The sequence below is a fragment of the Carassius gibelio genome, chromosome A25, assembly GCF_023724105.1.
Source record: "Carassius gibelio isolate Cgi1373 ecotype wild population from Czech Republic chromosome A25, carGib1.2-hapl.c, whole genome shotgun sequence".
In the NCBI taxonomy this organism is placed as follows: domain Eukaryota; kingdom Metazoa; phylum Chordata; class Actinopteri; order Cypriniformes; family Cyprinidae; genus Carassius; species Carassius gibelio.
Window position 1 is genome coordinate 18,443,850 of NC_068395.1, and position 72,089 is coordinate 18,515,938.

Here is a 72,089-nt window from a genome sequence, read left to right on the forward strand (position 1 = left end):
TTGAAAGACAGGTGCAAACGATGTAAGTGGAAACAGCTGAAAATAATGAACAGTGACGATAAGGGGAAGTGAGACCTCTAGTGGACACCCAGGGATACACAGACCAGACACACTGTGACAACAAGGTTAGGAAATCTCTAAAACTTCTAAAATTAAAGTACAAAATCCCTTTACGAAGACTGACAGAATGAAGAGAAATGGTAAATTAGAGTCTGAATGAAAGAAGAGATAAATACTGCTGCTTGGAAACACACACACACACACACACACACACACACACACACACACACTGATGAGTGGATCTACAAAATCTGATCGAGGCAAAGTGTAAATGGAGTGAATTACATGAAAAATCCCAAAATTAAAAACTAGAAATTATATTTTACACATCAAGAAACAATCCTATTTATATAGATTTTTTTTTTTTTTTGCATCATAATGATGGATATATAAATTCCAGGATTTCAATAAAACATATTTAGCTACCATAATATCATAATGCAAAAAAATAAGATAAAGATACCTGTCTTTGTTTTAGGATGAAATATGAGCCAGTGTGGGATTCACTCCATAGAAATATCCTCTGATGAATTCTAGTCTCATTTCTACATGTGAATATTTAAACACGGCTGGATTGGCCTTCATTAGCATACTTAACTCATCTTTGACAGTCTTGCAGATGAAGCACTGAGCATGTGCTTCATGAAATGGTGGATCTCACATGACTGAGTTCACCGGAGACGGCGGCTCGGAGCTGTCGTGTGTCACGTCTCTATCCGACCTCCCGCTATACTGTCCGATAAATGAGCCATCCTCGTTAAACTATGTGTCTCCAGAGTCTCCATAGTTGACCAAACTGTCATCGCTGCCATTGCGATTAACAGTTCCACTGGATGGAGTTCAGCTCCCTTTGAGTGGTTTATGCTCCTCAAAACTAGGAGAAAAACCACATGCAGGTGGATCATGACGCAAATCAAACTCAAAGGATGGACAGCACACACATGCAGGATCAGTGTCACAGACATGTGACAGGATGAGAGACAAAACCTGCGTGAACTTCAAAACAAGAGGTAAAGCATCATGGGAAACTAAGAAAGGAATAAAGATGGATGAAGTGCAAATATCTCATTATCTAAAGTGTGAATATGAAAAACAGACTCATCAAACCGTGATCTTCATGACATAGCAAAGCCTGATTCCTGAAGAACCATATGACTGAATCCTGAGCAAATCATTCAAAAAACCAGATTCATTTGACAAACTTTTCCTGAAGAAACTCCTTCTGCTGGTGTTTCACGAATGAATCCCCCGAGCTGTGATTAAAACACAAACTTCAAATCATACATGAATCATGAATGTATGTAGCCACACTTCCCATGAACCTCCAGAAGTAAGTTAGTACACAGAGAGGCTCAAACTGTGTAATACCTTCATATATATATATATATATATATGTTCTTCTCTGACTTTTAGTTTTATTATTATTTGGATTTTGTTGTTTTATATATATATACATATATATATATATATATATATATACACACACACACACACACACACACACACACACACACACACACGCACACACACACACATATATAAACTTTTTTTTTATAGAATCTTGGATCCAGTTACTCTAGCATAGCAGTTTTAGGGGCCGTTCATCATCCTTCCATCAAGCACAGCGCAGAACACAGGGGTGTTGATGCATATTGATATTGATGAGTGGCGCTGCGTATAAATGTGAAATTCTTTTAACTTGACACAGTATCATAAAAACACAAAAGACATAGAAAAACAATGGAAAAATAACTCACAGGAATGGATAGACACATTCTGTGTGAATGGCTCTTCACTCTGTCCATTCTTGGGCTGGCGATTCTGTTTGTGTTAGCAGTTCACATGACGTGTGATCATGGAATGGTTGTGTTTTTCTCCTCTCGCATGCAGGTTCACGCTTACCTTCCCACATTCGACCACCATTTACAGACAACAGCAGGAATGAATGCCACCGACTCAACTCAGTCTGTGCCAGCATCACAGTAGATGCGACTGAGAGCTACTAAACATCAAATACTAAGAGCAGTAATGTGGATCTGATGAGTTTGTGTTCATTCAGAGCAGCTGAATCAGTTCTGATTCATTAACATTTATTTGACTGCTGTGTGAGTGTTCAAGGACTGATCAATCCTGTAATCCACACTCATATTCTGCATCTGGCAAACGGTGACTTATGAGTTACTTGTTAAATGATTGAAATATTCATTTAAAATCTAAGGGGGGAAACCACCAATTCACTCTCAACAAATTAGAATATGGTGACATGCCAAACAGCTAATCAACTCAAAAAACACGCGCAAAGTTTTCCTGAGCTTTTAAAATGGGCTCTCAGTTTGGTTCACTAGGCTACACAATCATGAGGAAGACGGCTGATAGTTGTCCAGAAGACAATCACTGACACCCTTCACAAGGAGGGTAAGACACAAACATTCATTGACAAAGAAGCTGGCTGTTCATAGGGTGCTGTATCCAAGCATGTTAACAGAAAGTTGAGTGGAAAGAAAAAGTGAGGAAGAAAAAGATGCACAACCAACTGAGAGAACTGCAGCCTTATGAGGATTGTCAAGCAAAGTTGATTCAAGAATTTGAGTGAACTTCACAAGGAATGGACTGAGGCTGAGTCAAGGCATCAAGAGCACTACACACAAAAGTGTCAAGAGATTTACTGAACCATGGACAACGTCAGAGGCATCTTACCTGGGCTAAGGAGGAGAAGAAGAACTGGACTGTTTTAAAGTGATCCAAAGTCTTCTTTTCAGATGAGAGCAAGTTTTGTATTTCATTTGGAAACCGAGGTCCTAAAGTCTGGAGGAAGGGTGGAGAAGATCATAGCCCAAGTTGCTTGAAGTCCAGTGTTAAGTTTCCACTGTCTGTGATGATTTGGGGTGCAATGTCATCTGCTGGTGTTGGTCCAATGTGTTTTTTGAAAACCAAAGTCACTGCACCTGTTTACAGAGAAATGTTGTAGTACTTCATGCTTCCTTCTGCTGACCAGCTTTTTGAAGATGCTGATTTCATTTTCCAGCAGGATTTGGCACTTGCCCACACTGCCAAAAGCACCAAAAGTTGGTTAAATGACCCTGGTGTTGGTGTGCTTGATTGGCCAGCAAACTCACTCAGATCTGAACCCCAGAGAGAATCTGTGAACTATTGTCAAGAGGAAGATGAGAAACAAGAGACCAAACTATGCAGATCAAGTTCAAGTTCAATTTATTTGTATAGCGCATTTACAACAGCCACCTGGCTGACCAAAGTGCTTTACATAAGAGCAAGAATATTACACATACATAAAAAAAATAGACCAGACAAAAATTTAAAACCACCCATTTCAAAATGTAGCATAAAACAATGCAGATGAGCTGAAGACGACTGTTAAAGAAACCTGGGCTTCTAGACCACCTCAGCAGTGCCACAAACTGATCACCTCCATGCCACGCTGAACTGAGACAGTAATTAAAGCAAAAGGAGCCTCTACCAAGTATTGAGTACATGTGCAGTAAATGAACATACTTTCCAGAAGGCCAACAATTCACTAAAAATGTTTCTGAATTATGAAATGTCTTATGAATTATTCTAATTTGTTGAGGTGTTTTGAGTTGATTAGTTGATTGGCATGTCACCATATTGTTATTAGTTGAGATAAATGTGAGCAGAAATCCTCACAATTAAAAGAACCAAAGACTTAAACTGCTTCAGTCTGTGTGCAATTAATTGAATACACAAGTTTCCTATGAATTCCCTTGAATTGAATTACTGAAATAAATGAACTTGTCCATGCCAGTAATGACTTCCTGTGTGTGTCAGGTGAAGAGCAGCTGTCAGATTCACATCATTTCCCAGCTTTATGATGAACACTGTGTGCTGAGGACAGATCTGCAATAGTGTCAAAAATCATTGTATAAAAAGAAAATCATTTAATGAAGCAAGGAATATAAAAGAATATTGCTATGCAGGTGCATACATTCATCTCTCTTCCACACATGTGCAGAATAACGCAGGAACTGAATTTAAATGGCAAACCAGCAGCTTCAGTTCAGATCCGGCGTTTTTATATGAAACTAACAACTGCAGGATTATTCTGGATCAAGGAAGAAAAGGATGCAGAACTATATTCTAACACAGTAAATACACTACTGGATCATCAAGTTCATCCTGGAGACCAGAACCTGATCCAGTCCCACAGGATCTGCACCAGACCACCAGCAGCAGACCAGACCGGATCAGATTCATCGGAGGAGGAGGATAACTCATCTGTACTCAGTCTCAGATCGGTGGGGTCAGTCTCCTGAGGGGTCAGAGGTCAAGGGTCAGATCAGAGCTCTCACCTGTACTCTCCAAACGTGATATCATCCTCCTTCATGGGCTGGATCTCTGGGTCTCCGTGAGCATCTTCCTTCTCTTTTACTGAGACAGACATCAGAGTCACACACTGGTGTTTAGCATGGAGCGCATCATTCACCCATGAGGAACAGAGTTAACATGCAGTATGAACATGTTACAGTATCTCTGTATTGATTCTAGTGTAGATGTCTATTATTTAAATGACTTAACATAAGAAGTTTTGCATAAAATTATTTCTATATGGCTCTATTATGTCATATGCAAATCATAAAAAAACAACAACAAATATGACTAAAGCACAACAAAACTCCTAACACTTCAAATAAAATAAAATACTAAAATAAAGACAAATTAAATATATTAATAAAAACTATTAATAATTGAGTCACACAGTCACCTGGATATTTTCCGCCCTTGTTCCTCTTGATGAAGCAGATGATGAGCAGAGCGATGGCCAGAGCATAGGCCTGCTTCGTAGAAGGGGCTCTAGCCTGAGTGATAGTGTCTACCACCGCTGGGGGCAGATCACTTAGGTCTGCCGTGTCTTGTCTAGAAGCCACACGTGGAGGTTCCAGAGATCTGGACGCGGGTGCCAAATGGTGCCAAGCCCCTGAGAGAGGAGGTCTCTCCTCAGGGGGATGCGCCAGGGAGGGGCTGTCACGAGGAGCATGAGTTCCGAAAACCAGGTCCGGGTGGGCCAGTAAGGCGCAACCAACAGGATCTGTTCCTCGTCCTCCCTGACCTTGCACAGTGTCTGTGCGAGCAGGCTCACTGGGGTAAACGCATACTTGCGTAAAGCTCGAGGCCAGCTGTGTGCCAGTGCATCTGTGCCCAGGGGGGCCTGGGACAGGGAATAGTACCACTGGCAGTGGGAGGACTCGTGGGAAGCAAACAGGTCTACCTGGGCTTCCCCGAATCGACTCCAGATCAGCTGGACCATCTGGGGATGGAGTCGCCATTCCCCGGGGAAAGTGAGCTGTCGTGACAGCGCGTCGGCTGCACGATTGAGCTCCCCCGGGATGTGGACAGCGCGCAGTGAGCCACGTCTGACTCCAGAGGAGGAGATGGCGGGCGAGTTGAGACATGCGACGTGATCATAGACCGCCCTGTCGGTTGATGTACGAAACAGCCGCAGTGTTGTCCGTGCGGACCAACACGTGCTTGTCCAGCAACAGCGGACGAAACCGTCGCAAAGCTAGATGCACTGCCAGCAACTCCAGGCAGTTGATGTGCCAAAGCAGGCGAGGTCCTGTCCAGGACCCTGAAGCTGCCTGCCCGTTGCATGTTGCGCCCCAGCCCAAGTTGGAGGCATCTGTTGTGACAACAACGTGCCGGGACACTTGTTCTAAGGGCATGCCGGCCCGTAGAAAGGCAAGGTCCGACCAGGGGCTGAATAGGCGGCGACACATCGGTGTGATGGTGACACGATGTGTACCGCGGTGCCATGCCCATCTCGGGACTCGGGAGTGTAACCAGTGCTGAAGTGGCCTCATATGAAGCAACCCGAGCGGCGTGACTGCGGCTGCGGATGCCATATGCCCCAGGAGCCTCTGAAAGTGTTTCAGTGGTACCACGGTCCTGCCTCTGAAGGAACTCAGGCAGTTCAGCACTGACTGGGCACGCTCGCTGGTGAGCCGTGCCGTCATACTCACCGTGTCTAACTCCATACCGAGATAAGAGATTCTATGTACAGGGGAGAGCTTGCTCTTCTCTCGGTTGACCTGAAGCCCCGACTGACTGAGGTGCCGGAGCACCAAGTCCCTGTGATCGCACAACTGCTCTCGGGACCGGGCCATAATGAGCCAGTCGTCAAGATAGTTGAGGATCCAGACGCCCACTTCCCAGAGTGAGGGCGCCCTCTGTGAGCTTCGTGAAGACATGGGAGAACAGGGAGAGCCCAAAGGGGAGGACCTTGTACTGCCATGCCTGACCCTCGAATGCAAACCGCAGAGCGGTCTGTGGCGAGGGAGGATCGAGACATGAAAGTACGCATCTTCCAGGTCGATCGCTGCAAACCAGTCCTGGGGCTGAACACATTTGAGAATGCGTTTCTGCATCAGCATCTTGAACGGGAGCTTAAGCAGGGCACGGGAGCTTAAGCACTGTTATTCAAGACTCACAGATCCAGGATAGGCCGAAGGCCACCGCTTTTCTTGGGTACGATGAAGTAAGGGCAGTAAAACCCTGTCCTCATCTCGGCTGGAGGGACTGGCTCGATTGCATCCTTCGCCAGCAGGACAGCAATCTCCTCGCGCAAGACAGAGGCGTCCCGGACTGCCACCGAGGTCTCGAGCACGCCATTGAACTTGGGGGGGTCGCCGGGCGAACTGAATCGCGTAGCCGAGTCAGACCGTTCAGATGAGCCAGCGTGACGGGTTGGGCAGCACAAGCCATGCTCCCAGACTCCGTACAAGTGGCACCAAAGGGACAGTCGACATACACGCAGTGGTGCAGCGATGGGGAGTCGTGCCGGAAGGCCCAGAAGGCATTGCGTCCTGGGTCATCACAGCCACACTCCTGTGTTCCCGGAGGAACTGGCCAGAGACGCGTGGAGAGGTGTTGCATCTCCGAATCGCGACCTCTCGACCGCTGGCGAAAGGGGGCGTCGTGGGTGAGAATGAGGAGGCAGTGCGTCGCTCATCGTCAACCCACGAGCCTTGCAACTCGGAGGAAATGGAAATTGCTCTTTCATTGAAAAAGTGGGTGCCACTGGCCATTTGACCAGCGGCGGAACAGAAAGAAACATAACTGAAGATTTTCCACCCGGCCCTCCCCCGGGGGAAGGAGTGGCGCTGTGTTCGAAGAACTCTCAGCACGGGGCGGAGCTGGTGTGGAGGATGCAGGGGGGCGCCCACGGCGACAAGCAGGCTGAGGCACTGCCTGCGACGGAATGGTGGCAACCAGAGGATCACGTCGTGGCGAGATGTGCTGTATGGCCTCAGTCTGCTGTTGTTCTGTCAGGAACTACTGGGCACAGCCCCTGACAGGGTCGCCACACAGGATAGCCTGGGACATGGGAGCATCGAGAAAATGCACTTTGTCAATGTCTCTCATACAGACCACGCTGAACCTGAACTGGCACTACTGGACCACCAGAGTGGACATCGCCTACTCGAGGGACTGCGTTGTGACTTCCGTCACCCAGAAAGGGGAGGTCAGTTGCCATGCGCAGCTCCTGCATGAACCTCGGGTTGGTCCTACCCTCGTGCATTTGTTAAAGCCTTGGCTTGTTGGGTTTGCAGGATAGCCATGGCATGTAAAGCAGAGACAGCTTGGCCCGGCGGCAAACTGAATGACCCGTTGGGACTGCCATAAGACAGCCCAGCAAAATCACCCAGCAGCCGCACAGGACAAACACTGCGGAAGGGGTAAGGGGTAAGAGGTCCGTGGGGCATGGCCCGGCGAAGAAGCTCTCACTGTCACCTTCAAATCTCCCAGAGCACTAGCCGGCGGTCCTCTGCTCGAGACAGAGAAACCAGAACGGGTAGTGACAGAGGGGTCTGCTCCCTTCCCTTTAAGAAAGGGGAGACGCGATCACAGTTGCCGTTGTCAGAGAACAGGAAACGACCGCATCCAGAAGGACGCAGATGAAACGGCGTCTTGAAAAAGACGCAAATCGTCCGCGATTTGCTCTTTTAGGAAATCTGCTCTCTTAGTTGAAGCGCCCAGGGGAATCGCTGAAAGGGACACCGCTGTTTGCGTCGTACCGCCAACCAGAACAGCTTCCCGACACAGCAGATGAATGGCTTTGTGGAGTACAACAGCTTTCATACAACCACTCGGCTCCGGGGCAAAAATCTAATGAGTGGATGCAACTGTCGCCCTATTTATACCCGCCAGCACGGGAGTGACTAAGGTATGTTAATCCACTAGCCAATTTTCATTGGCGTTTTCTCTTAAATTCAGAGATGATTGGCCTCCCAAGTGAGACCCCATTTGTCGGTCGACATAACTCGTAGTGACCGACAGATAGGGAACTACAATTTTTAGCCTATTGTTCTTATTTTAAGTATAAAGTCACTATCAAAGAGACTTTACATCTTCATAATATGATTCTTGATATAAGAATGTTTAGAGATTTGTACTGGAAAACAAGACAAAAATACAAAGAACTTTTTTGCAATGTACCCTGCTGAACAGACAGGTCACCACCAGCTCTAACCAGCACTAACCAGCACTAACTAGCACTAACTAGCACTAACTAGCACTAACTAGCTTGGAGGTTGATCTGTTCAGCGTGGTAGCGTGGTAGATGGAGGTGTATTAGTTACTACTTGAGCTCTACTCATGGGAATGTATACGCTCAACATTTCTTCATCATCATCATCATTTTCACAACACACACATGCAGGATTCTTACTTATGTCTAGAATATATTAAACATAAAGGTGTTTCTTGGACCCCAGTATTCCCGACTGATCAACACTCCATCCTCGCTCACAGCTGAGCTGACATTCCCAAACACAGGAGCAACCGGGGGTGCTGAAAGAGAATGACTTCTGACCTCCAGAGCACTGACGTGAGCAGTAGTGCATGAGGTGACGTTAGTGTGTAGAGGTGGGGCTAGTCATGATGTCACTACTGTAGGAGGAAGAAGGGCGTTTATTTTCATTTATAAAAATAAACTAAATCATGAAGGAAAACACACACTGTACAGTGTTTCTCAAAGGCATTTGTGAGATATGCATTTTTGTGAGGCCAAATAATATTACTATAGTAACAGCACAGTCCTAGATCTTAAAAAAAAAAAAAAAAAGCCTAATATTGGCTATTTTGATGATGCGTAGCCAAAGATATTAATAAAAACTCTCTATAAAAAATACTCTATTTAAAGGAGACCTATTGTAGCTGAAAGTACTCCACAGATCATTTATTATATCATTCTGAAAATGACTATTTTGAGTGGAAGTAGAAACACACTGACACATTTCTTGTGTCTCTGGCCATAACTCTAGCCTAACTTTGAAATCAGGATTCGGTATCAAGCAAAGTCATGTGTATAATGCATGTGAATATATGCTGAGAATTGATCAAACAGTTGTCATCTGGCTCAGATTCAGACAGGAATCATGTGTTTGTGGTGTTCTTTTGCTGATTGAGGGATAATACAAGACTACTTCACCACACAGATGAGTGTCGCAAGCAAAAATGCATCTAATTTAGAGAAAAGTGTAATGGAAAAAGCAAAACGGACACTATTTTCAGAATCTGACCCTAAAATTAATAGGAAAAAAAAATTTATTCAGCGAAAACAAAAAAATTATTATAATTATTATTAAAAATGTAAACACATTGTTATTATTATCTCATAGACAGAAATAAATGACAATTGTAATATAACTGAACTGCAAAATAAAATTTCATGATAAGTATATGTTTTTTTTTCTTAGTAACAAAATCTATTTCTTCACTATTTTGGCAGAAAAATGCAGGGAGACAGGTTTACAAAGGCATCTGTTTCCAAACCTAGTGAGATGCAGTAATCATCCGTTATGTCAATGTGAAAATAAAGCATTACTGGTGCACACTGAGCATCCCAGAGGCAGAAAACACTGGATGATGAGCTGCTCATGTGTAAATGAACACAGTGCTTCACTCTAAAACTCAATTCTGTTTCACTGATGGGTGTTTGAGTTCATACAGATCCAGAATCTACACACGATGAGCACAAACACCATGCTTATTTCTGGCGTAATGAGATGAGACGTTCAAAGACAGAACACTAACACACACTGCAGAACCAGCTGTGCTCCCTATCTAGTGTACATACCTCTGTGGAGGATGGTGAGCGTGGGACCGGATCCTCGCTGTGTTCTGGCACTGATGTAAAACGTGTAGCGTGTGCTGTGAGAGAGGTTCTGCAGCGTGAAGCTGCTCTGATTGGACGGCAGATCCAGCTCCTCCAACAAACCCAGATCATTTCTGCTGTTAACTGGAGAAGGGACAGGAGCAGAAACAGCCGGGGTCACATTGTTTTATCCAATCATAAGCTACGCTTACAGAGCATTTGTTCTGTTCACTGCTTCAAACCGACTCGAGCAACAGAAACAAGGACGAACACTCAAATAAACAGGTACAACACATGCAAACATTGAAAATATAGGAGAGATTCTGGAAACATTCTTTTTTCAAACTTTAAATCATTTATGATTAGGCACAATTACACCAAAAAAAATAACTGAAGTTTTGACCAAAGTTGACTCCACCACTGATGATATAACGAGGAACTGTATCGGTGAAGGAAACTCTTGATGGAGATAAATGTTGCTTGTGGAGCTCCATTAGATCAGTTCTAGAGTGAGCAGGCAGTGCAATTATGGTTCCCAGTGTGGATGGGCAGGTTTACTCACCCGTCTGATATCTGAAGGTGTATCCGGTCAGACAGCCGTTCCTTTCGTGAGGTGGACTCCACTCCAGAGTCAGAGAGTCCAGGTCTAAAGCAGAAACCTTGAAGAAGGACGGCGTGTCAGGACCTGGAACACAAACACACTGCATCCTTGTTAAATGATAGTAGCAGCTTTCTATATGTAACATATTTGTTTTTGTATTTAGAACACTATTTTTGCAGTTGTAAAGAGTCCATCTAAATGCCACCTCAGATACAGATTCTGTGCTACCTCTTTTTATACATTTCATTTGATTGGTATCAGCCCTATAATATTGTCTATGTCTTATTGCATTCATTAAATAAATATAAAAATGTAAATGAGAAGGAACACATCCATATAAAGGTCAAAATGCCTATGAAAATAGATGAAATATCAGCCGTTAAAGGAGAAGTCTGTGTCTCTGCTGTCAGTTTTGAGTGTGTCCTCTGCTGGGTGTTGCTCGTACCTTCCTCGTGCATCTCGAATCACTGCGGGATGCTGAAGGGACCTTCTCCTCGGCCGTTGAAGGCCGTCATACACAGGCTGTAGACGCTGTAGGGCAGCAGGTTTTGTTGGGGCTGAAGATCTCAGTCCTCTGTTTGCTGTGATGAGAGTTGTGTCGGTGTAAACTGAGCCCATGGTGGTAATGCACCTGCACACAGACAACAACAACCTCAGTGAAAAGCTTTCTACCATCCACCTGCTCTCCATATCTTCCCAGCATGCACTGGTCTAAGTGTAATAAATACTGCTTTTTTTAATTCGCATTTACAACACATTCATTCAACATGTCTCAAAACCATCATAACAGAAACCTTTGTAAATCCTGACATAACACAACATTTAAGTACTAACTTATGTCTCTCTATGCTAATCTTGTGTAAAAATACATAAAATAACACTTAATTTCTATATTTATTTTCCTTGTTGTATGATGCAAAGCATGCTGGAAACTAGAAAACACAATAATTTAAGTTCAATTTACTACAACAACATTTTGAGTTACAGAACATATTTCAAGTCCAATGAACTTTCATTATTATTTGAGTGAAATTAACTAATTTCATTTAATTAATTTCACTGTTTGGTTTTTATGGTAAATTATAAAGTTAATTTTAAAAATAAAAATGACCAGAAATTACTAAAACTTTAAAAAGAATATATAAAAATACAAAATATTAACAAACTAAAATATATATATAATTCAACAAAAAATGAATGTCAAATCAATGTGACTGTGTGATTATCCCGTGCACGGATCCAGGTGGAACGGGGCTCCAGCGCACCTCTGCTAGTGTGCTGTTCAGCACCACGACCCCCACGTCACAGGTGCATTGTGGGATTAGCATCATTCCACTAAACAAGCTTATAAAGAGCTGCTGAAAGCATCACTCACAATCCTCTCCAGAGTATCCGATCACAGCGCCGGGTTTGGGTCCAGGTCCGTAATCGTTCATCGCCTGAACCATCACCTCGTACGGCACAAATGTGGGTGTCCCCGACACCACGAATGTAGAGATGTTAGCCACGCTGACCGAGGTCCAGTGCGTCTCACTGCCCTGCTGACGCCACATGACCTTATACTGCAGGCCGGGAGCGTTGACCTGAAGAGGCTTCAGTGGCTGCCCAACACAAACATCAACATGAACTTACATACGATTCGCACATCAGCCTCTTCATTTGAGGAAACTATCATCAGATACACACCGAATCTGGTCCAACATGAACAAATGATCTACTAATGAAATAAAATTATTAAAACTTTATTGAGATATCTTTATTTATTTATTTATTTTAATATCACAATTTTTTACCATTTTAATTTTGACGGTAAACCTCTGTTGTGACACTTTGTTTGACAAAAGAAAAGGAATTGTTGCATTTATATTTGATTAGATATTAAAAGATTAATATAATTATTAATATTTTATGTTTTCATTTGATTATCACTGTTTTTGATAATACATTTGTATTAAATTATAAATTCAGAAAAATTAAAACAGACAACACAATTCCTGAATGTTATTGTATTTTAATTTTTCGAACCCTAGGATTGTGCTACGCTGGTCGACGTCACACAGCCGTTGATTACGTGATGGTGTTTACATGAGGACCGTTCTGTAGCAATACAGAGCCAGTCACATTGCTGACGTGGAGATAAGCGTTTATCTCAGTGAGCCTTTGATTCCTTTTCAGTGGGGAAAGACAAACCGGCAAAAATCAACCTCTGTGTGCCACCAACATCTGTGCCAAGTGAAAGACTTTTCAGTACTGCTGGGGACATTCGTTCCCACACTCGCAACCGGCTGACACCTGTTAATGCGGAGCGTCTTGTTTTTTTGGAAGGAAATTTCACATTTGATGTGAAAGATTAGAGGTTTTATATTAATGTAATTATGATGCAAGAGATGTGTCTGATCTTCCGTAATATTTTTCGTAATATTTGGCTACTGTTCTAATCGTAGCCTAGCCTACTGTTATAAACGAAAACTGCCTATGATCCATGTTTATTGAGTAAATATTCAATAACATTAATTTCAGTTAAGTCACCAAACATATTTTGGTTTAAAAAAAAAAAAAAGAATAAGACTTTTCTTTGCATTGTTGCACATTTATTGAAAGGTTTTGGTTTACTTGGGTAAGCATGGGCTTATGGTAATTATGAAAATAGTTTTTTCCCACTTGTCATCCTGGCATTATGTTGGCTAATCTTTTTTTTTTTTTTTTTTACAGTTAAAATAAAATGAAAAATACACTTCTGTGGACGTTGTTTACTTTATTAATATGTTTTACTGTGTTAATGGAATGAGGATGCGAGAAGGATTCGGTATTCGGCTTCGGATTCGGCCGAATCTTAAACAGTGGATTCAGTATTCGGCCGAACCCAAAAAATCTGGATTCGGTGCATCCTTCATTTTTTTTTTACAGTTTATGGATGTAATTGATTAGACATTTATCAAACTAATAAAATATGTAATTTTGTATTTCAATTAAAACATAAATCGTTAATGTAAATGAAAAAAAGAGACAGAATAAAACACAGAAAATTAAACTTTTACTCAATTACAAAAATCTAATTTAAACATTAAAATACAATACAGAAAAACTGAAAACTGAAATAAAAGAAATACATTCAGGAAAATTTTAATGGTAACAAACTGAACTTAGGGAAAAAAAAGGAAAAAAAAAATAAAGATAAAAGGGATTTACAGTTCTCTAATTAACATCATGGATTAACATCATAAATAGCATCATCTGAGGTGTTTATTAATAATCAGCATCTCAGCATCTGTGTAAACACACGTGTGAGAATGAAAATGCGTGGGCCATACCTGGGGGGCTGGTCCTGTACTGGTGCGAGGGCATGCTGGGATAGCTGAAGCCCACATCATTGAGCGCCAGCACTCTGAAGCTGTAGTGGACGTATGGAGAGAGCTTCAGATGAGCCGTGGTCTTGGTTCCAGAAGCCTTCGTTAGATTGTGCAACACACCGCATTGATGGAGAGCGTCCTCATACTGGATCAGGAACTCTGATGCGGCAAGAACGCAAGCTTATTTATAAAGCACACTTCAGACACAAAGGTAATTCAAACAGCTTTACAGGAAAATGATTAGCACAGGTGGGTGTGTCGTACTCTTGATAGGGCTGTTGTGTTCCTCTCCAGGTGTCCAGGTGAGCTAAACGTTTCTCACTCCCAGGCCTCTTAGCTCCAGCTCTTTGTGATTTCTCCAAGGTCATATACAAACAATTTTGCGAAGGTAGAAAAACTAAATTTAACAAGCTGGAAGATATGAGGTTCAAAGTATAATTTGGAAGATTCCATAAAAATGGGTGAAAAATTTTCTCTAACTTCATCATTATAAGAATGGAGATGATTTTGGGAGGAGAATTGCTTTGAGATCTTGTAGAAAGGGAGTGATGGAAAGGGGAGGAAAACCCAAATTGGGTTGGACAGTAAGATAAGATAGATTTTGTGGATCATTAGCAAAACTATGTTCCGACCATGTATCTGATCGATCTGATCAAGAAGAAATATATAGATTAGAAACAGAAGTGGACCGAGAACTGAACCTTGAGGTACACCACGAGAAGATCTACTGTTAGCAGATAGTTGAGATAAAATTATTGAATGGCGAACAGAATGAAAAGCTGCACTCAGATCAGATGGGCAAAAGGATGAGGGCACCAGAGTCAGAGGTCACCCACTACTCTTGAAAGAGTCTCTGTACTGTGGAGAGGACGAAAATCAGACTCCAACAGTGAACAGATTTCAAAATGTGACAAATTTGTCCCTTTTCTAATACTAGACCACAAGAGAAGCTTGGATAGGAGTTTACAGTTTCAGTGTATTATCAAGAACTGGGGTTATAGCAGGTAGTTTTAGTCCAGTAGCAAGGGATCTGTTTATCGTGTGCATGATAGGTAAAATCAGAAGGCTTTTGACTAAGTGTGTTGGTATTGGATCAAACACAATTACAGAGTTTGATATAACAGCTATTCAAACTGTATATGTATTAGTGAGTAAAAGTCTAGCTGGGAAGTAGAGAATTATGGGGGAGCAAATGAAGAGAATGACTGGTAGGTATTGTACATTTAATGTAGAAAAATATCTGAAGTTTCTGTAGTGATGGTGGTTTGACACGTTTCTTGATCTCAGAGAACAGAGTCCTGGATTTACACTATGCTTAGTTAATGACAGCATGCTTTCGTCGACACAGACATGAATCAACTTGTGATCACATGATCAGACAAGCACATGCCATGTGATGACATCATCAGCCACACGTCTGCACCCGCACATTCAAACGATGAGTCATGCAAACTCAACAGATGGCTTCATGTGGAAATCAACAAAATGATTCCAAAGCCAAATCAGAAGACAGATCAATGTGATCACACGACAGCATGCTACATGAACCTCACCACACACAAAAGCCCAGGGTATTGTGGGATGTGATGTGCTGTGTGTTTACCGTAGATCACCGTGGGGGTGGGCGGGGCCTCTGAGTGGGAGGGGTTAGAGGAGTGAAGAAGAGATGTGTTAATTTACAGACAATTACACACTTCTAGCTAAAATAATTGTAAAATGCTGTTCTGTTGAATGTGTGTTTGCTTTATATTATTTATTTAAATGTTTATTCATACATTTATTTTGTATTTATAATTTAGTTATTGATTTCAACCCACCGATTTTTTTTTGTTGTATTTAAATAATTGTTTTTATTATTTTATTTAATAAATTGTTTATTAAATATTATTAAAATGTTATTTGGATCGTTTAATAGTGTTTTTAGTTGGATTCTCTTGACAGTATTTAAAAAAACTGCTTCTCATTTTTATTTATTCAGTTTATAAATGAACTGTTATTAATTTATTAATTCATTTTACAAACATTTATTAATTAAAACCATTTAGATGTATTTATTTAAATTGTTATATTATTTATTTTGCCTTTTTTATGAACTGTTATTTACTTATTTAAAACATTGTTTTTTATTTATTATTTTAATTAATTGAACTTATTTAAATCATTGTTGATATCTATTTATTTATTAAAAAAAAAATCTTAATCAGTATAGTTAAATTAATCTTGTTTTAATTGTTATTATTATTATTTTTATTTTTATGTTAGCTTTTCTGTCAAAAAATCCCTCGTATCTGAATGAATCTGGAGATGCACTGGATCTAGTCACTTGGTTTTCATCACACAAAGAGCAGAAATCGTTCAGTACTCACTGAGCACCATGAGCTGAGTCCAGGCCGGGTCCTGGTCCAGCGTGGTGTTCACGACACATGTGTACATCCCCGTGTCGCTCTCTGTGTCTGTGATGGTCAGACTGTCTGAGTCCACTCTAAACCTGTTATCAGATACAAAACCCTCAGACCGGCTCCTCACATTACATCATCTAAAGATCTGCTTCATCAGCAGACTCAAACTGATCCTGTGAACGCTAATGACCTTTACATCTGCACAGGTGATTCTCATCATTTCTGCAACACCTGCTTCAACTGTTACTCACCTTTAGTGTGTTTGCAAGACAACAATATGAAACATTTCAAGGACACACTAAGAGATGGCTTTAAACCATGTATTGCTCTATTTTTGAGTTGTAAGAAATACTGGTTAATATTGTATGTCTTTCTTGAAATGTTCAGGCTTTTTCTCATTTTGACTCATAAACATACCAGCACAAATTCAACACTACTAATATTTTGTGGAATATGTGTATTAAATGTATAATATGATTGTGATGTTTGTTGATTTGATAAAGATATTTCATGGTTAAAGGCAGCTGCACAGAAACAAAAATAAAATATGAATTGATGTTAGTATGTTTATAGAATTGGCAGATACTGTTATCTTTGAAAATGATTAAACTTTGGTTTACTTAGCCCGAAGGAGTGACGTGGGGCCGCCCTCCTGTGGGCTCACCACCTGCAGGAGGGAGCGTAAGGGGCCGGTGCATAGAGGATCGGGCGACAGTCGAAGGCGAGACCCCCGACGACCCGATCTCTGGACACGGAATCTGGCTTTAGGGACGTGGAATGTCACCTCGTTGGCGGGGAAGGAGCCTGAGATTGTGCGGGAGGTCGAGAGGTACCGACTAGAGATAGTCGGGCTCACCTCAACGCACAGCTTGGGCTCTGGAACCACACTTCTTGAGAGAGGCTGGACTCTCTACCACTCTGGAGTTGCCCATGGTGAGAGGCGGAGGGCTGGAGTGGGTTTGCTAATAGCCCCCCAGCTCAGCCGCCATGTGTTGGAGTTTACCCCGGTGAACGAGAGGGTCGCTTCCCTGCGCCTTCGAGTCGGGGATAGGTCTCTCACTGTCGTTTGTGCCTACGGGCCGAATGGCAGTGCGGACTACCCGGCCTTCTTGGAGTCTCTGGGAGGGGTGCTGGAAAGTGCTCCGACTGGAGACTCCGTCGTTCTACTGGGGGACTTCAACGCTCATGTGGGCAGTGACAGTGACACCTGGAGGGGCGTGATTGGGAGGAACGGCCCCCCTGACCTGAATCCGAGCGGTGTTCTGTTATTGGATTTCTGTGCTAACCACGGTTTGTCCATAACGAACACCATGTTCAAGCATAAGGGTGTCCACCAGTGCACGTGGCACCAGGACACCCTTGGCCGGAGGTCGATGATCGACTTTGTGGTCGTGTCATCAGACCTTCGGCCATATGTCTTGGACACTCGGGTGAAGAGAGGGGCGGAGCTGTCAACTGATCACCACCTGGTGGTGAGTTGGATCCGATGGCGGGGGAGGAAGCTGGACAGACTCGGCAGACCCAAACGTACTGTGAGGGTCTGTTGGGAACGTTTGGCCGAGCCCCCTGTCAGAGAGATCTTCAACTCCCACCTCCGGCAGAGCTTCGACCGGATCCCGAGGGAGTCTGGAGATATTGAGTCCGAGTGGACCATGTTCTCCACCTCCATTGTCGCTGCGGCTGCTCGGAGCTGTGGCCGTAAGGTCTCCGGTGCCTGTCGAGGCGGCAATCCCCGAACCCGGTGGTGGACACCGGAAGTAAGGGATGCTGTCAAGCTGAAGAAGGAGTCCTATCGGGCCTGGATGGCTTGTGGGACTCCGGAGGCAGCTGACAGGTACCGGCAGGCCAAGCGGACTGCAGCCCGGGTAGTCGTGGAGGCAAAAACTCGGGCCTGGGAGGAGTTCGGTGAGGCCATGGAGAAGGACTATCGGTTGGCCTTGAAGAGATTCTGGCAAACTGTTCGACGCCTCAGGAGGGGGAAGCAGTGCCCTACCAACACTGTTTACAGTAGAGATGGGCACCTGTTGACCTCAACTGGGGATATCGTCGGGCGGTGGAAGGAATACTTCGAGGATCTTCTCAATCCCACCGACTTGTGTTCCGTTGAGGAAGCAGTGGCTGGGGACTCGGAGGAGCACTCGTCCATCACCCGGGCTGAAGTCATCGAGGTAGTTAAAAAGCTCCTCGGTGGCAAGGCACCGGGGGTGGACGAGATCCGCCCCGAGTACCTCAAGTCTCTGGATGTTGTGGGGCTGTCTTGGCTGGCACGCCTCTGCAACATCGCATGGCGGTTGGGGACAGTACCTCTGGACTGGCAGACCGGGGTGGTGGTCCCTCTTTTCAAGAAGGGGGACCGGAGAGTGTGTTCCAACTATAAGGGGATCACACTTCTCAGCCTCCCTGGAAAAGTCTATGCCAGGGTACTGGAGAGGAGAATTCGGCCGATAGTGGAACCTCGGATCCAGGAGGAACAGTGTGGTTTTCGTCCCGGTCGTGGAACACTGGACCAGCTCTATACCCTTTCCAGGGTGCTGGAGGGTTCATGGGAGTTTGCCCAACCAGTCCACATGTGTTTTGTGGACTTGGAGAAGGCATTCGACCGTGTTCCTCGCGACATCCTGTGGAGGGTGCTCCGGGAGTATGGGGTCGGCGGCTCCCTACTTAGGGCTGTTCGGTCCCTGTACGACCGGAGCAAGAGCTTGGTTCGCATTGCCGGCAGTAAGTCAGACCTGTTCCCGGTGCATGTTGGACTCCGGCAGGGCTGCCCTTTGTCACCGGTTCTGTTCATAATTTTTATGGACAGAATTTCTAGGCGCAGCCAAGGGCCGGAGAGTGTCCGGTTTGGGGACCATACGATTTCGTCGCTGCTTTTTGCGGATGATGTTGTCGTGTTGGCATCCTCAGACCAGGACCTTCAGTGTGCATTGGGACGGTTTGCAGCCGAGTGTGAATCGGCTGGGATGAGAATCAGCACCTCCAAGTCCGAGGCCATGGTTCTCAGTCGGAAAAGGGTGGATTGCCCACTTCAGGTTGGTGGAGAGGTCCTGCCTCAAGTGGAGGAGTTCAGGTATCTTGGAGTCTTGTTCACGAGTGAGGGAAGGATGGAACGTGAGATTGACAGACGGATCGGTGCAGCTTCTGCAGTAATGCGGTCGCTGTACCGGTCTGTCGTGGTGAAGAAGGAGCTGAGCTGTAAGGCAAAGCTCTCGATTTACCGGTCAATCTACGTTCCTACTCTCACCTATGGTCATGAGCTGTGGGTCATGACCGAAAGGACAAGATCCCGGATACAGGCGGCCGAAATGAGCTTTCTCCGTCGGGTGGCTGGGCGCTCCCTTAGAGATAGGGTGAGAAGCTCGGTCACTCGGGAGGAGCTCAGAGTAGAGCCGTTGCTCCTCCACATCGAGAGGAGCCAGCTGAGGTGGCTCGGGCATCTATTTCGGATGCCTCCTGGACGCCTTCCCAGGGAGGTGTTCCAGGCACGTCTCACCGGGAGGAGGCCCCGGGGAAGACCTAGGACACGCTGGAGGGACTATGTCTCCCGGCTGGCCTGGGAACGCCTCGGGGTCCCCCCGGAAGAGCTGGAGGAAGTGGCTAGGGAGAGGGAAGTCTGGGCGTCTCTGCTTAGACTGTTGCCCCCGCGACCCGGCCCCGGATAAGCGGAAGATGATGGATGGATGGATGGATGATTAAACTTTTTATTATTTAAATGATTGATGATTCAATTCTTATTATTTATCATCAGTTCACGCATGTTCAGTTTGCTGGGAATTTAACCTGTGATCTTGGTGTTGCGAGTGCAACGCTCTACTTCAGGAAAACACACTGAAGAAGCACATTTGTCACGTTTGTTCTTGTTTTCATGGAGTATTTTTGGTGGATTGGACTAATCAGTAACTTCACCCGGAACATAACAGTTGTAGCTGGGTTTTGAACATGGTGAGGTGTGTGAACAAGGCATCCGCGGGTGATTCTGTGGTTCTCAGACCTCTCATCATCAGGCAGCTCTCCGTCATCCTTCAGCCAGGTCATGGTGGGCACGAGGGACAGGTCGTGCTTGGCATTACACTCGAACACCACGTCCCTGTTCCTCTGGACCACCCGGTACTCCGGCGGCCTCAGGATCCTTGTGGGCTCTGAAGGGAGAGAAAACCTCTGTAATCCTGGAGCTGATAATGTCACACGAAGCAAGCAGAGCGTTTGAGCAGCTCATCGTGAGCTTCTGTCTCTCCTCAGGTCTAATGGTCCACCGGTGGATCGTTTACTAATGCTCTTTAAACAGCACACTTCCTGCTGTGCTCTTCAGAGAAGCACTTCAGTGCTGTTTGAAAGGTGAAAAACATGCAAGCTAAGGCCTGGAGCCTCCAAACACAATGTATGATGGGATACTGAAGCCATTAAGACCAATATCCATGTCTGTTCATTTTATAAGTGCAGCACAAACAAACACTGAAACACTCTCACAACTCAAAACACTTTCTCTTTCTAAGACAGAATTATTTAGACCAGAGGTTTCCATCATTAAGATGCCACAGACACCCAAATATAATTATCCACTAACCTACAATTTAAAAGGCTGCTATATATTTTCATGTAAAAAATGAAAACACAATTAATACTATGCAAAATAATTATGTAAAATAGTTTGGCTAAATATTTAGTTTATTTCGTTATTTAATTTATTCATTAAATACATTTATTTATTTATTTAAATTGTTTTAAATAAATGCAATCATTTTAAAAACATATATTATTTATATAATATTTTTCATTATTTTAATTAGTTTGTTCAATAATATTTTTATTATTTATTATTATTTATTTATTTATTTATTTATTTATTTATTTATTTATTTATTATTATTTTATTATTATTTATTTATTTTAAAATAAATAAATTTATTAACAAATATTAATTAATTAATTTATTTATTAAATCCATTTTCAATTAATTTTTTTTATGTTTCCTCAAAACTCTTTCCTTTTTTGTTTCCCGGTTCCAGCTGATTTAGAAGACTGAACGGTGTGAAGGGCTTCAGTGCTGAGGCCCTCACCTTTGACCTTCTGGTAGACATGGATCTCGGAGACGCCGAGGTTGTTCCTGGCCACACAGGTGTATTTCCCGCTGTTTGAGGGGTGGGACATGTGGATCTCCAGCACTCCGTTCTCATGGAACACACACACACACACACACATCTCACACACACACATGTTTGTTTTTGTGAAAAGTGGGGACATCCCATAGGCGTAATGATTTTTATACTGTACAAATTGTATATTCTATCGCCCTTCACCAACCCTACACCTAACCCTCACAGGAAACTTTGTGCATTTTTACTTTCTCAAAAAAACTCATTCTGTATGATATATAAGTGTTTTGAAAAATGGGGACTTATTTCCTCATAAGTCACCCTCTACTTGTAATACCTGTGTCATACCCATGTCATTATACAGAGTTGTGTCCTGATATGTCACAAAAACATGCCCACACAGAGACAAACAGACACACACACACACACACACACACACACACACTCAGAGAGAGACACACACACACACACACACACACACACTCAGAGAGAGACACACACACACACACACACACACACACGCACTCAGAGACACACACACACACACACACACTCAGAGAGAGACACACACACACACTCAGAGAGAGAGACACACACACACACACACACGCACACGCACTCAGAGACACACACACACACACACACACACACTCAGAGAGAGACACACACACACACACATACTCAGAGACAGACACAAGAGACAAGGAATCAAATTATATTTAAGGAAAGAAGTTTATTTTTCTTAAAGAGGTGCGTTCACTGTTTCAGCAGCTACCCTGAAACACAACAGACCTGAATCACACTGAAAACAGACAGCCTTATTATACTGTTATCACCCCCACTTCTTACAAGGCTCCTTCTCGGTAAATTTCCACTTAAATAAACCAAAACTAACTCTTTCAGAAAACACAATGGTCCTTCTGACCCCCTGGGCTTTTATTATCTTCACACCCGTGAGGTCAAAGGTCTTTATTTATGGATAACCCCTCTGATCTTTCCTGAGTAAATTGCCCACACTAAAGACTTCAAAGGCTCTTTGTTTTACTGTGTGATGTCTTCGTTGCATTTCAGGTGATAAACATACATACTGAGAGAGAAACACAAGTTAAATCAAAAGGAAAAACAAAAATATATGAAAACCCACTAAATGTCTAAGAAAGTAAATAACTAAGAGTAAAATATAAATTTTTCTACAACAATTCCTCCTCTTTATCATTCTCTGATAAACGATTTGGATTGATTAACATTAGTTTTGATTAAAACAACTTAAAAACTCGTTTGTTTTTAATTCTATGCAAACTCGTACATGATTATAATATCGAAAACGTAAATTATTATAATTGTTTCAAGTCATTTCATCAAAGTGATTTTTTTTTTTTTTTTTGTGTAAATGTCATCATTTTCGTCACTCTCATAATCATCACAATTGTGTTCACTATCTCTTGGATAAGCAGTCAGTCTTACTGCTTGTATGGGTGTCCCAGCCCTGACTTATCTCTGTACTAAGATGGAAATACATCTCATAATTCATTGCAAGCAAAACATGATCAGAATTCTCTCTCTGACCTTCACTGCCGTGTGTGTTCTCAGCAAAACTTGTAATGGCCCTCGCCACCGTTTCGCCCTCCAGTTCTTCCTCCTCAGGTCACGAATTACCACATAATCCCCCTGCCTGAACTTATGCAGAAACATCTCAGCAACCTTCCTCTGGGCAGCTTTCACCTGCACACAACTGTTGGATAACAGACAAGACATTTCTTTGCAGTAATTCAACATTTCATTTTCACACACATCCATTGATGGAACCCTGCGTTTTTCCTCCTTCTATTCCCATGAATGGTGGTCTACCAAAGAGAATTTAGAATGTCCTCAAATTAGTTTTGACTATCTTTCTCATTCTCATGTACAATAACACGGTTGGGAGTGCTTTCACCCATGAGAGTCCAGTTTCCTCACAACACTTTGCCAATTTGTTCTTTACCGTCTGATTTTCCCGTTGAATAGTGCCACTGCTGGCCTAATGTGAAAGGCGCAATGTGTTCTTATATCAATTCCTAAGAACTGACCCACCTGTTTTATTGCCTCATTGACAAAATGTGTACTCAAACGGCCCTTCTAGGTCTGGTTGGGATACCAGTTGCGTTCTGACACCTTGTGCCACATTGTGTGTATTACAGATAACACATCTTTTTTTTTTTTTGGCGAATATTGTGAAGCCCTTGGTAAACCACAATTCTTTCATCTGTGCAATAATTCCCCCTTTTGATACATGGTCTAACCCATGTGTCAACTTAGCATAATGTTGAAAGAAATGTTTGGGAAAACGAGGCGTTCCAACAACGGATCTCCACACGCTATTAACAGCCTGATGCCTTCCAGTTGTTCTTCTCAGCTCCTGTGGAAAAAGACTGCATGCTCTGTAAACAAGGAGAAATGTAATGCATGTCTAAAAGTTCTGGATGTGGTGTGCACACCTGTTTGAGTGCTGACAGACAACAGTGATGTTCCTCACCATCCTCCTGTGTGGGCAGAAGGGTGGCAGGATTCAAAGTTGTGCATCGTTTTACAGTTATGTTTGGTATGTCCAACAAAATTGTATGATACCTCAGCCATCGGGCTGTAGACAAATGTGACGTTCTCTGCTCTTGCAAAATCATGGATACTGCGTGTGGAACCATTAAAGTCAAATCAGAGTAGCCTACAAATTCTCTTGAGGCCATCACAGCCAGCTCGGCTGCTGCCCCTGCTCTCAGGGAGTGTGGAAGTCCTGCAGCTACAGAATCAAGTTTCGCTGAAAAATAGGCCACAGGTCACAGTCTGTCACCATGAGTCTGCAAGAGAACAGAAGACATAAAACCATTCTTTTCATCAACCATCTGTACAAGCGGGCAGTTTATGATAGGAAGGGCTAAAGTTGGAGCCAGAGTCAATTGCACTTTCATGTTATCAAATGCTTCCTCAGCCTTGCTTGTCCAGACAAGTCTGTCACCTGACCTCTATGGCAAGCCAAATTAACTTTTATTCATTCGCAGGATATGTATTCTTGATATCAACAATTCAATTTTTACTAGTGACAATGTTAATTCTTGATATCAACAATTACATTTCCACTAGTAACAATTATAATTTTTGATATCAACAATTACATTTCCACTAGTAACAATGTTAATTTTTGATATCAGGAATTAGATTTCTACTAGTAACAATTGCTATTTTTGATATCAACAATTCAATTTTTACTAGTGACAATGTTAATTCTTGATATCAACAATTACATTTCCACTAGTAACAATTATAATTTTTGATATCAACAATTACATTTCCACTAGTAACAATGTTAATTCTTGATATCAGGAATTGTATTTTCACTAGTTAAATGTCACCATAGGCTTCCATTCAAATTTAATTGTTGATATCAAGAATTGCTTTCTTACTAGTTGAAATTCCGATTTCACATATCAGAAATACAATTCTTACTAGTAAAGACCTTTATTTTTGATATCAGTAATCACATGGTTACTAGTAAAGACGTCTATTCTTGATATCAACAATTTAATTGTTGATATCAACAATTTAATTCTTGATATCAACAATTTAATTGTCACTAGTGCCAATGTTCATTTCTGATATCATGAATGTAATTGTTACTAGTAAGAATGCCATTTTAGATATCAGAAATTACCCTCCCAATTGTTGATATCAGAAATACATTTTCAGATATCAGAAATGAACAGTGTCACTAGTAACAATTACATTTTTGATATCAAGAATTAACATTTCAACTAGTAACAACTAAATTGTTGATATAAAGAATTCACATTTTTACTAGTAAAAATGTAATTGTTGATATCAAAAATTATATTTTTACTAGTAAGAAATACAAAGCTGATATGTGAATTTAGAATTGTAACTAGTAACAAATGCATTTTGATATCTGTAATAGTTTTGGCGCCGTTTTAACATTTAAACATGTGAATTGTTGATATCAACAATTTAATTCTTGATAACAACAATTTAATTGTTGATATCAATAATTGAATTCTTGATATCAACAATTACATTTCCACTAGTAACAACACCTATTCTTGATATCAACAATGACGTCATCACTCGCAGAAATAAGTTTATCATATCAACAATGAAATTACAACTAGTAATAGACTTAATTCTTGATATCAGTAACTTAATTCTTACATGTTAAAATTGCATTTTCACTAGTAAAAATTGTAATTTAAGATATCATTAATTCCTTTTTGGATATGTGCATATCAATGAACCCCTTTTTGGATATGTGCATAATTTAATGACGAGTCCAACCCTTTATGAATGTTTATGGCGGATAGACGACAAGGTAAAGAGTCCAACAGAGAATGGGCACATTCGATTGCCCTCTCATGAAAATAATACGCTCCTGTAGGCTATTTTTAATAATTATTTTGTTTTTATTTTGGCACAGATTATGTAACTCCGCCTACCAACGTGTGGTAGTGTTAAACAATAATATAAAGAGACACTATGTGGTGCAGATGGTAAAGCATGAAGCAGTTGAGTTTTTGACGTGATGGACCCGGTTCGATTCCGCCTTCTGCCGATCTGTTTCTTCACCCTTTTCACATCCCCTATCACATCGAAAGGCATATATTTTCAATAAAACTCAACGAAATTATCGAAAACTGGAAAATAACGTGGATATTGTGTAATGCTAGGGCTAGTTGTAGGGCTCCATTTAATCATTTGTAAATAAAAAGTATAATTTACACTCAATATGTTATTATTGTAGCCTATACTGTTTTATAATGTAGCCTACTACAATAATGAGGTGCACATATTGGCCACTACTTGCACTATGTAGCACAAACAGCATCAAACTACTATTACTGTAAGAAATACTCATATTATTAAATAGGGTAAATACAATCTATTGCTAATAAAATATGCTATTTTCACTAAGTGTAAATATAATTCATTGTATTCAAATAGCCCCTGCCAAAATCAAATTCTAAACTATCAGCCAATTCAACTGGAAGATTAAGGCTGTTGTATTAAGCTTTCAGATTATAAGGATTCTTCTAAGCCTTTTTCAGTTTTATTTACATTTACATTTAATAATTTAGCAGACGCTTTTATCCAAAGCGACTTACAAATGAGAACAATAGAAGCAGTCAGGTCAACAAGAGAACAAAAACAGTATACAAGTGCCATGACAAGTCTCAGTTAGTCTAGTACAGAATGCATAGCCAGGTTTTTTTTTTTTTTTTATATTAAATATGAAAAGAAAGAAAAGTGCTAGTATTAGTTGGTTAAATGCTGGCAAAAAAGATGAGTCTCAAGATATTTCATGAAAATGAGTAAAAACTCAGCTGTACGAATTGAGATTGGGAGGTCATTCCACCAGCTGGGCACAGTTCAGGAAAAGGTCTGTGAGAGTGATTTTGAACTTCTTTAGGATGGCACCACAAGGCATCGTTCACTTGCAGAGTGCAAACTTCTGGAGGGCACATATGATTTAACCAGATTTAACCAGAGTTTAGGTATGTTGGTGTCGTGCCAGTGGTCGTCTTGTAGGAAAGCATCAGTCCCTTGAATTTGATGCGAGCGGCTACTGGTAGCCAGTGTAACTTGATCAGGAGAGGATTAACGTCAGCTTTTTTTGACTCATTAAAGACAACCCTTGCTGCTGCATTCTGGATCAGTTACAAAAGCTTGATAGTACATGCAGGAAGAGCCAGGAGAGCATTACAATAGTCCAGTCTGGAGAGTAGGAGAGCTTGGACAAGAAGTTCTGTGGCTTGCTCTGACAGGAAGGGTCTAATCTTCCTAATGTTGTATAAGGCAAATCTGCAGGACCGGCTCGTTGTAGCAATGTGGTCTGTGAAGTTTAACTGATGATCCATCATAACTCATAGGTTTCTGACTGAATTGAAAATAAATGCAATAAATGTGTATAACCGTAGTGTAGCGACAGTAGTTTAATATTATTGGTGTGCATAGAAATATGTTTAAAGCTTGTAGATAATTTACCCCAATAAAACAAACTTGATTAAATATACAGTATACATATATAAATAAATATACAGAGTACACTCCTCACATTTTTGTAAACGTTTTATTATACCTTTTCATGTGACAACACTGAAGAAATGACACTTTGCTACAATGTAAAGTAGTGAGTGTACAGCTTGTATAACAGTGTAAATTTACTGTGCCCTCAAAATAACTCAACACATACCCATTAATGTCTAAAGCGCTGGCCACAAAAGTGAGTACACCACTAAGTGAAAATGTTCAAATTGGGCCCATTAGCCATTTTCTCTCCCTGGTGTCATGTGACTCGTTAGTGTTTCGAGATCTCAGGTGTGAATGGGGAGCAGGTGTGTTAATCTGGTGTTATAGCTCTCACTCTCTCATACTGGACACTGGAAGTTCAACACGACACCTCATGGCAAAGAACTCTCTGAGGATCTGAAAAAAAGAATTGTTGCTCTACATAAAGATGACGTAGGCTATAAGAACATCGCCAAGACACTGAAACTGAGCTGCAGCATGGTGGTTTAACAGGATAGATTTCACTCAAAACAAGCCTCGCCTGTCAGTGCTCAGACTGCATCAGATTGGTCTGCAGGGCTGTCGTCCCAGAAGGAAGCCTCTTCTGAAGATGATGCACAAGAAAGCCTGCAAACAGTTTGCTGAAGACAAGCAGACTAAAGACATAGATTACTGGAACCATGTCCTGTGATCTGATGAGACCAAAATAAACGTATTCCCTTCAGATAGTGTCAAGCGTGTGGCGGCGACCAGGTGAGGAGTACAAAGACAATGTGTCTTGCCTTCAGTCAAGCATGGTGGTGGAAGTGTCATGGTCTGGGGCTGCATGAGTGCTGCCGGCACTGGGGAGATACAGTTCACTGAGGGAACCATGAATGTCAACATGTAATGTGAAATACTGAAGCAGAGCATGATCCCCTCCCTTTGGAGACTGGGCCACAGGGAAGTATTCCAACAGGATAACAACCCCAAACACACCTTCAAGACGACCACTGCATTCCCAAAGAGGCTGAGGTGAAAGGTGATGGATTGGTCAAGCATGGGCATCCTCAAATGCAAGGTGGAAGAGCACAAGGTCTCTAAGATCTGGAAGAGGACTCCAGTGGCAAAATGTGAAGCTCTGGAGAAATCCAAGCCCAAGGTTTCATGGGCTTTCATAAGATTGAAATGGCTGAGACAGACATGAGTTAGAGGTTCAATAGACTTTATCATTCCTCTTGTCCACCGCTGCTTCATAATGCATATTAGGACACGACTCATTCAGGTAGCCAGCGATATTAAAAAAAAAAAAAAAAAAAAAAAAAAAAAGGTCCAGTAAAACGTTTGTATGATGCATTATCCCCTTTATTGTTTTTCCTTTTGGTTATTGTTTATTTTTTATTTGATGTATAAGAAGAAAGTGTAATAAAACCAAAAATAAACACCTGAAAAAACGACATGAAGTCACTTTTAAAACTAAAGGAATGCCTTGTTTATTTTTCCTTTTAATTATCCGAAGGACTTGGTGGCCAATAAAAAGAAACAGCATCAATTTACTTTTTTACAATTAACAAAAAAAATAAAATAAAAATAATAATAATAATAATAATCCAGTCATAATATAATTTTGAAGTTTCAACGAAAAAATAAATTAAATAAAGGAGGAGCCGTTTCTGCACGTGGAAGTTCTTCTGCCATCTTTGGCCAATGCTGACGCTTGAACGAGGGGTGTAGGAAAGTCTCATTAATATTCATGATCCCCTTTATTTTTGATATCAGTAATCACGTGGTTACTAGTACAGACGTCGATTCTTGATATCAACAATTTAATTCTTGATATCAACAATTTATTTGTCACTAGTAACAATGTTAATTCTTGATATCAACAATTCGATTTTCACTAGTTAAAATGTTGATTCTTGATATCAGGAATTAGATTTCTACTAGTAACAACTGCTATTTTTGATATCAACAATTTAATTTCAGGAATTATATTTTCACTAGTTAAATGTCACCATAGGCTTCCATTCAAATTTAATTGTTGATATCAAGAATTACTTTCTTACTAGTTGAAATTCCGATCTCACATATCAGAAATACAATTCTTACTAGTAAAGACCTTTATTTTTGATATCAGTAATCACACGTACTGACGTCGATTCTTGATATCAACAATTTAATTGTTGATATCAACAATTTAATTCTTGATATCAACAATTACATTTTCACTAGTAACGACACGTATTCTTGATATCACAAATGACGTCATCAGAAATGCAAAAATGCGTTTATCATATCAAAAATGAAATTACAACTAGTAATACACATAATTCTTGATATCTTTAACTTAATTGTTACATGTTAAAATTACATTTTTACTAGTAAAAATTGTTATTTTAGTTATCATGAATTCCTTTTTGGATATGTGCATAGCAATGAACTCCTTTTTGGATATGTGCATAATTTAATGACAAGTGCAACCTTTTATGAATGTTTATGGCGGATAAACTTCAAGATACAGAGCACAAAAGAGAATGGGCACATTCGATTGCCCTCTCATGAAAATAAAACGCTCCTGTAGGCTATTTTTAATAATTATTTTGTTTTTATTTCAGATGGATGCAGATGGTTAAACGCCAGGCATATGCGTTTTGACGCAACAGACCCGGGTTCGATTCCACCTTTTGCCGAGCTCTTTCTTTATCCTTTTCACGTCCCGTATCACATCGGAAAGGCATGTATTTTCAATAAAACTCAACGAAATTATCGAAAAGTGAAAAATAACATGGATATTGTGTAAGGTTAGGGCTAGTTGTAGGAGCTCCGGAAAGTTACCGTTTGGATGGCATTTAATTTCAAATTAAATAGCATTAGTGTGCATTGCATACATTAGAAATACATCGATTAAAATTGGCAACCAGACTTATGACGTTATATTACTTAACATTTATTTAAGACACTTTTTCGATTATATATCGAAAGCAATTTAGAGAGAAATGGCTATGTGGAATCTGTGTACTAGGAATATGTCACTACATTTCAGTTCACCCAGTAGCCTATTGCAGGCGGTGTTATGCTAAATAGAGTGTGGTGCTGATGTGCATGTTTCTAATCTTTTTCCGCTTTTATTTATACAGTTGTGTTTGTATTTATTGGCGTTTTCAGCTGTTTGCCATGTATGAATTATTCAGAATGATTCTTTTAATAAAACATGTTTGTTTTTTTTTGTTTCTCACCGTCATTGTGAATTGTACCTTGTTTAATCGGTTCTGTGCATTACTGTAACTTCACGGTATTATTGGAACAACTGTATAGATTGTGGGTATAATAGAAGTAAGTACTTTTCTTTTTTTCTAGAGTCTTACATTACAGATTGTAGGGATTGTTGGACTGGCTGGCTTTGAGTACACCTCACACGTTTCGTATTTTAATATACCTTTTCATATGATAGTACTGAAGAAATTACACTTTGCTACAATGTAAAGTAGTGAGTATACAGCTTGTATAACAGTGCACATTTATTTACCATTCCTCTTGTTCACCCATGCTTCAAGAACCGGATAACATGTTATATGAAAAAGTATTCCTTTTAGGACACGACTCATTCATGTAGCCAACGATATAAAAAAAAAAAAAAAAAAAAAAAGTACAGTAAACCGTTTGTATGATGCATTGTTATCTGTTATATTTTTTCCTTTAGATGTATTTTTTATTTGATGTATTAGAAGAAAGTGTAATAAAAACAAAAATAAACACCTGAAAAAGTGACATGAAGTTATTTTTAAAACTAAATTAATGCCTTGTTCACTTTTCCTTTAATTATCCGGAGGACTTGGTGGCCAATAAAAGGAAACAGCATAAATGTAATTTATTTTTTTTTTTCATTTTTTTTTTTTACAATTAACAATTTTTTTTACAAATGAATCCAGCCATAATATAATTTTTCAAGTTTCACTGACAAAAATAAATAAAGGAGGAACTTTTTCTGCACATGGACGTTCTTCTGCCATCTTTGGCCAATGCTGAAAAAGGAGGAGTGTCGAAAATCTCATTAATATTCATGATCTCATTACCATAGCTATTCTTACATGTAAAAATGGCATTTCTACATATCTGTAAAAGTATTTTTACTAGTTAAAATGTTATTTAAGATATCAGTAATTCTATTTTCACTAGTTGCAAGGACAATTTCAGATATCTACTGCCTTTGTTGATATCAATAATTACTTTGTTACTAGTAAAAATGTGAATTCTTGATATCAATAATTTAGTTGTTACTAGTTGAAATGTTAATTCTTGATATCAGAAAATGTATTTCAACATGTTACAATTGTTATTTTTGATATCTGAAAAATAATTTCTGATATCAATATAATTTCTGATATCTAAAATGGCTTTCTTACTAGTAACAATTACATTCATGATATCAGAAATGAACATTGTCACTAGTAACAATTAAATTGTTGATATCAAGAATTAAATTGTTGATATCAAGAATAGACGTCTTTACTAGTAACCATGTGATTACTGATATCAAAAATAAAGGTCTTTACTAGTAAGAATTGTATTTCTGATATGTGAAATCAGAATTTCAACTAGTAAGAAAGTAATTCTTGATATCAACAATTAAATTTGAATGGAAGCCTATGGTGACATTTAACTAGTGAAAATACAATTCCTGATATCAAGAATGAACATTGTTACTAGTGGAAATTGAATTGTTGATATCAAAAATAGCAATTGTTACTAGTAGAAATCTAATTCCTGATATCAAGAATTAACATTTTGACTAGTAAAATTGAATTGTTGATATCAAGAATACATATCCTGCGAATGAATAAAAGTTAATTTGGCTTGCCTATTGGCATTCCCAGGTTAAAAATAATTGATATCAAGAATTAACATTGTTACTAGTTGAAATATAATTCCTGATATCAAGAATTAGCATTGTTACTAGTGGAAATGTAATTGTTGATATCAAGAATTAACATTGTTACTAGTGAAAATGTAATTGTTGATATCAAAAATTCTAATTGTTACTAGTGGAAATGTAATTGTTGATATCAAGAATTAACATTGTTACTAGTGAAAATTGAATTGTTGATATCAAGAATACATATCCTGCGAATGAATAAAAGTTAATTTGGCTTGCCATAGACCTCAGCCTTTTCCCTGTCATTAGGGCTTGTAAAGGCTGCTCAAAAATGGCATAATTAGGGATGAATGTTCTGCAGTAAGCACACATCCCCAAGAATGACAGCATCAGTTTCTTTGTAACTGGTTTTGGGACCTCTTTTATGGCCCGCACCCATTTCTCAGACAGTGCTTTGCTATTTGGTTTGATCACATGTCCCAGGAAGGTTACTTCCTGTTTCACAAACTGCAGCTTTAAAAGACTAACCTTGTGCCCCCCTGCTCAAGATGCTTCAGGAGAGTCACAGCGTCGGCAATGCAAATAGTTTTCTCTTTGGCACAGATTAATGAATCATCACTCTCAGAAATAACAAACGTATGTTTAAAGCAATACCAGCAACACTTGGAGTGAAGACGTCTAAATAATCTGGACACGGAAATGAAAAAAATAATCTGGTTTACTTTTATCTGAGAACAAAATCATTACTTCCTGGGAAACTGGAACAAAGGATTAATAAAAATGAATAAATAAAGTTGCTGCAACTCTTGTTTTCCTCCAGAATAAATGCCTTTCTTGTCTCGGAGCACACAAATGGAAAGCAATAAACACACGCTATCATCTTATCTTGCATTCGCAGTTGAGTGTTTACAGTATGTTTTAATGCACATTTTAAGATTTTATGTGCATCATGACAATTCCAGTGTTTATACATTTATTTATTTATTTTTAATGCAATATCTTAAAATTTACATGAAAACGTGGATGGAGACCCCCCCCCCATCTTCTTAGGAAATAAAAAAGAATTTACATTTTAGAAAACTTCTTTAATAATTTTTATCAGGAGTTTGTCTCATTATCATATCATGTGGTTAGGGTTGGGTCTTATCATCTGAGCGTAATGGATTCATGATTAATCTGAATTAATCTGTCACTGATTGGATGTTGAGCTGTGGGAGTGGCACTGTAACAGGGGCGGAGTTTAGGAGCACTGAGTGATTGGAGAAGACCAGCATACAGCTTGACTGAAGATCCAGTTTGAGGAAACATTACAGGTTCAAAACATTTATATATGGTCACTAACATGCATTCAGAAAACAGGGTGAATTTCATTTGACTTACTGTTGTCCATCCAGAATATGATGGGCAGCAATGCAGAATTAAAGACTGTCCCTTCCGTGCAATGATTGGATTGACTCTCTCTTTAGACAACAGAGGAGATCCTGCAGAAACAGGAATGATCACATGACTCAGCACAAGTGTGAAGGTGACGCTTGAAGGGATGGATTACCCAAAAATTGACATTTGCTGTTAATTTTCTTACCCCCAGTCCATTCAGGATGAAGATGCCATTTTTCCTCAGTAGAACAGTAAAGAAGAGTTTAATTGAAACTGGTCCTTGATTACCCTTACGAAAAATAACCATGGTTTTATTATAGTAAAACAGTAGTAACCCATGGTTTTTTGGCGTATTGACTGCCATTTGTAAAACCACAGATTTACTACAAATACCATGGTTAAACTATGGTTAATATAGCAAAACCATGGTTAATTTGTGGTTACCATGGTTTAACTACAGTAACCATGGTTTTTTGGTTTTATTTGTAGTAAAACCATGGTTAATTTTCGTAAGGGTAATAAGGTAGGGCTATCCTCAGCTTAAGATTTTTCTGGTCCACTAGTAATCATTCATTTTAAATATTAGTCGTCTAATCGCACATTTTTTAATAAACCATTCAAAACATTTTAATGAGCCTTTAATTACCTAAGTACATAGCCTAACAGGCCCTCAAGCACAGGTATAAAGCTTGCCACAGCACACCGGCAGAAGTATTGATTATGATTGTGTCAGGGTAAAACAGTCAGGAGACTGCAATAACATTTTAATATTTTGATAAACCAGTGCTTTCTTAGTTGTCAGTTTAAGAAATTGAAGTCAGCGACTCTGACTCCTCATCTCCTGTTTCATACGGATTACATCATCTGAGGATTTGTTTTCCATTTAAATTGGTGCATTTGAAAGTAGACATTTCATATATTTTTTATGTATGTAAAGTAAAGATATAGACTACACGGTGTTACGCGCTCAAGTTTTACAGAGACAGAAGAAAGCGCATCCTATTTCCTTTCATTATTTCACAAAAGCACAATTTGATTTTATTGTGAGTACACACAAATAAACATGAAAGATGTATTACTCTTATCTGTATGTCCAAAAATGAGCAGTATTTTAAGAGTAAGTGATCTGTCCTGCAGTGATCTACTGTTCAGCTTCACACTCCACACACACACTTGAACAGCACACACTTCTCTAGGATAGCATCAGATTAAGCGGCCAATACTGCGAATACTGCGAATACTTCACATATTTCAGATGATAAGCCATATTTGTGGTGGATGAATGATAGGCGAGTGTTTGGATGTCCTGCCCGATGTGAATGATCTGTCCTTCGACTGAGTGCTATCGCATCTGGAGGTTTTATTTTTTCCTGCGACTAAGCAACTAATAAATTTTGGTTGAGCAAGCCTCTTCTAGTCGACTAATGATTAGTCAAATACTATTAGTACCTAATAAAATCCATCAACTGTGTAAGGCAACACAAAATGATCTGTGCAGGAAAGTGAACATTATTTACAACATGATTACAAAAGTGAGTTTTGTAGATCTGTGCTTTCATGCAGTTCAATCTGATTCTGTGAATTGGTTCAGCTTGTTCACCAACAAAAACCGATTCAAAAGAATAATTTGTGAACCAGACATCACTTCAGACCATTTGTGGTTTACAGGTAATAATGCTTTAAGGAATGTTCAGTTTCCTGCACAGAGCAATCTTTTCACTTCATAAGATCTCAATTTATCATCCGGAGCCACGAGTATTATATTTGTATCACCTCAAAGTGACGTAGCCATTGACTTGCATTATATGAATCACCAAGGAGCACTGTATCAGCTAAAATCTTCTCTACTCCACTACTCAAGAGACATCCTGGAAGGCCTGAGGGTGAGTGAACGAACAGCAAATGTTCACTTTTGGGTGACCTTCAACTGAAGATGAGAAAAATGGGAGAGTGTTGAGGAGAGAGATCTAAACACTGAGTGACTATGAGGATCTGTCTGCAGGACTGAGCCGCCGCGTGCATTATAGCCAAACATTCAGATTTACCACCCAATATCAGATCTCTGAGGATGCTGAGAGCAGTGAGAGATGACAGGTTAAACAGAGGCGATGAGCGTGTGGACGCTGTGCTGTGTGTGATGGGACATACTGGACTGGCGGAGGACGATGCTGTTGGACACATTGGTGCCGAGCTCGTTGTGAGCGGAGCATTGATAGATGCCCTCGTATGCCTCGGTCCGCTCTCCTCCACTGATGTCCATCACCAGTGTCCAGTGATCCTTATCGATGTCAAAATGCGTCCCGTTTCTAGTCCACGAGAAGCTGAGGGCGAGCAGTTAATTCAGTCAGATATCTGCTCATTCAGTCACAGTCTTGATCTTTGTTCAGTCAAGTTTTAGTTTGCTAAAGGTCTGGACATTTAATTCTTAAACTTATATATTGTATTAATTTGTATATATGTTACAATCATATTTTATCATCATAAATATATTATATAAATGATCACATTCAGTAAGTTATATCATTTAAATGAAGTCTCTGAATATGTCATATGTACTTAATTCCACAAACTTTAGTGATTTGTTCCTTGCATACAAACATCTGAACTCTCATATTGATAATGTTCTGTAAATAAAATTAGCATTATCTTGTGTTTATTTCTGAAAATCAAAATTGCCAGTGCGCTCAGATTTTTTACTATTTCTTTATTTTTGAAAAATATTCTAAAACAGAATTAGAGAATCAAGAAGTTTGAGAAAATTCTAATTTAAAAATGCACATAAATATATTATGTAAAAAAAGTAAAAAAAAAAGTAATATATATATACACACACACACACACACACACACACACACACACACACACACACACACACACACACACACACACACACATATATATATATATATATATATATATATATATATATATATATATATATATATATATATATATATATTCCATTCATCTCAATTCAAGTTTATTTGTATAGTGCTTGTTACAATACAAATCATTACAAAGCAACTTTAAAGACAATTAAGTTTCTACAATATTTAGTAGTAGCTTATATCTGGTGACTGTCAGTTTGTGCACATATGACAGGATTTTCCAGAAAAATGTGTACAAGACGTAGGCAACCAGCCGATGAACATAAAAAAAAAAAAAAAAAAATTGTTTAATCTAGATTAATCTCACTGTGATCTTGAAATTAATCTAGATTAATCTAGGCATTCAGAATATGTGTTACCCAAATAAAATTTCTTCAAGTTTGTAGGTATCAAGATACAGAAAACAAATAACTAAATGTAAAATAGCACTGGATAGTCTTCAATGTAAAAATGAAATGTACAATCAAATCTACATTTCTTCAAACACCTTCAACATTTCTCACATTATTTGCTATATATCAAAAATTATATCTGGTGTCTGAACAATTTTTTGTTTGACTATTAAAATTACAAAGTAAATTAGTCAAGAGCATCGGGTGATTTTCAATTTCGTTTTCTTGGATTAACATTACAGCAACCAGTCGCTAAATTAGGCGTTCCTCAACTGTTTACTTTCACTTAAGAAATAACTGACAGTTTTTTCGAGCATAATTTCCAAGGTGGATATTTTGACATCTTTTGTATGTATTTGTCAGCACAAGAGCAAAAATAAGCAGATTCGATGTTCAAGTGTTTTGACCCCTTTCTCTGCGTGAGCCCTGAACACCAGAACACCATGAGTACTGAATTCTCTTTCACATCTTTTTGTTTGTTCAAACTGCGATTTGTATTTGTTCAGGTGCAGGAGGGACTTCGAGGAGAACTTCGCAGAAGAGAGCTCGGTTCACTGTCGCTGTCCGTGATACGCGGCTCTCTCTCTCTTATGTGCACCGCGTCTTGTGTTTGGATGCTTTAATGTTTAAATCGACAAGCAGTAAAGCTTAAAAACATGTTAAAAAGACTCGCTTTCGTGATGATGCGCAGCAGTGGCCCGTCAACTGTCCTGAGCATGTTTTTAGGCTGACCTCAGTCAGTCAGTTATATAAAATATCAAGGTGAAAGACATCATAGCTTGCTTAGTATAGACCCAGCTCCCAACCCAACTTTAAGAATAGATTAACGGCGATATTTTTTTTATCGCCCGATAAGAGTCTCGCGTTAACGCAGCACGTTAACGCCGATAACGGCCCACCACTAATATATACACAGACACACACACACATTTTATTATCAGTTATTTATTATCTTTAAATTAAACACAGTGATGTCATTATTTCATAACTATATCATATCATATCTGATTCACATTTAGTTATGTTGCATGCATGATGGTTAAACCATGATTATTTTCCTGAAAAATATTTGTCATGGGCCTGGTATCCATCTCTGTCTCCCTCTACTGGTTACTCACTAACTCACACTCTCCATTACACTCACTCTCTTCCACACACACCTTCACTCACCTCAGATGTTTCTAGTTTGCTAGCAGCATTTGTGTTAATTCTCTCACACCTGTTCTCCTTTCCCTCTGATTGTGTTTGCTACCTGCTTACTCCTAGAGTTATCTATGCAGAGGCTTTATCTCCTTTCCATTTCCCTGTCTAGTCTGAGTCCTGTCTGGATCTGGGTCTGGACCCAGTGAAGGAGAACCCTCTTCAGACGGCTGTCGAAGTCCAGGGAGCTATGCTTTGGTAGGCATGATGAGGAACTGACCGCAGCCACGCCGTTGAGACCCTGGCCACCCAGATGTCAGATTTTTCCATGCAAGTGTTTCAGCTTCGTCTAGATCCACCTACTCATTCCAGAACACCGGAGACTCCTGAGCCCAGAATAAACAACCTGCCCTGTTACGCTGGTGAGCCAACAGAGTGTCGTTCCTTTTTGACTCAATGCGAGGTGGTTTTCTCTCTTCAGCCAGCCACTTACTCAGGGGATCGAGCCCGGATTGCTTACGTCATTTTGTTCCTTACCGGACGGGCACATGAGTGGGGTACCACTACCTGGGAGGTTGAGGCAGAGTGTATTAATCAGTTTGATCTGTTTAAGGAGGAGATGATACACGTATTTGATTGCTCTGCTCACAGGGTCGAAGCATCCCGCATCCTTTCTACCCTCCGTCAGGGAAGACGTTCCGCCACTGACTTTTCTATTGAGTTTCGCACCCTAGCCACCACATGCGGTTGGAACGAGCCTGCTCTGGTCGCTCGCTTTCTGGAGGGACTTAAGGCTGACATTAAGGATGAGGTTATCGCCCGTGAGGTACCCAAACCTCTTGACCCTCTTATTGACCTAGCCATTCGTATTGAGAAGCGTTTTGATCTCCGCCGCTGCTCCCGAGGCATGGAGACCACCCTACTTCACGCCTCTTCCGCCGCATCAGCGCCCGCCTCCGCCAGCTCTGAGTCTCGACCAATGCAGCTGGGGGGTCTTCGCATCTCAGCTAAGGAACATGAACGCAGAATCGTCAACTGCTAATGCATGTATTGCGGCTTGGCCAGTCACTTCATTCCTACATGCCATTTCAAAACCAACGCTCGCCAGTAGAGGAGGGGTTAGTGGCGAGTGAAACTTTTTCTGATCTCCTGAAGTCCTGCACTACCATTCCTATCACGCTTCACTTCGCCTTAGATGGTACACTGTGAATCCGTTCCCTTATCTCTCACTTTTTCTGGTAACCACCACAAGATTCTTTCTTTTTTAGTTTTTCAATCTCCCCTTTTCCCTGTTGGAATTTGTCCTGTCATGTCGAATGTTTAATGTCAGAATTCCCTTCTGTTTCATCTGTCTCTGTTTTTCAGGAAGAACCGGGTGATTTGACTGGGGTCCCGGAGGAGTATCTCGACCTGTGGGCGGTTTTCAGTCATTCCCGGGCCACTTCTCTCCCTCCCCACTGTCCCTACGATTCCTGGTACAACCCCGCCCCGTGGAAGGCTATACTCTCCGTCCTTTCCTGAGCGTGAAGTGTTAGAGAAGTATCTTTCTGACTCCCTTGATGCTGGCACCATTGTTCCTTCCTCCTCTCCTGCCGGTGCGGGATTCATCTTTGTGAAGAAGAAAGACGGTTCTTTGCGTCCCTGTATAGATTATCGAGGGCTGAATGACGTAACCGTTAAGAATCACTATCCCTTGCCGCTTATGTCATTATGAGCTTATGAGCTCTTGCAAGGAGCAAAGGTCTTCACAAAGTTGGATCTCCTCAATGCTTACCATTTAGTTCTTATTAAGGAGGGAGACGAATGGAAGACAGCGTTTAAAATAACCTTTAGGACACTTTGAATATCGTGTTTTCCCTTTCGGTCTTGTAAACGCCCCGGCTGTTTTTCAAGCATTGATTAACGACGTGCTTAGAGGTATGCTTAATATTTTAGTTTTTGTGTATCTCAACGACATTCAGATTTTTTCTCCCTCTCTCCAAGTTCACGTACAACCCGTACTCCAGGTCCTTCAGCACTTTCTTGAGAACCGACTCTTTGTTAAGGCTGAGAAGTGTACCTTTCACGCGGGCTCCGTTACTTTTCTCGGGTCTGTTATCTCGGCAGAGGGGATTACCATGGACTCTACTAAGGTTCAGGCAGTCACCGATTGGCAAGTCCCTGACACTTGTGTTGTGCTTCAGCTTTTCCTTGGTTTTGGTAATTTTTAACGACAATTCATACGAAACTTTAGCCAAGTGGCCGCGCCATTGACAGCTCTCACTCCGGTCAAGTCCTGTTTTAGGTTGTCTGAGTCTGCCCAGAGGGCTTTTGATCTTCTTAAAGCTCTTTTTACTACCGCTCCTATTCTTATGACCCCCGACATCTCTAGAAAATTCATAGTCGAGGTTGACATTTCAGAGGTGGGCGTTGGTGCTATTCTTTATCAGCACTCATCCTCTGATGAGAAGGTTCACCCCTGCGCTTACTTCTCTCACTGTCTTTTACCCGTGGAACATAATTACAATGTGGGGAATCGTGAACTGCTCGCCATTCGTTTAGCTTTGGGAGAATGGCGACAGTGGTTAGAGGGGTCGGCCGTTCCATTCATTGTCTGGACTGACCACAGGAACTTAGAGTACATCTGTTCCGCTAAGAGACTAAACGTGCGCCAAGCCCGTTGGGCTTTGTTTTTTGCTTGTTTCAATTTCTCAATTTCTTACTGTCCCAGTTCAAAGAATGTGAAACCTGATGGTCTGTCCCGTATTTTGATTCCTCTGAGGTCCCCTCGACCCAGGAGGTTATTATTCCTCAGGGTCGCATAGTTGGCGCTGCTATCTGGGGAATCGAGAGATTGGTTAAGCACACTCTTTCTCACTCCACCTCTCCGCATAACATTCCTAAGAATTGCCTTTTTGTTCCCGTTTCTGCACATTTAGCGGTCCTTCAGTGGGGTCACGCGTCCAAATTGACTGCCCATCCCGGCGTTAGGGGTACTCTCGCTAGTATTCGCCAACGCTTTTGGTGGCCCAGGTATGAAAGAGATATGAGTCGCTTTATTGCCTCTTGCGCTGTGTCAAAGTCAAAGTCCCCTTTATTTATATAGCGCTTTAAACAAAATACATTGCGTCAAAGCAACTGAACAACATTCATTTGGAAAACAGGGTCTCAATAATGCAAAATGATAGTTAAAGGCAGTCCATCATTGAACTCAGTTATGTCATCTCTGTTCAGTTAAATAGTGCATGTGCATTTATTTGCAATCAAGTCGACGATATCGCTGTAGATGAAGTGACCCCAACTAAGCAAGCCAGAAGGGACAGTGGCAAGGAACCGAAACTCCATCAGTGACAGAATGGAGAAAAAAACCTTGGGAAAAACCAGGTTCAGTTGGGGGGCCAGTTCTCCTCTGACCAGACGAAACCAGTAGTTCAATTCCAGCCTGCAGCAAACTCAGATTGTGCAGAAGAATCATCTGTTTCCTGTGGTCTTGTCCTGGTGGTCCTCTAAGACAAGTTCTTTACAGGGGATCTGTATCTGGGGCTCTAGTTGTCCTGGTCTCCTGTTTGTTGTTGGCGTCTGTACTGCATTTGAGCTCCGTCACTATATTCTTTTCATCGACTATTTTTAACTTAAAAATCAATTTTATACACCATCGTTTCCATTTATATAACGTGTGAATATATCCTTATATTCTACAACAAAAACAATCAGAGTGCCTCGCTATCACTAGATTTATTTTGATCTCCCGGGTCCGGTATTAGCTTATAGCCCGTTAGCATCAGCAAGCGTGGTTGCTGCTAACTGCGCTTATATTGCTAATACTCTATTCACACACATTACCACCGCTGTACTGACTGTTACTTGCTTTAATGTTGGATGAATGTCTCCACTTTGTGAAGCTCGAGCTCGAGGCCGTGGGGAAGCAAATTTGCGACCTGGAGGAGAGGCAGGCCCAGCTGAGAGAGCGGAGAGCCGCGCTGGAATCATCCCGGGCTGACGCTCACAAGTAAGGTGCACACTCATTGTTTGCCTGGTGCTCGTGTCGTGTGGTTAGAGAGTCAGACTCCCAATCGAAAGGTTGTGAGTTCGAGTCCTGGGCCGGCAGGAATTGTGGGTGGGGAGAGTGCATTTACAGTTCTCTCTCCACCTTCAATACCATGACTTAGGTGCCCTTGAGCAAGCATCGAACCCCCAAATGCTCCCCGAGCGACGCAGCATAAATGGCTGCCCACTGCTCCTGCTCTGTGTGTGTGTGTGTGTGTGTACACTGCTCTGTGTGTGTGCACTTTGGATGGGTTAAATGCAGAGCACAAATTCTGAGTATGGGTCCCCATACTTGGCTGAATGTCACATCACTTTTCACTTTCAATTTCTTCACTGATAAAATAGATAACATTAGAAATACAATAGTGAATGTAGATTCTACAGCGTCTAACACTTCAGTTTCATCCATCGCACCCAAAGATAAACTGCAGTGCTTTACCTTAGGACAGGAAGAGCTAAATAAACTTATCACTGTATCTAAACCAACAACATGTTTATTAGATCCTGTACCCACTAAATTACTGAAAGAGTTGTTACCTGTAGCCGAAGAACTGCTTCTCAATATCATTAACTTGTCGTTATCTTTACGTCACGTCCCAAAACCATTCAAGCTGGCGGTTATCAAGCCTCTTATTAAGAAACCAAAACTAGATCCTAATGTACTGGCAAATTATAGGCCTATTTCAAATCTTCCATTTATGTAAAAAAATTTCTTCCTGCATAAAAATGATCTGTATGAAGAATTTCAGTCAGGTTTCAGGCCCCACCATAGCACAGAAACTGCACTTGTTAAAATTACAAATGACCTGCTCCTTGCGTCAGATCAAGGCTGCATCTCATTTCTAGTCTTGCTTGATCTTAGTGCTGTGTTCGACACCATAGATCATGACATACTCATAGATAGATTACAAAACTATACAGGTATTCAAGGGCAGGCTCTAAGATGGTTTAGATCCTACCTGTCCGATCGCTACCATTTTGTTTACTTAAATGGGGTGTCATCTCATTTATCCTCAGTAAAATATGGAGTGCCACAAGGATCTGTCCTAGGTCCCCTTTTATTTTCAATATACATGTTGCCCCTTGGTAATATTATTAGAAAATATAATAAATAATGGAATTAGCTTCCACTGTTAGGCTGATGATACTCAGCTATATATCTCAACGAGACCAGATGAAACTTCTCAATTATCTAAGCTAACAGAGTGTGTTAAAAATGTAAAAGATTGGATGACAAATAATTTTCTCCAATTAAATTCGGAAAAGACAGAGATATTAATTATTGGACCAAAAAACACTACACAGAATCTTGTAGATTACAGTTTGCAACTAGACGGATGTACTGTTACTTCCTCTACAGTCAGAAATCTGGGTGTTATATTAGACAGCAATTTGTCTTTTGAAAATCATATTTCCAGTGTTACAAAAACTGTATTCTTCCATCTTAGAAACATTGCCAAGCTATGAAACATGTTATCTGTTTCTGATGCAGAAAAGCTAGTTCATGCATTCATGACCTCTAGACTGGACTATTGTAATGCACTTCTAGGTGGTTGTCTTGCTTCGTCAATAAACAAGCTACAGGTAGTCCAAAATGCAGCAGCTAGAGTCCTTACCAGGTCAAGAAAATATGATCATTATACTCCAATTTTACAGTCTCTGCACTGGCTACCTATTAAGTTCCATATCAGTTACAAATTATCATTACTTACCTATAAGGCCATAAATGGTTTAGCTCCTGCGTACCTAACTAGCCTTCTACCATGTTACAACCCATCACGCACCCTAAGGTCACAAAACGCTGGACTTTTGGTAGTTCCTAGGATAGCAAAGTCCACTAAAGGAGGTAGAGCTTTCTCACATTTGGCTCCCAAACTCTGGAATAGCCTTCCTGATAATGTTCGGGGTTCAGACACACTCTCTCTGTTTAAATCTAGATTAAAAACACATCTCTTTCGCCAAGCATTCAAATAATGTATCTCTTAAATTGTGTGTGTAGTTGCATCTGATCAAATGTGCATTTTTATTCATTAGCTTGGGTTAAACTAATTTTAGTTTGTTGGATCAGCAGCTGTGCTAATGATGTCTCTATTTTGTTTCTATGTTTTGCCACGGGATTTACATCCCATAACTAGGATTTACACAAGCTCCAGTCTGGATCCAGAACACCTGAGAAAAGATGATGCTGACCCTCAGAGGACTTCAGATGATGCTAACCCTGAATCAACAAACAGAACTAACAAATATTGCTACAAGTGTGACTGCATCATATAACAATTATTAATTAATAATATTAATAATGTTCATCGTCTAGCTGACTACGTCTTGTATTAATTTTTTCAAAAAATCCTGTCAAACGTGCACAAACTGACAGTCACCACCATAAGCTACTACTAAATATTGTAGAAACATAATTTTCTGTAAAGTTGCTTTGTAACGATTCGTATTGTAAAAAGCGCTATACAAATAAACTTGAACTGAATTGAAAGTCTCCGCTGTCTTTCAGGGCAATAGAGGTCCTTTCTAGGTGCTGATCCACCATCTGGTCTGCATACGTACGGGTGACTGCAGTGATCCTCTGATCTGGACACAGACTGGATCTGGTGGCCACGGTGACCTCGGAACAAGAGAGAAACAAACAAATATTAGCTTAGTTGCCATTTTTCTAATGATTCAAGATTTTTTTTTTCTAATATATTTATACAGATGCATATGAGAGACACAAAAAAAGCCTTTTTGCAAACAAACTCTATGCCACCATGGACACCAACTATCTCATACACTATTTCAGCCATAGAGCTTATGAAACCAGATTGTTGCCATTCCAGACTTTTAAATGTCAGGTCGGAGCTCTGAGTAAATGGCCTTATTTGTCTGAGCTTTGATAGATTACTTGCATCTGCTTTATCACAGAGACCATTCTGATATTTGTAGCAATGGGCTGTTTTCTTGCATCACCAGTGACAGGGCAGCCTCTCATTCGGAGCTTTTCTAAGAAACCCACTGAACAAAAGCACTCCCCTTCACCATGTGAAGTGTTGTCAGAGAAGTAGGGGGCTTTACTGGCTCAGAGGAACAAGCTCTGGAACCACACAGTATTCTGGGAAATGACAGCAGTCTTAGAATAAATAAATATCTAAAAATCAGTCTGCCAAAGACATTATTTGTGTACTTGTACCTAAAAAAGCATGTAATGCATTTGGATGGGATTATATAAATATTTATTTTGTGTTTTATAAATTCATGAGTTGAATTTACACTTTCTGTTTTCTCACAATATTAATTATTGAGCAGCCTAAATATAAGAGTACAGAGCCAGTAAAGCATGCAGAACGAAAGTATAGTAAATTTCGTATTGTCAACTCAAGTTAGGACAAAAAGGCTTCAGCAGGAACTAACTCAGCGGTTGTCCCTTTAAATCGATACTTTCCTCTTTCCTGCTTCCCCCCGATTTTCTCTGTCATGTCTTTCTATTTCCTATTCCCCACTTTACTTTGTGCTTGTCAGCTTCTCCAGCTACTTTGTCCTCAGGTGATCTTCAGTAAACTGCCAAAAAAACCTAAATACCTTTTGACTTCACTTGTTTGCTTCTATGCCCACCAATATGGCTTATGAAGGCTCCGAATGTGTTTGGCACTGCCACCTTGAGCACTTTAGAATGAAGTGGACCAATTTAGGCGTGTCTAAAATTTACAGCTTTATGGATTCCAGGAATAATCGAGCACTTTCCAAAAGTGTCCAAGGTGTAGGCATAGGCTCTTGAAATGTGCTGTTATTACTCTACTCAATTTTCTTAACCTTCTTTTGTTTGGCGCTTGAAAACATTGGAGGCAAACAAATCTCTCACCATCAAGGAAAGAGGCCTGTGGCATGCTTTACAAGTGGCTCAGGCTACGGCCATCAATTTGATGTAAAGTGAAGAGCTGTAGCTACATAAACCATTAAACCCACCTAGGGAGACGTTTGCATCCCATCACTCCCTCGCGGCATTTCTTTATATCTCTTACTGTCTCTTTCCACCCACTGTCTGTTCCTCCTGCCAGAAAAAGAAAACAAAGAACAAATTTATTCTCTTGCTCAATCTTTGACAAATTCACCTGGTGGCCATAAAACATCTAATAGTCTGAAATGCCACAGTTCTTTACAAGTCCTAAACCCTTAGTCTTCCCTTCCCTCAAGATTTCAAGATTAAGAGTGTGAACTCACAAACAAGACCTAGTTTTATTACATTTATTATATAAATTATCATACTCTCTACATTATCAAAAATGTAAAAACAAGAAGCTTCTATCAAAAACGGATAATACATAATAATTGTAACGATTCGACAACCAGTGAAACACAGGGAGACAAGAGATCCAATCGCAGGTATGTTTAATAGAGGTAATCCAAAATCGTTGTCAAACATGCCATGGGTCACTACCAGAATTCAGTCCAAACAAACAAAATAACAAAACAAGGAAGGGAACAGGAAGGGAAGGAATCGGAACGGGAACTCAGAATTTGAGAATGAGGAATCTCGGGGAACGAGAAGACTGGCACATTGAAGGGTAAGGACTCCATACAAACAACAGGGAAAGACAGGTATTTATAAGGAGACTAATGACAATAGATTACCTGCACCTGGTGCAATTAACTGGAGTGCAATTACTGCGAAGACAGGACCAGACTAGAGCACTAATTATAGTGCCTATGGTGAAGTGCCTAAGGAGAAGTGAGCTCACTAGTGGACGCCCAGGGAAAAAGAGACTGACGGCGTGACATTACCCCCTCCTCCACGGAGCAGCTGCCAGATACTCCACCCGAAACCAAGGGAAAACCAACAGACAAAGAAACTAGGAGGGAGGTGGAGCGGTGGAGGGCTAGGGGGAGGGACGGAGGGCCAAATAACATGGTACACAGAGACAGGAGGACCAGGTAGAATGGGGAAACAGAGACAAGACAACCAGGTAAAATGGGGAGACAGAATCAAGACAAACAGGTAAAATGGGGAGACAGAGACAAGAGAAGCGCAACACAAAACAAGGAGTCCAGGAGGGTGGTGGACCGGCGGAGGATAAGGGGGAGGGACGTAGGGTCAGGTCCAAAGGAGCAAACAGACAGAAAAAACAAAAGAAAACAAAAACATAAGTCCATGAAGGACATCACGTGATGCCCACTAGGGTGGAGCAGAAGACCACCACAATCGTGTGGTTAGGGCGGAAGCCCCCCAGAGCGGAGCAGAAGACCACCACCTCCGTGTGGTCGGGACGGACGCCCCCCAGGACGGGCAGAAAACCACCACCACCATGTGGTCAAGGCAGAAGCCCCCCAGGGCAGAGCAGAAGACCACCACAACCGTGTGGTCAGGGCAGAAGCCCCCCAGGGTGGAGCAGCAGACCACCACATCCTTGTGGTCGATGCCAGAGTCCCCCTAGGCAGAGCAGAAGACCACCACAACCGTGTGGTCAGGCCGGAAGCCCCCTAGGGCGGAGCAGAAGACCAAAACGTCCTTGTGGTCGAGGCCGGAGTCCCCCAGGGCGGAGCAGAAGACCACCACGTCCGTGTGGTCGAAGTCGGAGTCCCCCAGGGCAGAGCAGAAGACCACCACGTCCGTGTGGTCGGACCAACGGGAGGACGAAACTCTGGTAATCCCATGGTGTTTATACTGGATTCCAGAAGATCGGTGCTGACTTGACTCTGCTCATGAAGATTATTGGTGACTTGCATTTGTTCATGAAGATCAGTGGTGACTTGCCTTTGTTCATGAAGATCACCGGTGACTTAACTCAGTCCTTGAAGATCACCGGTGACTTGACTCAGTCCTTGAAAATCACCAGTGACTTGACTCAGTCCTTGAAAATCACCAGTGACTTGACTCAGTCCTTGAAAATCGCCAGTGACTTGATTCTGTCCTTGAAGATCGCCAGTGAATTTACTCTGTCCTTGAAGATCACCAGTGACTTGACTCTGTCCTTTTAGATCACCAGTGACTTGACTAGACTCTGAAAGGCAACGGTGACTAGCCTTGTCTCTGGAAAGTCCATGGTGACTATTCCTGACTCTGGAAGGTCAACGGTGACTAGACCTGATTCTAGAAGGTCAAAGGTGACTAACCCTGACTCTGGAAGGTCAACGGTGACTAACCTTGACTCTGGAGGGTTCACAAGCACCTGACTCGACACTGGAGGGTCAACCAGAACCTGACTCAACTCTGAAAATTAAACGGGCACCTGACTCAACTCTGGAAGGTCAACTGGAACTAGCCCTGACTCTGGAAGGTCAACGGTGACTAACCCTGACTCTGGAAGGTCGACGGTGACTAACCCTGACTCTGGAGGGTCCATGAGCACCTGACTCAACTCTGGAGGGTTCACGAGCACCTGACTCGACTCTGGAGGGTCAACCAGAACCTGACTCAACTCCGGAAAGTCAACGGGCACCTGACTCAACTCTGGATAATCATCTGGAATTTGACTCGACTCTGGAAGATCAACAGGAACTAGCCCTGACTCTGGAAGGTCAACGGTAACTAACCCTGACTCTGGAAGGTCAACGATGACTAACCCTGACTCTGGCGGGTCAATGAACACCTAACTTGACTCTGGAGGGTCAACCGGAACCTGACTCAACTCTGGAAAGTCAACGGGCACCTGACTCGACTCTGGATGGTCAACAGGAGCCTGACTCGACTCTGGACAGTCAATTGGAATTTGATGCGACTCTGGAAGATTGACAGGAACTAGCCCTGACTCTGGAAGGTCAACGGTAACTAACCCTGACTCTGGAAGGTCGACGGTGACTAACCCTGACTCTGGAGGGTCCATGAACACCTGACTCGACTCTGGAGGGTCCACTGTAATTGCCATCATCTGCAGTGGTTCCAGGCTGGCGGCCATCTTGTGCAATGTCGTTGGGTTGTTGGCCATCTTGTACTGTGGCACTGGCTCAGCAGACAGACGTGAACAGTTTTGGGAATCTCTAGGATCTTTGACAGCATGGAGAAGTAATCCAAAAATGTCTCTGCGGCCATCTTGGGCCTTGGCGCTGAGCCGGCGGCCATCTTGCCTCGTTCGCGGGGCCACCGAGGGCCGCCCCCCGCTGGAGAACGGGGACAGAGCCGGCTACTGTGTCGCAGGGCCCTGCCAAAGGAATGGAGTCGCCGTACCGGGAGGGACTCGTTGAGCCACCTGCTGCTTCCTCCTTCAATCACCTGACCCACTTCCGGCCTGTTGGCGTTGTGGGGATCCGGGCCATTTTGTGGATCGGTGCCCAGTCATGGAGGTGGGGATGTTGGTCGCAGGCTGCCCCCAATCAAGTCGGGTTGTTCCAAATACCAGTGAGTATTAAGAGGGGTACCTATCAGGCTTTGGTGGATTCAGGTTGTAACCAGACCTCCATCCATCAAAGCCTGATACAATCCAGGGCATTTGATACTGGCTGCATGGTTAAGGTGAGGTGTGTGCACGGGGATATGGTGGAATACCCCGTAAAAGCCATAGCCATCAAATTTAAGGGACAAAAGCATTATGTGGAGGTGGCTGTTAGTCCGCGCCTCCGGCATCCACTAATCTTGGGGACCAATTCGTCAGCTTTTGAACAATTATTTGGGTGTTTAACAGTGGATGCCTCTGGGAAGAAGAGAGGGCTGGAGGGCGGGGCGAGCGCTCAGGTGGGAGAATCTGTGCCAGGACCCAGTGGGGAAGCTTCAGGGGAACCGAGCGATTTGGTGAGGCTAAACCTTTCCAGTCACGATGACTTTCCTCTGGAGCAGTCCCAGGATGAGACCCTTAAAAATGCATACGAGCAGGTCCGTTCCATCAATGGGCAGGTCCTCCATCCTGACCTTGTGCCCTCTTATCCGTATTTTGCCATTATAAAGGACCGGTTGTATCGAGTGACCCATGAGGCTCAGACAAAGGAAGATACGACCCAATTATTAGTACCTAGGAGCCATTGGGAAATGCTTTTCCAGATGGCATATTGTAATCCAATGGCAGGGCATTTAGGTATGACAACCACATTAAATCGTCTAAAGACCTGATTTTTTTGGCTGGGCATTCACGAGAACGTGCGCAGATGGTGCGCGTCTTCCTCTAGTGTAGGTCCCATTCGAACAAATTGGTATGGACCTCATCGAGCCCTCATCGAATGATCAGTCATAGTGGATTACGCAACACAATATCCCGAACCAGTGGCGCTCCACAACATCTCAGCAAAGAGTGTGGGCGGACGCCCTGTTTCGTTTAATCTCCCACGTGGGAATCCCAAAAGAGATTCTCATGGACCAGGGCACCACTTTTATGAATTGTTGGGCGTTAAAGCGGTACGTACAAGCGTTTATCACCCACAAAAGGCAAACTGGTTAAATGATTGAATCACACTTTGAAAACAATGATTCGTAAATTCGTACAATAAGACGCGAAAAATTTAAATAGATGGCTAGAACCCCTCTTATTCGCTGTGCGCGAGGTCCCCCAAGCCTCCACGGGGTTTTCCCCCTTCGAGCTTCTTTACGGACGCCAGTCCCGCGGGGTGCTGGACGTCCTGATAGCAACTTGGGAGGACGGACGTTCGGATAGAAAAAACAAAATTCAATATGTCAGCGACCTGAGAGCAAAACTCCATACACTGGGGTGGCTCTCTATGGAGAATTTGCTTCAGGCCCAGGGCAGACAAAGCCAGCTGTATAACAGGGGAACTAAGCTCTGAGAATTTGCACTGGGAGATAATGTGCTCGTATTACTGCCAACCTCCAGCTCCTACTTATTATCAAAGTGGCAATGACCCTTTGAGGTCACACAGCAAATAGGAGATCTAAATTATGAAGTAGTACGAACAGACAGAGGCGACTCGCGGCAAATTTACCACCTCAACCTCCTTAAAAAATGGAGCGAAGAGGAGTCAGTGTTGCTAGCGACGGCGGTGAGCGGAGAGGAAGATCTCGGGCCAGAGGCAGTCATTAAAGAAAAATCCCTCGCCCTGGCCCCGGGAGGGGATCACCTCTCGCCCTCGAAGCTCACTGACATTGGGCAGTTACAGTCTGAATTTGCAGACGTGTTTTCGCCTCTACCTGGTTGTAATAATCTGATTCAGTTACAAATTATCAATACTTACCTATAAGGCCCTAAATGGTTTAGCTCCTGCGTAACTAACTAGCCTTCTACCACGCTACAACCCATCACACACCCTAAGGTCACAAAACGCTGGACAGCAAAGTCCACTAAAGGAGGTATAGCTTTCTCACATTTGGCTCTCAAACTCTGGAATAGCCTTCCTGATAATGTTCGGGGTTCAGACACACTCTCTCTGTTTAAATCTAGACTAAAAATGCATATCTTTCGCCAGGCATTTGAATAATGTATCTCTTAAATTGTGAGTGTAGTTGCATCTGATCAAATGTGCATTTTTATTCATTAGCTTGGGCTAAACTAATGTTACTTTTTGGATCAGCAGCTATGCTAATGATGTCTCTATTTTGTTTCTAGGATTTACACAAGCTCCAGTCTGGATCCAGAACACCTGCGAAGAGATGATGCTGACCCTCAGAGGACCTCAGATAATGCTAACCCTGAATCAACAAACAGAACTAACAATTATTGCTACATGTGTGTCTGCATCATGATGTTCATCGTCTAGCTGACTACGCCTTCCAATTTTTTCTAAAAATCCTGTCAAACGTGCACAAACTGACAGTCACCCCCATAAGCTAATACTCGTAAAAGTTGCTTTGTAACGATTTGTATTGTAAAAAGCGCTATACAAATAAACTTGAATTGAATTGAATTCAGCACCATATTGAGACGGGTGGGGCTAACATCCAACCTGAAGAAGTGCGCGGTTGGGCGGGTGGAGGTAAGGTATCTGGGCTTCCACTTGGGTCAGGGGCAGGTGCATCCCCAAATTGACAAGACGGCAGCAATTGTGACCTGCCCTAGACCCAAGACCAAAAAGGAGGTGAGGCAGTTCTTGGGGCTGGCGGGATATTGTAGGAAGTTTATGCCTGGTTATTCGGACCTCACCAGCCCGCTGACTGACCTCACTAAAAAGGAGGTACCAGATACGGTCCAATGGACAGAGTAGTGCCAACAGGCCTTTCCCCTAGTTAAGGCTGCCCTGTGTGGTGGACCGCTCCTGCACTCTCCTAACTTTTCTCTCCCCTTTTTGTTGCAGACCGACACGTCAGACAGGGGGCTTGGCGCGGTCCTGTCCCAGGAGGTGGAGGAGGGGAGGACTTCCCGGTGCTGTACATCAAAAGCTCTCAAAGAGAGCGTGTCGGTAAGTACAGCACCATAGAACGCTCAAAGAGAGCGTGTCGGTAAGTACAGCACCATAGAGAAGGAGTGTTTGGCCATCAGGTGGGCGGTCCTCACCCTTCGCTACTACCTCCTGGGGCGGTAGTTCACCCTCTGCTTGGACCTCGCACCCCTCCAATGGCACCACCGCATGAAGGATACCAACGCGTGAATCACCCATTGGTATCTAGCTTTACAGCCATTTAAGTTCAAGGTGATTCACAGGCCGGGGGCACAGATGGCCTCTCCAGGAATTTTTTTGGGGGGGGGGTGATGGCTCCCCGGCCTGAATCAGACGGTGGGGGTATGTGGCGGTGACGGGAGAGAGAGTGAAGAGACCAGCAGTGGTAAGTGGGTCAAGTGAGAGACAAGTGACACCTTATTACATCCCCAGGTTTCTTTGTTCTTTTGATAGTCACTTTGTTCTTGTATTTTGTCGTTTGTGTATTTGTTTTTGTTTTTTCTACCAGGTAAGATGGCTTCTGTGATTGTTCCGGCAGCCGATTGGTGGTTCAATAGCTGATTGGGACTTGGAACTCCACCCACTCATCAGTGGCTACAGCTAGCTGGGCTCTTTACAAATCTCAGTCTTGGATCAGTTTGGTCTCTCTGCTCCTATCTTTGGTTTGGTTTTACCCTGCGTGTGTTTTGGTTTTCTGACTTGATTTTTGATTGGAATATTTGAGAATAGTTTAAAACTATTTCTCTGTGTTAGTAAACCTAACTTGTGTTCCAATTTTGGAACTTGTAGTAGCAGGCCAGAGCACATGTGTGTTTGGTTTTCTGACAATTTTGATTGAAATATGAGAATAGTTTTAAACTATTTCTGTGTGTTAGTAAACCTAACTTGTGTTCCTTTTTTGGAACTTGTAGTAGCAGGACAGAGCACTTGTGTTTGTGGATTCTTATAATATGTATTAACTTGCTTTTCTTTTCTTTGTTTATAGGGAGTTGGGGATTAGATTTAGACCTACACCGGGGTATACATGTATCACCCGTAGGTATATTTCTCTGTCTAGAAACACCAGCTAGACCTGGGCGGACCACCAGCTGTAAGTTTGGTTAGGGCGCCTTGATCGTGTGCCAGATAGGGATTGTATTTATGTGTGATTTAGTATAGGTTAGGGGTGGGGTCCTTTTTGTTTATTTGCTTTGGTCCGTCCAGTCCTCCCCTTTTCCCAGAATATTATTGTTTATTATTTACTACAATATTGTTTATTTTACAGTATTACCGTGACTAAATAAAAGCTTTGTTTTTATACGGTATTTAGTGTTTGTGTCCTTTTTTCACACCGCAACTCCATACCTCCTTTAGTTGGCATCGGTGGGCCTGAGCAGTGGATTGTCAGGCTTCGCTTCCTTTGGGGAGCTAGAACGTAAAACACCTGCTTCTCATTGCAGTGATTGGCATGGCGAAGCAGTATTTAAGCCAGCCGGTAACCAGCGAGGGCAGAGAGAGCTGAGGACTCATGGGGACTCAAGCAGGATCGTGAAACAAAAGACTGTGAATTGCCCAGCAGTGGTTTGAATTAAGTGAATGCGCAAGTGGCGCGACTTTGTTTTATTTTTGTGATTAATAAAGAAACCCACGAGCCTCAGAAACGCTGACCCTGGTCTCCTTCCTTCTCTGACATAAGAACATTATCACACTTAAAAAACAGCGATTGTATCCTCTCGTCGCTGGAAAATATAATGTAGCAATTCAGTATTTAAACTGTATTGAATAAAAGTTGTGGGACAGCGTTGACAAGTTTATTTTCTCCTGGATGCGCATTAATACAGAACGATAATTAAAGGCTCTAATGCACACCAGCACACCAGGATATGTGTGTATTGTAAGAGCTAGATGACGAAGGATGGCATGTGACGTCATGGTAGTGGTGTCCCAATCCTTAGGGGACTATTTTCTCCTCTACCCCTTGACACTCTGTTCTTTGGCCTCGCAGTGGATGAAGATGTTCTCACGCGGATCTATGATGTAGTCCTTTGGCGACTGATGGGTGATTGTGGGAGGCTGTGGCACTTCCGGTCACATGACACAAGTGAGTTTAGTTTCAGCCAATCAAAGGCACACACACACATGCAGCAGCCGTCGACATGCAAAATATGATAAACACGTACATCAACCTACTGCATCACATGCATTCCATCTCTGTAAATCAGTGCTGTGTATTAATGAGTCTGTGAAGATGAATCTACAAGAGAACTGAAGCACGTACAGCATGCCAACACAGCAATAAAAATATATAATTATCAAACTAATGACAATAAGGGAGATAAGAAGCTGAATTCACAGCAAACATCCCTCAGGACAGCAGCTGATAAACTCACGTTCTTCTAGAAGCTTAACTGAAGAAGCCAAGAGAATCACACAGACAGACGTGAGAGAGAGAGAGAGAGAGAGAGGGAGACAGTGAGATTTTTTTTATTTTTAACATAACTTTTATTACAATATTTTATTACAGTATACAAGACATTATCTACTATTTACCATAGACTTCTACACCAAAGTATACATGTGCAAAATTAAAAAAAGAAGAAAAAAAGAAAAAAAAACTCAATTCACCTTCAAAAACAGAGCACAGAGCCTCCTTGTAGCACCAAATACATTCAAATGTAACAAAATCATCAATAGACTTATAATAAAAAAATCTACCATAACTTTTGACTTCACCAAGTTAGAAAACAAGGCAACCATATTCTGATTTAGATTCTGTTCTATTTTCTTTTTCCTACTTAAATAAATGGTCAGTTTTGCTTGGCCTAGAACAAAATTCAGAAGCTGACAGACAACACTTTTTTTCCTCACATACTTGTACCCCAAAATAAATGTCTCCAGAGAAAAGGTCTCATTGCACCTCTTTAAAACATCACTTACAACTTCAAACAAAGGTTGTAGTCTACAACAATTCATGAACACATGAAAAATTGTTTCTCTAGTAGAGCAAAAATGACATCCAGAGTCAACCTCAAGGTTTAAAACCGAAACAAAAGCGTTAAACGCAACAGCACCATGAATGATCTTCCACTGTAAATCACCTGTTCTCTTGGTCAACGGTGGTTTATACAAAGAACTCCACTTCCAGCTCCACAACTCATCAAGTTTAAAAACATCAAGCCAGGGAGTATCAACTCTTGCACTTAAGACATTTTTGCTGAACACTAAAACACAAGACCTGTACAAAGATTTACCAGCACTTAAAAAAAAAGTCTTTACACAGAGATGCAGAATTTTTTTTAAAAAGGGGGAAATAATCCATTCAACATTTATAGTCAAAGATAAACGAGGAAAAGAGTCTTTGGGATTTGCAACACAAGAACCTTCACAATATTCTGTTAACAATTCCATTTCAGTTGTTTCAAGAGCAGTTTTCCATTTCATGAGCAACTGGGTTACAAGACGAATAGACCGGATTCCCAGGTGTTGAGCTAAAGTTACTTCATCCTTGAAATCCGACCCTACAATGCTCAGTAGCTGACTCAGAGTGATAACGTCATGTCCCACCAACACCCTACTGAGTCCAGGAAAAAAGGAACTGTCCATTAAATCCAACCAGAAGCCATGGATTAAAGGCTCCTCCTGTAACCAGAAGAGAGAAGGTGAGCTTTCTGAACGTTGAACAAAAAAGAGACTCCAAACTTTAAAATTATTCCTATAAAAAATTGGCAACTTAGAGGTGTCCAGTTTTAGGGGATCCATTAGGGAAAGTGCTTTGTCCAGTCCCAAACCTGCAAAACTCTGTAGAATCAGGCATGAAACAGCGTGCCAGTTACAGTCTGAAGGTCCATCCAGCAGTCTTTGCACAAACTGCAACCGAAAGGCTGCAATCCTGCTTTGAAGATGCATTAGTCCTTGGCCACCCTCCTCCTGAGTTGTGGTTTTCCACCTTCCCAGCTTCCTATCAGATTCAGTCTTATTCCAATTTACATTAGCAGAAGACAAGGTCTTAAAATCTCCAAGCAATTCGAATAAAACCTGCTCATCACTTTGCTTACTAATCATTACTACTAAATTATCAGCATACGCTGATAATGAAAAGTTGCAATTACACGTTGACAAAGAAATACCTTCAAGTTTCAACCTAATTTGTTGTAATAAAGGCTCTAAGGCCAAAGAATAGCGCATACCAGAAAGGAAGCAGCCCTGTCTAATACCTCTGCAGGCTTTAAAGGGAGCACATAAACCACCGTTAACCTTGAGAATGCTCTGAACGTCACTATAGAGAACTTTCATCTGATCTATAAAGTTTTTGCAAAAACCAAAGGCTTCCAGAACTCTCCATAAATAAATGAAGATTTCTGATGAATTATTTCATATAATGCTGCTCTTTTATACATATATCTGGCACCATACAGATTCAGAGTAGCAACATTAACATGACACATACTTAAAAACAAAAAAAAAACAAAAAAAACACTAAAAGTCATAGAATTAGGTTTCCCCCCATCCTCATTACTACACTCAGAGTAAAGTTTCTTCACTATTTTTTAACCTGTAGACCTCTTTATTTGTAAAGGATCCCTCCATCATAAAAGCCTTAGTATTCTCAAAAAACTGCTCTGTATTAGGAAAATATTTGTCAATGCACACACCCCTCTTTTTCTTAGTAGCTCTAAGAAACAGTTTAATATCATCAACTCCATAATGACCAGAAAAATCACTCTGAGAAAGACAAACACTTGAATCAGATGATGTGCTATCACTTTCCGTGTCAAAATACAACTCACTTTTAACAGATTTTTTCGTGTGTCCATCAATCCCAGTTCTACCAGGCTTCCTCCTCTTTAACGGGACTTTAAAATCTGCCTGCACTTTTCCATTGGAATGACATCACCTATGTTCTCCACAGCAGGCTGCAGCTCAACATCGAGAGCATCGTTTAAATGCTTCTCCGTCTCAATAACGGCTCCCCCTGCCTGAACATTAGACACAACTAATGTAACATCAGAAACTGAGCTTTCAAGCGCAGATTCTTCAGTTACAGCGATCACAGGAACAACATGACTTCTATCCTCTGAGACATGTAACCCTGTCACTGACCCACCTGGAGCCTCGTCAACCGGCCCTGCTTCAGCACTACGGACATCGCGGTAACACTTTAGAATAAGGTTCCATTAGTTAATGTTAGTTAATGTATTAATTAACATGAACAAACAATTAACAATACATTTATTACTGTATTTATTCATCTTCGTTAATGTTAGTTAATGAAAATACAGTTATTCATTGTTAGTTCATGGTAATTCACAGTGCATTAACTAATGTTAACAAGCACAACTTTTGATTTAAATAATGCATTAGTAAATGTTGAAATTAACATGAACTAAGACTTATAAATGCTGTAGAAGGATTGTTCTTGCTTAGTTCATGTTAACGAAAGTAGTTAACTAACCTTAACTAATGGAACCTTATTCTAAAGTGTTAACAACATCGCTTCTGATGTCACTACCACCTGACACATTGGTTGATTTTTCCTGGGACAATCACAAATTAAATGATTAGTTTGGCCACAACTAAAACATCTCATGTTTCCCGATGGCACGCAAATGATGTAATCATAATCATCTGCCCGAAAGTGCAAAGATAGATCCATATCAACATCATCATTCACTACCATGTAGACAAACCGCCTAAATGAAATGACATGCTTCAATAAAGGGCGATCCACCACTGATAGGGATCTTTTTAATGCGAGAGACAAGTTTTCCATACCGAGACAAAGCCTTATCTAGTATATCATCACTTAGAAACGGGGTACATTAGATGGCGTGACTTTCTTTGAAGGTGTAGAAAGCAGAAGTACAGGATTAAACAGATCGTCAACAACTATTCCTGCCCTAACCTAACTAATTCATTAGCCTTTTCGACAATACTGAGAAATACCACAGTGGCATTATTCAACTACCTCACCCACTGCGAGACAGCACTTCTCTACACTAACCGTGGACGCCACTTTTACGCCATGACGCCGGGTCTTTTAAAAAATTGGCAAGAGTACACTGTTGCTGCCAAGACTTTCTATATCTGCAACCCAGTATAAATAGACTATCGGTATACGAGAAACCCAATTTTAGGGAGGGAGGGAGAGAGGCCAGCTTGAAAATAAACTAGCTAATGTTAGCAAAGCTACTTCAAGTGAAAAACGCCATAATGATGAAGAATGTGAGGAAAGCGGAACCAGTGGATGCTTTCTACCAGAAACCGGAGCAGATAACGTTACTTCTGAGGATTTGGGAGAACAGCCTCCAAATAAGAAGAAGAACAAGACCAAGGCCATATAAAGACAACTTTCTGAAATATGGTTTTGTTCATTATTCCAAAACAAACCAAGAATCTCGACCCATGTGTGTTATATGCAGTGAAAAATTCGCAAATGAGAGTTTAAAACCAACTAAACTAAAAAGACATTTGGAAACACTTCACTTGGCAAAGAAACCTCTGGATTTCTTTCAAAGGAAGGCACAGGAGATTGAATAATCAGCTGAGCTTCTCCGTAGAAATGTGACATTAAATGACAAAGCCCAGCTAGCATCATACATGGTTTCTTACCGTGTGGCCAAAGAGAAGCAGCCCCATACTGCTGCAGAAAAAAATAATTCTGCCTGCAGCAATAGACATGGTTAGCACGGTTATTGATGAAAAAACCGCACAAAAATTAAAATGCATCCCCCTGAGTAACAACACAGTTTCCCGAAGGATAAATTACATTTCAGACAATCTTGAGCAACAGCTCATAACAAGATTGAAAGCGGCAGGGTAATTTTCAATCCAGCTGGATGAAAGCACCGACGTCTCGGACTGAGCAACTTTGTTGGTATACGTAAGGTATGTGTGGGAAACAGAATTTGTGGAGGATTTATTATGTTGCCTGAATATTCCTACTGGAATGAAAGGTGAACAGATATTTTCTGTACTGAACAACTACGTGGTTACAGAGTCCGGGTTGAGCTGGGCCAACTGTAAAGGAATAACAAGTGATGGGGCTGCAATTATGACGGGCAGAAACAGCGGAGTTGTGAAAAAGAATCAAGGAGGCAGCTGGTAAAGACATTGTGTGGAATCACTGTTTCATTCACCGCCAGGCTTTGGCATGCAAAGGAATACCCCCGAGCTTGACAAAACGTTGTAAGAAGTCATTTGTGTTGTGGACTTTATTAAAGGCAGCGCACTCAACAGTCGGCTTTTTGATCAGCTGTGCTCCGGCACAACCCTACTGTGTTAGAGCACATAGAGGAAAATGATGTCACTGACACACAAGTGAAACACCTGACTGGGCTAATAGTGACACACCTAGTTGCTCTCATTAATAACTTTGAGCACTATTTCCCTAAGGACAGATATGACATTTTGCATGATAAAAGGTGGATCCAAAATCCCTTTGATTTTGAAAGTCCAGAGTCACTGCTGGAGCTTGGACTAACTGCTTCTGAAGAAACTGAACTGTTACAGCTGAGCAGTGACCAGACACTTAAAAGAAGACATGAATCCATGACATTACCATCATTTTGTTAAGCATTTCATCTGAATACCCTGTCTTAAGCAAGGCAAGCATATTGTTGCTTATTCCTTTTACAACTACATACAAATGTGAAGTTGAAAAACAAGCAGGCCCATCTCTCCGATCAGCCGGGTAAACTGCCTTGATTTGGTGAAACTGATGATAAGGACTGGTGCACTTAAACATTACTCTTCTTCTGCCTGACCAACATAAAAAAAAAATTACAAAATTAAAAAAGCATGTTTTTGATAGCGCTGAAGGTTCATATTACTATTGTTCTAAAGATTGTTTGCATTCATATTTTTGTTTTGAGAAGAAAAAATGAGAGCCTGTCATAATGTGCACTTTGTAAAATGTGTATATTACAGTGGGTGCATAAAAAACAAAAAATATTTCAGTAAGAAACTTGTTCATATTATTCTGGTAGATGTGCAAAGCATTGAATGTTATATGAAAGGCATGCATTGATTCTGTCTGGTTTTATTGATGATAGGAAGAAAAATAAATGATTAACTGCCCTATTTTGCACTTTGTCTCATTAGGTATAAATTGTGTACACTGTAATGATGAGAATATGAAAACAATGAGATGCCCTGCCAACTCTTCCTTTCTCATTTCACCTCTGCATTTTACTTATTGTCAACAACAGGTAAATAATATCTGTATCTCTTTTAAATAGTTAAGTTGAAGCTTAACTGACCTTAAAAATGGTCATACATATTTTGTTAATGCATAAATTCTCTTTGTGATTTATGAACTATATGGGCCTAATGTTTATTGGGTCACAAGGATTTATCGACTTTAAAATGTGGGTCCCCAGAAAAAAGTTTAGGAAACACTGGTCTATATCACAGATACTTTTTTTTCATTTACAGTGCTTCATTCTAATTATAATCCCCATAGATGTAGGAAGGAAAAAGCATTTGGTCCACATACAGCAAGTCCTGATGGCAACCAATCTGATCCAGGCTGCGTTGGAAACCCAGGTTTTCTATCCTACAAACGATTTAACTAATATTTAAATATGGTGTGTTTTGCATGGAGGGTGAACACATTTGATGTTACTTGGTTGGTACTTGAATATAATCACTGATAAAACTCAATGAAGGGCACCCTACCTCTTTAAAATGATTTTGTTATCTCCTTTGAATAGGGCTGTGCAAAAAATCGAATGCGATTTTCATGTACATCTCATCAGTAAAGACGCTCCTGTAATTAGAAGTATATCTCCAGCACGTGTGTTCAGATCAGGGTTGCCAGGTTTTCACAACAAATCCTGCCCCGCTGCTTCTCAAAACTAGCCCAATCCCGCTCCCAGAAGGTTCCCCGATAAAAAAAAATTGCTTCCTGGGGTTAAAATATACATTTTTTTAGCAGGGTTGCCTTGGTAAAATTTGCATTTTAGGGGCTAAATATCACGTTATTTGTATTGGGGTCGCTGTGACCCGCGGACATGAAAAACAACCACCACAGACTTGGCAACACTGGTTGGCATTTACTACACAGAGTCGTAATTCACTGACAATCTACAATCAATCAATCAATCACCTTTATTTATATAGTGCTTTAAACAAAATACATTGCGTCAAAGCACTGAACAACATTCATTTGGAAAACAGTGTCTCAATAATGCAAAATGATAGTTAAAGGCAGTTCATCATTGAATTCAGTGATGTCATCTCTGTTCAGTTTAAATAGTGTCTGTTTTTATTTGCAATCAAGTCAATGATATCGCTGTAGATGAAGTGACCCCAACTAAGCAAGCCAGAGGCGACAGCGGCAAGGAACCGAAACTCCATCGGTGACAGAATGGAGAAAAAAACCTTGGGAGAAACCAGGCTCAGTTATGGGGCCAGTTCTCCTCTGACCAGACGAAACCAGTAGTTCAATTCCAGGCTGCAGCAAAGTCAGATTGTGCAGAAGAATCATCTGTTTCCTGTGGTCTTGTCCTGGTGCTCCTCTGAGACAAGGTCTTTACAGGGGATCTGTATCTGGGCTCTAGTTGTCCTGGTCTCCGCTGTCTTCGGATCCGGGTGACTGCAGTGACCCTCTGATCTGGACACAGACTGGATCTGGTGGCCACAGTGACCTCGGAACAAGAGAGAAACAGACAAATATTAGCGTAGATGCCATTCTTCTAATGATGTAGAAAGTACGGTGTTATGTGAAGTGTTTCCGGTTCCGGTTTACCTAAGTAATGCAGCCTAAAAATCCTTTAACGGATTTGGATATTAAAAGCATATTAGTATGTTATGTGTATGCCAGGTTAAAGAGATGGGTCTTTAATCTAGATTTAAACTGCAAGAGTGTGTCTGCCTCCCGAACAATGTTAGGTAGGTTATTCCAGAGTTTAGGCGCCAAATAGGAAAAGGATCTTCCGCCCGCAGTTGATTTTGATATTCTAGGTATTATCAAATTGCCTGAGTTTTGAGAACGTAGCGGACGTAGAGGAGTATAATGTAAAAGTAGCTCATTCAAATACTGAGGTGTTAAACCATTCAGGGCTTTATAAGTAATAAGCAATATTTTAAAATCTATACGATGTTTGATAGGGAGCCAGTGCAGTGTGGACAGGACCGGGCTAATATGGTCATAATTCCTGGTTCTAGTAAGAACTCTTGCTGCTGCATTTTGGACTAGCTGCAGTTTGTTTACCAAGCGTGCAGAACAACCACCCAATAAAGCATTACAATAGTCTAACCTTGAAGTTATAAATGCATGGATTAACATTTCTGCATTTGACATTGAGAGCATAGGCCGTAATTTAGATATATTTTTGAGATGGAAAAATGCAGTTTTACAAATGCTAGAAACGTGGCTTTCTAAGGAAAGATTGCGATCAAGTAGCACACCTTCCTAACTGATGACGAAGAATTGACAGAGCAACCATCAAGTCTTAGACAGTGTTCTAGGTTATTACAAGCAGAGTTTTTAGGCCCTATGATTAACACCTCTGTTTTTTCTGAATTTAGCAGTAAGAAATTACTCGTCATCCAATTTTTTATATCGACTATGCATTTCATTAGTTTTTCAAATTGGTGCGTTTCACCGGGCTGCGAGGAAATATAGAGCTGCGTATCATCAGCATAACAGTGAAAGCTAACACCATGTTTCCTGATGATATCTCCCAAGGGTAACATATAAAGCGTGAAGAGTAGCGGCCCTAGTACTGAGCCTTGAGGTACTCCATACTGCACTTGTGATCGATATGATACATCTTCATTCACTGCTACGAACTGATGGCAGTCATATAAGTACGATTTAAACCATGCTAATGCACTTCCACTGATGCCAACAAAGTGTTCAAGTCTATGCAAAAGAATGTTGTGGTCAATTGTGTCAAACGCAGAACTAAGATCCAATAAAACTAATAGAGAGATACACACACGATCAGATGATAAGAGCAGATCATTTGTAACTCTAAGGAGAGCAGTTTCAGTACTATGATACGGTCTAAATCCTGACTGGAAATCCTCACTTATACCATTTTTCTCTAAGAAGGAATATAATTGTGAGGATACCACCTTTTCTAGTATCTTGGACAGAAAAGGGAGATTCGAGATTGGTCTATAATTAACAAGTTCTCTGGGGTCAAGTTGTGTTTTTTTTATGAGAGGCTTAATAACAGCCAGTTTGAAGGTTTTGGGGACATATCCTAATGACAATGAGGAATTAATAATAGTCAGAAGAGGACCTATGACTTCTGGAAGCACCTCTTTTAAGAGCTTAGATGGTATAGGGTATAACATACATGTTGTTGGTTTAGTTGATTTAACAAGTTTATACAATTCTACCTCTCCTATAGTAGTAGGAATGAGTGGAACTGTTCCTCAGGGGGTCTATAGTGCACTGTCTGATGTGATACTGTAGCTGACGGCTGAATGGTTGCAATTTTATCTCTAATAGTATCGATTTTAGAAGTAAAGTAGTTCATAAAGTCATTGCTGTTGTGGTGTTGGGAAATGTCAACACTTGTTGAGGCTTTATTTTTCGTTAATTTAGCCACTGTATTGAATAAATACCTGGGGTTATGTTTGTTTTCTTCTAAAAGAGAAGAAAGGTAATCAGATCTAGCAGTTTTTAATGCTTTTCTATAGGATATGCTACTTTCCCGCCAAGCAATACGAAATACCTCTAGTTTTGTTTTCCTCCAGCTGCGCTCCATTTTTCAGGCTGCTCTCTTTAGGGTGCGAGTATGCTCATTATACCATGGTGGCAAACTGTTTTCCTTACGGTCGGTTTAGCCAGTCTGTCTGCTTCCTGACCTGGGCCCCAGTTAGTCAAGTATAAACACTAAGACTATGTGCCATATTTCTAGACAGAAGAGCAGCACCACCCCAGGAGGGATGAAGACCATCTCTTTTAAACAGGTCAGGTCTGCCCCAAAAGCTCGTCCAATTGTCTATGAAACCTATGTTATTCTGTGGGCACCACTTAGACATCCAGCCATTGAGTGATGACAATCTGCTATGCATCTCGTCACCACGGTAAGCAGGCAGGGGACCAGAGCATATTACAGTGTCTGACATCGTGCTTGCAAGTTCACACACCTCTTTAAAGTTATTTTTAGTGATCTCCGACTGGCGAAGTCGAACATCATTAGCGCCGGCATGAATAACAATCTTACTGTATTTACGTTTAGCATTAGCCAGCACTTTTAAATTTGCCAAGATGTCAGGCGCTCTGGCTCCCAGTAAACATTTGACTATGGTGGCTGGTGTCTCTATATTCACGTTCCGTACAATAGAATCACCAATAACTAGAGCACTTTCATCAGGTTTCTCAGTGGGTGCATCACTGAGTGGGGAGAACCTGTTTAATGTTTTGATCGGAACAGAAGAGCGGTGTTTTGACCCACGACTATGCTGCCTCACCGTCACCCAGTTGCCCTGCTGCAGGGGCTCTGCTGGAACCGGACAATGTACAGGAGTCCCTGAGCTAGATGCATCCAAAGCCGTATCTAGAGCCCTAACATTCTTACTGTCCTCAATTAAAGTTTGGATGCGTGTCTCTAATTCTGAAATCTTCTCTGTCAGCCTAACTATTTCCCTGCATTTATCACATGTGAATCCCTCATCAGCGACATAGATAGATAAACTGTACATGTGGCAAGAGGTGCAAATAATAATTGCAGGAGAAGCCATTACTCACCGTGCTTGATGAAATATTCTTACTGCGGTTGTTTGATGAACTTGTGAAAAACTGCAGCGTGAGAGAGGAGAGGAGAGGAGAAAAGAAAACGCTAATGACAAGCTAACGAGTGCTAACGCTTTGCAGGTGTACTGCAGTCACGAAAATCGATGTTAAAATCGCAGGCGATTCTTTGTCGATTTTGAAAGCAATTTTGTGTTAGTTGTCGGTAGACTTACGGCTCTGTGTAGTAACTGCCGCTCCACCTGAACCAGTGTTGCCAAGTCTGCGGTTGTTTTTCATGTCCGCGGTTTGAAACAATCCCAATAACATGATATTTTAATTAATTTTACCAGGGAAACCCTTCCCAAAAATGTATATTTTAACCTCAGGAAGCAATTTTTATCGGGGAACCTCCCGGAAATGCGATTGGGCTAGTTTTGGACTAGTTTTAGACAGAAGCAATTGGGCAGGATTTGTTGTGAAAACCTGGCAACCCTGATCTGAACGCACATGCTGGAGATATACTTCTAATTACAGGAGCGTCTTTACTGATGAGAGGTGCATGAAAATCGCATTTGATTTTTTGCACAGCCCTACTTTTGAAGATTAAGATGGTACGTTACAATACCTCATCAGAAATAGAAAGCCAAGTCCTCCATATAGTGTCCAGTCTTTGTTTCAATTGTCCAAGATGTACAGACTTCACACAAATATGATATAACTTTTTTTTCTCAATACAATGAAATACCAAATCCCCATAAACTTTCAGTAAATTTGTTGAACTTGTGTCCTCAACTGACTCCCAATCTTTAATAACCACCTTAAATTAAGGAAATGTCTGAAGAATAAAACCATTCAGGAGGACATTATTTATAAAAGAAGTCAACATCGGTAGGAAAAGAGGCCTTAAGATTCCTATCTAATCCCTCCATAATTCTAACCGAAGTTAGCCCAACTTGATTAGCAAGCTCATGTTCAGTTCGCCATTTGGACTTTTTTTAATCAATCAAGTCCATAACTTTTGTAAAACTAGCATTCAAAAATTGGGTGACTAAAGATGAGGACACATTAGATTGCATTTCAAAAAGAGGGTTAAAAAAAGATGTTCTGCAATACCTTAATGCTCATCCTTTTGTCTTAACAGTTTAAAACAATCCCATTATTTAATCACTGGTCCATAGAAACTGAAAGGCAAAAACAGTATCTTATCCACAAAGTATTTCTGCATTAGGAACAATTGCTTGTCAAGATCAATTCCTCCAAGACTCTTGAGTATATGCAGACTAATACCAACCCAAGGCACTTGATCTGAACAGTACATCTCATTGCCATAATCTTAGATTCCAGATGTATTAATCCCTGCCCTCCCTCGGCCACAGGGAGATACAGGACACCTGGAGGAATTCAATGGCAACCATCCCAAAAAAAAGTTAACAAATGCTTTTTGAACACCAATAAGTAGTTCTTTGGGAGGATCTAACACAGTACATTTATGCCATAGCATTGAAGCTGCCAAATTGTTAAGAACCAATCCATCACCACTTCTGGATTCTAAGAATCACCTGATCAAATAGCCCTTCCCAGTTTTCTGTATAACTGTTAGTCCCAAAGTAAAGACCCAGGACTCTAAAGCCATCACAGGCCCATCTACATTGCTGTGGCAGCTGGGGAGGTCCTCCACTTGACCATTCTCCCAACAGCAAGGATGCACATTTCCCCCAATTGATACATGCAGATGAAGCTTTTCGAAAGCTATCTAAAGAAGAGATCAATCTTGAAACATCCTCCGAGTCTTTTATAACTACTGTTATGTCGTCTGTATAAGCTGTAAGTTTAACTGGATCTACACTGGGGAAAATGGGAATATTAACACCATGCAGCTGCTTCCTAAGTGAAACTAGAAAAGGGTCAATAGATATTGCGTACAGGAGACCTGAAAGAGGGCACCCTTGCCTTATTCCCCTGGTTACAGAAAAATGCCTAGTTAGGGAACCATTAAGTCTTAACATGCTGTAAATTACATTATATAATATCTTAATGAGAGAAACGAAATAAGGACCAAAACCAAAAGCTTCCAGGGTCTTAAATAAATATTGATGGTCCACCCTGTCGAATGCCTTTTTTTGATCTAGTGAAAGAAACCAATGTCCAAATTATGCATTTTAACAACAGTAATAATATCTCTCAACAAAAAGAGATTGTCAAAAATCAACCTTTTAGGAACACAAAATGTTTGATCTTTATGAATGACAGATGCCATAATTTTTTATTTATCTATTTGTCGGTGCTTTTGACAACATCTTAAAATCAGCACAGATCAATGATACCGGACGGCAGTTCTTTAGACACCCAATATCACCCTTTTTTGGAATTAAGGTTAAAATTGCCCTTCAACAAGAGTTCTTTGCTCAATACATTCAAGAAAAACACCATATAGGTCTTCTCCGATTAAGTTCCAGAAAGACTTGAAAAACTCTCCTGAAAGACCATCCAACCCAGGTGATTTCCCAGAAGACATCTCCTGAACAGCTTGAGAAAGTTCTCCAAATGATAAAGGACTGTCCAAGTCATCATGTTCCTTTTCAGATAACTTAAAAATTAATCAGCTGCAGCTCCATCACATTCCTTGGAACAATATGAATCCTCGTAAAAGGAAAGAGCATATGCTTGGATTTCAGGAAAGATCTTCTGTTCTCTTGACTTTTTTTCAAGTCCAAAAAAGAAAACTGTTGGAGCATCCATGTCATTCAGTTGAGCAAACCTGGTCCGTACAAGGGCTGTTTTTCCTTGTTCCCCCAATAAGCTCTTTAAAAGGATCTTATCTCTTGCAACAAAAACAATAAAGGATGAACTGTTGTGGGTAGATTCACTGCTTTGCCCAAGAATATCTTTTTCAAGAGACTTCATTTTTTCTTTAAGGGCTCTGGTACTATGTGCAGTGTACTGTTGGTAAAAAGTCTTAATTTGAGCTTTAGCGATGTCCTACCATTGACTCAGTGACTGAAAACTGCATCTCTCCTCTCTCCAAATTTTCCAGAAAAGGTTAAAAGAGTGAATAAAAGTGCTACCCTGCAATCTATTATTAAAGTGCCAATGTGATTTAGATAATCTAGGAATAGAGACAGAAACTTTAATGGATACATAGTGGTTATCTGATAAAAAAAGATGGCGAAATTGAGCTATTAAAGAACCTTCCCCTATTGCCTCTTACAACATAGAAACGGTCGAGTCTAGCTCCTGACGTATTATTTTTCAATTAAATTCAATTCAAGTTTATTTGTATAGTGCTTTTTACAATACAAATCGTTACAAAGCAACTTTACAGAAAATTGTTTCTACAATATTTAGTAGTAGCTTATGGTGGAAAAAAAAATAATACAAGAAGGAGTGATCCAGCTCTCAGATTTAATAAAAAATACCTTAATTTGTGTTCTGAAGATGAACGAAGGTCTTACAGGGTTGAAACAATATGAGGGTGAGTTATTACTGACAGAATTTTCATTTTTGGGTGAACAAACCCTTTAAGTTGAAATATCTTCAAAACATACCATTAAGCTACACAATACTATTCAAAGTTGAAAAAGCTTCTGTTCAGCTTTAGCAAAAGCTGATTTTCAAAATTTCTAGAGTCCATCCTGGCTCTCCTGGGGATAAATAAAAGTCCTACTGTACTAAACAGCCGCTCACAAGTCGCTGAGGCAGGAAGGGGTTTGTTTAACCTGATATACAACTTGCAGAACTGATTATTATGTGGTAAGATAATTATTGGGAAGTCGTGGCCTAATGGTTAGAGGGTTGGACTCCCAATCGAAGGGTTGTGAGTTCTAGTCTCGGGCCGGACGGAATTGTGGGTGTGGGTAGTGCATGAACAGCTCTCTCTCCACCTTCAATACCACGACTTAGGTGCCCTTGAGCAAGGCATCGAACCCCCAACTGCTCCCCGGGTGCCGCAGCATAAATGGCTGCCCACTGCTCCGGGTGTGTGCTCACAGTGTGTGTGTTCACTGCTCTGTGTGTGTGCATTTCGGATGGGTTAAATGCAGAGCACAAATTCTGAGTATGGGTCACCATACTTGGCTGAATGTCACTTCACTTTCACTTTCAGATGGAGGGAAAGGTCTTCAGCAGACTGGTGTGGTCAGCACAGCATGACAGATATCCTTCAAGTTCTTTGGAGCTTTCTTGTGCGTTTGACTTGATGGATGAGAAAAAGTCATCATCATCAGAAGAGGTGGCATGCAAGTTACTGAGGGGATGCAAGGTCTCCATCTCCAGATTGATGTAGTCCAGTCCTGAAAAACAATGCATATCCTATACATGGCATTCAGAAAATTAGTTTGATGGCAAAATCTTGGACATTTTTCATAGTTCTATTCTTAACTGTAATTGTCATTTGGCAAATAGCCATGATATCACACCGTTAACAGACATAAACCTTCCACCTCAAGGATGCATGCAACCCAAGCTGTATTGTCATCGAACACATGCAACCTATCATGGAATAAAATTCCTGTCCTATGTGCATAATTGTGTGTCACTATTAATCTATTGCATAGGTTATATTTATGTAATATTTTAATCACTCTCTTACCCTCCCTAACCTTATAAGAGGAATGGAGTGGGGCTACGGGCATGGCCAGTTCTGGCCATTACATGGACATTGGTATTGCACTGGTCAAACAATGAACTGATTGTTATATGGTAAGATAATTATTACAAATAAATAAATTATACCCATGACCCCCGCCCCCCTTTAATGTGAGGTTTAATGTATGAACTGCCATCAATGCACAGTAGACATCCCTATTCAGGTTTTTTAAAATAAATGCAAAATATTGTTTCAAAAGAAACAGACTTTTGTGACGGTTGGGTTTAGGGAAAACACAAGGAAAGGGTAGGATCCAATTGCAAAGCATGATTTATTAAACAAAAAGGGAAATACAAAATAAACAGTCTTGAGAGACAAACAAACCAAAAGAGGGAACTGGATATAACGGGAAACTCGGAGGAATGAGAAGGTAAGGGGAAGTCTCGGAAGACAAGAACATATCAACACATAGGATAAGGACTCCATACAGACAACAGAGAAGGACAGCTCTATATAGGGAGACTAATGACAAAGGATTGTCAACACCTGTGCGATTTAATTGGAGTGCAATTACTGTGAAGACATGACCAGACTAGAGGAATTAAAGTGCCTATGATGAAGTGCCTAAGGAGAAGTGAGCTCACTAGGGAACACTCAGGAAAACAGAGACTGACAGCGTGACAACTTTGCCTTACCCTTTTTGAGGACGGTTTCATCTTTGGTCCACATTGTCTTGAATTTTGGTAGCAAGATGGCAGCTGCGATCAGTTCTGGGTCTTCACAGATTTCACTGAAGCGGTTCGTCAAACCCAGTTGAATAGCATCAACAAGTGACTTGGAAAACTTTAATGATGGCTTGATCCGGTCCAGTTTTGTCTTCAGTTCAGTCAGAGTGGGAAGAAGCCATCGCATCTGTATGTTGGTTTCAGCCTGCAAAATATCGATGGCCTTGGCCATTGGACTCATGATTGCAGAGTATTCTGTTAAAAAGGCCAGTTCTGTTGGATTGAGCCTGAAACACAAATAATTTATTTCAATCTGGGGTGGTCATAGTGAGAGTTTAATCAAATGTTAAGTAGTAGTTTTAGAATGGAATAGAATGTTCAATTAGAGATTTAGGATTAAGTGATTTATGATGTTCAGAGTGGGGCAACTGTAGTGGGTTGATTAGTGTGGGGTAGATTCATTGAATAACTGTAGTTTAAGAGTTGGATTAGGAGTGGTAAAGTTGCAATGGAGCAATTTAGTGAGTATGTAGTAGTTACAATAAATGGGACAGTTTTAGAGAGGCTACAATAAAGTTGGTGTGGTGTGTCTAGCTTAAATAGTGTAGAAGTAGTGGAATCGGAAAACAATCCCAATAAACAAAAATACAGTACTCGCATTGGAATTTTGAATGATGTGCAAACATCTCGGATGGCTCCCTCTCCTTGTTCTTTGACGATCCTCACTATTCTCTCCACTGCAAGGAACATTGAGTTCCATCGGGTTGCATTAGGCTCAATTAGCTGAAGTTTGCATGCATCTTTGATGGTTTCTGCAGCTAAAGCGGATTGTCTACTCTTGTTCCATAGTGTGTGGCTCTTTGAAAATGCGGCCCTGGACATTTTTTTTGTAGGCCTCATTTGAGTTTGCCTTGAAAGCATCTACCGTCGACACCAAATTGAGAAGGTGGCATGCGCAATGTTGATGCTTCGGTAAATAATCAAAGCCATCTCCTACATCAAGCACACTTGCCACTTCCTGGAAGTTAACTTCTTCCTCTTCTTGAATTTCCTCCTCATCTCCTTCACCCGAGTTGTTTAATTCCTCAGGGTAAGTCATATTGTTTATTTCATCTTGGTCTCCATAAATGCGGAATGCTTTTAGAAAATTCGACCCATTGTCAGTCGTTGTTCTAACGATCTTATCACGGATCTGGTACTCTGCATGGATGTCGTTTAATGCAGCCGCTAAAACGTCAAAAGTGTGGGAGCCTTTTAACTGCCTACATGCGAGGGCTACTGAGTGCCTGTCTAAACTGTCAGGATCAAGCCAGTGAGCTGTTATGCCAATAAAGCTGCACCTTCTGGTGGTCCAGCAGTCTGTGGTGGTTGCGATATATTCCACCTCACTCATTGATGCAATCAATTTCTTCTTCATAGATTTTGTAGCTTCGGCTATACTTGATCTTAGAGTGGGGCGTGACATGATGGTGGCATTGGGTTGGATGTCCTGGATCAGGTCTTTGAATGCTTGTAGGTCCA

General features: G+C 41.1%; 1 pseudogene; it reads right to left on the minus strand.

Moving 5' to 3' along the window:
- Positions 1–717: 717 nt before the first annotated feature.
- LOC127946921 (neuronal cell adhesion molecule-like) lies at positions 718–57,710 on the minus strand (annotated as a pseudogene).
- Positions 57,711–72,089: the final 14,379 nt, after the last annotated feature.